Source organism: Mustela nivalis (genome assembly GCF_964662115.1).
Source record: "Mustela nivalis genome assembly, chromosome: 1".
NCBI lineage: Eukaryota > Metazoa > Chordata > Mammalia > Carnivora > Mustelidae > Mustela > Mustela nivalis.
The window spans coordinates 65,507,403-65,568,350 of NC_139020.1; the positions used below are offsets into that span (position 1 = coordinate 65,507,403).

Sequence of the window (60,948 nt, forward strand, 5' to 3'; positions counted from 1 at the left end):
TGTTTGTCTGGAATAAGTTGGGGAGGGGAGCCTGGTAATTTTTTATTTCCACCCGAGTTGTGATTAGACTCAGCACTGTTGTGTGAAATTAAAGAGCAGGAGATTTTATTGGGCAGTGGGACCAGTTTTCTACCTGAGTAACCAAGGGTTTGACTGGCACATAGTTCCACACAAAACCCGGGTTGGATTCCTGGTGGATGAGATGTTGTCCTAGACCCAGGGATGCCCGGAAGATCAGAGCATAAAAAGAACCTGGGTATGCCTGCCCTCCCTGACTTGAGAACATGGAGACCCAGGGAGGTATGTGTACAGTCCAAATCACATGGATACTCAACAACTGAACTAGGATTGCGCTTCTGGTTACGTACTGTTTTTCTAAAAAAGTGATACCAGCACCACGCTAGTCGTGGCTTGACTCTCTTCACTCAGTTTCTCTTCCTGTTAATTATCCCAACTGCTCCTCAGAATTGAGGGTCTAGTGTTTGGCCATTATTCTTTGGTTAGCCTGCAGGATTCTGGTTGCTAATACCTTATCTGGAATGTGTTCACGTGTATTCCACATATGAGCCTAATGTGTAGTTTTCTGTTTTTTGTACTACTCTTTTTCACCAATTAGGTAAGGTTTATTTTCTCAAATTTTACTATCTTGGAAATAAGATGTGGCTGACAATTGCTGTCAGCCAGACCTAAGCCGTGACACAGCCGACATTGCCCACACCTATACCTGTGTGAACTTGTCTGAAACCTTCCACTGACACCTGCAACAAGAGTAAGAAAGCTATGGCACTAAACTTGTGAACGTCAAGGGAATATCCGCACTTGGAAAAATACAAAAACAAACAAAAAAACAAACAAAAAAAGCCCAAACCTAGACACAATAGTGGACCTTCTTGCGGGAAAGGCAGCATTGCCAATACTTGTGAAGGTAGGGAGGACAATATTGAATGGGGAAAAAACAGGTTATCAGCAGCTCTGAGTTGAAAATGAATATGAGTATGAGTATGAAGATAGCTTCTTTTTTTTTTAATGAATGTACAAGACTGATAGAAGATAAATAATCTCTTATTTTTATTTTTTAAATATTTACTCATTTATTTGAGAGACAGAGAGAGACAGATACAGAGACAGAGAGAGCACACGCAAGGGGAGAGGCAGAGGAAGAGGGAGAAGCAGGCTCCTTGCTGACTAGGGAGCCCCAGGCATGGCTAATCCCAGGACCTACAGGTCATGACCTGAGCCAAGGCAGATGCTTTAACAATCTGAGCCACTCAGGCACGTTGACAAATAATCTTTAAAATAAGACTAAAGCAGCATTTTTCATAAATTTAAAATTTAAAACAAACTGTAAGTGCTAGTTACGAGAGTATTTTTTTTTAATGGTACCTAAGATAATTTGAATTTTACAATCATTGGCATCTTAGATTAGATGAAATATGCCAACAATATCAAATTTTGATGAAGAGAGTCCCATTTTTTTCTCTTAAAATGAAGAGTCACATTATTTTTTCTCTAGGCTTTGAATATCATAAAATGTAATATATATTATATAATATATATAATATATAATAGAAAAATTATATAAAATATAATAATATAAAATATAATAAAATATCACAATTTTGTAATGATTGACTTAAACTCAGCTATGAACTCATGTAATCCTGGGGTCCTTTCCAATGCAACATTTGGGTTTCTTTCCCCCAGCTTTTTTCTTTCCAAGATTTTATTTAAATTCAAGTTAGTTAATATACAGTGCAGCATTAGTTTAAGGGGTAGAATTTAGTGATTCATCACTTTCCAATGTAAAGTTTTTAAGTATGATTTTAAGTGTTTCTATGCTAGATGGTTTTTTTTTTTAATATTTTTCCTATTTCAGGATCCATTTTGGTTATCTGTATTTTTACTAGGAAATCAACCGTTTTCCTTAGGATTCCAGTTTGTTGCCATAAGTTTCTCTTATTATACTTTTAATCTCTCCTCTACTTGTCATTTTCTGTAGAATTCATATTTATTTTCTTTTTGTTCACTTTTTTTTCTTAATCCAGGTCAGATCTTACTCTTCTTTTGCAAAGGAGGACATTTATACTTGTTTGTATTTTCTACCTCTTTTCTATTACTTTCATTTTAGCTCTAATCTTAATTCATTCCTTCTTCTTAATTTCTTCTAGTTTACTTTGTTGCTTTTGTTTAATTTCTTAAGATAAAAATGAACTTTATTTTTGATATTTTCTTTAATAATGACAACATTTAAGGTATATAGGTAAGCTTCATATTTTCTTCTGAGTACAGTTTCCACTTGACGTTTGGGTTTTGGTAAAAAGTATTCTCTTTTTCATTACTTTAGAGATACTTTATAATTTTGTTTTAATTTCCTCTGTATATGGTTTTTAGTCACCCTTACATTATTTATTTTCAACTTTATTGAATTAAGGGAATGCAGTTTTTAGACTCTGTCATAGTTTTCTTTGTGGTCAAATATTAGTGATTTTTGTAAATATTCTATGGGTACCCCCAAAATGTTCTGTTGCTTGTTTGAGGGATATTAGATTCTATACAGAGGTATTACTTCAAGTTTATTAATTGTATTATTCAATTCCTATGTCATCCCATGTTTGTTATATACCAGATTTGTCTAATTCTGAAATAAAGGGTTAAGCTCTTCTGTTAAACTCCATTTTATCAAATTTTTCTTGTACTTCTTATAATTTTTTGCCTTTTGGGATGTTATTTGTTTGGATTATATACTTACCAAAAGTTAAAAAATGACAGAAGAAAAACCAGTGAATCGTTGAAGTAGTAGTTAGTAAAAGTTTATTGTGCACATACCAAAAAGACAGTTTGCAAAATGGTAGCACTTAAACCAAAATATGAAATAAGGCTCAGGGGTATAGTGTTAAAAAGCAGCTTATGTAGTGAGAAAGCAGTGATTGTTTATTCTTCACAGCAATTGGTTATAATAATCTTTTTTTAAAAAGATTTTATTTATTTGAGAGAGAGAGTGAGTGAGAGAGAGCAGAAGCAGGGGTAGTGGCAGAAGGAGAGAGAGAACCAGGGAGCCTGACAGGGGAAGGGCTCAGTCGCAGGACCCTGGGATCATGACCTGAGCAGAAGGCAGGCACCAACCGACTGAGGCACACAGGCGTCCCTAGAATCCTCTTGTATGATATGGAATTGATCAATGGTCACCTCAGATCCACTCTGGCAAACAGTTCAAGTTTTGTTTATGATTTCCAGAGGCATAAGCAAGAAATGACCCAGGTCAAGTTACTATTGCAAAATAAGCTAAATTAACCTTTGTATGATTAACTTGGTTTTGTCCACTCAGGAGATTTTCAAAGCTGGTCTTTGTTTTTTGTAACAGTTTGCACGTTGCTTAGCCTATGATTATCTACATATATATATATTCTTTTTTAAAAAATATATCTAGATGTCTTTATATTGAACTATTTATTTTAAATTTTATACTAGTGAGTATAAATTCCCTTTTCTTTCATCTTGGACTCTGTTGTCTTGTTAGATTCCCTTCTTAACTATTTTCTTTAGTGGGAAAACATGAGTATTACTCCCTGTCTTCTTATGTATCTGCAAGTTTCTTTCACTGAGGCACCTGAATTAGGTCTTGGCTGGTCATGGAATTCTGGAGGAGTAGTCGTTTGCTGTCGGGAGTCTGCAGATGTTATTCCATTTACTTCCAGTTGCTGGTGAGGGGGAAGAGAGGTCTGATTCTGTTTTCTTTATAATAAGGCAACTTTCTATGTGGAAGCTCTTTAAAAAAAAAAAAAAATTGACCCCCTTGAGTTCAAAAACTTTCCCGGGATGTTCCTAAGGTGTGTGTGTGTGTGTGTGTGTGTGTGTGTGTGTGTGTTTTCATCAGTTCAGCCTGGAACCTGCAGACTCCATTCAATCTCTAGATTCAGGTATTTCTTGGTCTAAAAAAGCTTTATCTTTTTTTATGTTTAATTATTGCCTTTCCTTCAAATGTACCTTCTCCTCCATCTAGATTTCCTAAGTTGTATGTTAAGTCTCTGGAATCTATCAAATCTCTCATCTTCTTGCTCATGATTTTAGCCACTTTTTATCTTTGCTCTGTGCTTTGAGTTATTTTCTCCATTTGATCGTCTAGATTAATTTAGGTTTCTTTTCTTTCTTTTTTTTTTTTTTTAAGATTTTACTTATTTGACAGAGAAAGAGAGACAGCGAGAGACGGAATACAAGTAGGGGGAGCGGGAGAGGGAGAAGCAGGCTTCTCCCGCTGAGCAGGAAACCCACTGCGGGGCTCCATGCAGGTCTCCATCCCAGGACCCTGGGGTCATGGTCTGAGCGGAAGGCAGACACTTAACGACTGAGTCACCTAGGTCCCCCTAACTTAGGTTTCAACAGAAATCATTCTCTCCTTTCATTTATGTATATAGTATTATTTAAAAAACCAAAAACCAAAAAACACCCTTTCTTTTTTTCTTCCATTTCCTAATGCCTCCCTTCCTCCCATTCTTCCTCCCCCTCCGATTCCCTCCATCCCTCTCTTCTTTCTCTCTCTTTCCCTTTTTAGTGCCACAGGTTTTCCTTTCTTCTTGCACTTGTGTCTTCTTGGTATTTGTTTTGTCTGTTCTGATTGATCTTCCTCTCTGCCACTGAGTCCCTTTGGATGTATTGTTATTTCCTTTGTTGACTCAGTGGGGCTCAGACCTGGCTATGGAATATCTTAAGAAGCAGCCAGCGTAGTATGGTGGATGTTGTTTGAGCTGATTGTGTAGAGATAAATGGTTCATAAGACTTTTACTGAAGCAGGAAAGAAGATACTTTTCTCCCTGTCTTTATGGATTTTCTCAGCCTCCGAGCTCACCATTCAGTTCCTTCTTGTCTGTTGGGGACCGGAAAAAAGCCAACCATGCCTGTAGGGCGGAAATCAACCTTTACTCTCCGGACCTACAAGACTGCAGAAAGCCAAGTTTCCCCTGGATTTATTGGTCTGTTTTTGTCCTGGGCACGTCCAATGGTGGTCTGTCTTATAGTCTTGGTACGCAAATCCTGGCACCCTTTCTCCCCTCCAAATTCATACACTGCCCAGAGGCTCACATTTATTCATACACCCATAGGTCTTAGCTGCCATTTGATAAAAGATTAGAGTTGCTAGTTGGAGAGAAAGCAACTGTACTCAAAATGCCATCTTTGTGTTCCAGTCCTTAACTCAACTACTTAATAAGCCCTCAGACGGTATGAGTTCCTCTTGACCTCCATGTCTAATTCTGTGAACTACACTTCATAGTTATAATGAAGGTGGAGAAGGAAAAAGAAGAGAATGAACAGGAAGAAAAGGAGATGGAGGGGAATAAGAAAATGAAGAGGAAGAAAAGGAAGGAAAGCAAGACCCCAGTGCCAAAAATCTTTAGTGATGCAGCTATCTTTTGAATACTAGTTCTTAGTACCAAGGGATTTCCTTAAATCAGTGTGTGTGTGTCTAACAACCTTTTTACTTTCCTAACTGCCTAATTTTATGAGGCGTGTACCCATGGGCCGGTATTTCTGGTGTTAGTATATGAATGACTGCCTAATCTTGCCCTTATGCACAGTTGCAGAAAGAAAAAAGATTCAATGCTAGCTATCTAGGGCAAAAGGGCACACACAGGAAAATGACCCTTATTGGGGTAATAAGTTAATTATTAATGATAAGCAGATCACTTCACATGCTGATTTGAGAAAATAAACATCTGCTTTATGTTGGATCTACATCTTGGCCTTTGCTGTGATGATGGCTTTGGCGCTGCATCTTCGGAAAGAGGGAAAAAAAAAACACAACAACAACGATCCTATCACACAGTAAGCCCAGTGCTGCTGGCAGGATCATCTAGCAGATCATTTATTCCTCTCTGGGCCACATGGGTAGGTGAAAGTGACAGACACATCTTTACTCTTTGTGTTCAGTGATCAAACGTCAATCTTTGGGTGTGCAGATGTGTGTATTTGCATGGGTACCTGTGTGTATGTATATGTGGGATTGTATAAGGATTTGGGCTTATCTGAATATAAATACTGATTTGACCCAATTCAAAGTTCCTCTCCTTTAAAAAAAGATTTTATTTATTTATTTGAGAGAGAGGGAGTGAGAGAGAGCGTGAGAGGAGAGAGGGTCAGAGAGAGAAGCAGACTCCCCACTGAGTGGCAGCCCAATGCAGGACTCCATTCTGGGACTCTGGGATCATGACCTGAGCTGGAGGTAGTCGCTTAACCAACTGAGCCACCCAGGCACCCCTAAGTTCCTCCTTAATAGCACCCTGAAGAGATGATATTACCTGAGAATTTATAAGGATAACAAAAAATATGTAAAAGAGTGAATCTTTGGGATAAGTTTACAACAATTAACACGTACATACCTATATGTAGCAACTTACAAATAATATTACATAACTTGACTGTGGTTCAGGTATCAATCACCAGCCTTCCTTACTGGGGCATCCATGAAACACTCAGCCAGGAGTGTTCTAGAAGCATCTTGTCCTTTCCTCCTAGATACACCAACTGCTGAATCTACACTGGTCTGGTTGCTTTTTAGTGTCAAAGTTGAAAACTTCACTGTGAAGAATTCTCTTTTCTCAACTAACCACAGCTTAATGTCCAGTTCTTACATTATTGACTTATGTCTCAACTGCATAGAGCTGTGATCCTGTTGTTTTCTCATTTTTCTCTTCTGCACAAACACAAGGTAAGGACGGTTGAACATTGGCTTTTAGAGTGGTGGGAGGAATTTTGGATTGAAAGAAAGGACAGAGAGAAAGTGCTAAGAGGAAGGAAGTGGTGACATTTTGGAGCCAGAGGCACAAAAACAGTATCATGGGCAGCGTGCTTGTACTTATGTGCCTGTATATGCACAGGGGCACACACACACACACTTACAGTCTTGTATGATTAGCATCACTGTGCCTCTATGATGACATAAATGATTTAAAAGTTGCCTCCATATCTAACCTGGCCAGCCACCCATCACAAGAACCTTATGGAACACTTCCTTTAAGGTTGTTAAGCTTCACAATTGCTAAAGAAGTAAAATCTTCTCTGAGGTATTTAAAGATAAGAGGGGTTCTCATCCTGGTAATTTAATTGTCCACTGTGTAAAGTGGTGTGATGATGACTTCTCAAACTCTCAATGCTACATCTTTGGTTCTGTGATTACTTAGACTCAGAGAGAAATTCCTATAGCAAACCAGCGTTAAAAATTGATTGTAATTATGCCACAGCCTAAGTCATATGCACTTGCTATTTTTCTGATTCCTTCTTATCCATTACTCAGTTGCACACATGCCTTTTTTGTATACCGTGCTGCCCTCAGCAGAAATAAAAAAGATTGTTGACTGTTTCAAAGATGTCTATTGACATGTTATCCACTACAACAAATCCTTGTTAAGTTATATAAATGGTAGAATTTTAATTGCAGATTCAGGGGTAACTCATTACTAACTCTTTCCCTGGCTGCATGTGCATTGGCCTAGGAGGGAAGATGAAAAGACCTACATAGAGATGATTAAAAAGGGTATAGGGAGTGAAGCAAGAACTTAAAAATATTTGAGAGCTACTAAAACAGAAAGGAGTTTTGAGCACAAGATAACTGGACTTAAAATTAGGAAGAACTTCGGAGACTACTGTCAAGGTTACAAGAAGTTGAAATTATTGTTAAATAATAACAAAATTATAAAATTTTAGCTTTATAGCTATAACATTAGCTTAATTTCCAAGTTAAACTTATTTCATGTTTCTTCATTTAGTTCAGCTTTTAAAAAACCCAAAGCAACATTTTATACCCAGTCTTAATTTATAGGAAAAAAATACTCATAATCACATTTAAGAATATTTTCTTTTCCATGAGTTTCCATGGCTTCATGAATAAGTTTACTTTTCTATTTAAATCTTCCATATTTACAAAGACCTTAAGAGTGCCTTATTATTCCAATTTAAGCAGTAAAATAATCATATGGTCTCATAAAGTTTCTTTTAGATCTAGCTATGATCTTAGCTAGATGTAAAAGAAACTGCAGTTGAAATTATGTGTAGTGCTTATAAAAATGGGTAGTTCAGTTGAATTACTTTCCTATCATGGAGTCTATGTTTACGGATTGACTATAGTGTTTTCCTTTGGGCAGATGTCTACATTTTCTTCTCTCTCCTGGTAATTTCAATCTGTTCCTCCCCACAGCTTAGAATGTTAGCTGTGTGTTTATCTGTGGTCAAAAGAACCAGTACACAACTTGCTAAGATTTTCCTCACCCGTGGAAAGTCTATCTCTTGCCTTGTGGCTATAACTTAAAATATTTGACCAAGCCATCCTTTTATAACTTTTACTAATAAAGTTGATCTGATTGCTTCTTTTGTATTCCACGACTCAGCAGACACTCTGATGTAGCTGAAGCTGGGTTCAGTATGACCAATCCACTTGAATATACCATCTTACATCCTCCAAGTCCTTTCAGTTCAGAAAAGAAAGTGATTGTCAAGAAGCAAAGAACATTGGATTAGCATTCAGTACCTGGTCAAAAATAGGTGTTCAAATACACACACACACACACACACACACACACACACACACACACAGTTTTCTAGCCCCAGCTGTCACTATTTATCTAAGAGAACTTGGGCACCTCACTTCATCTCTTTGGGCCCATTTCTTCATGTGTTAAAAACCCCAGGCCCTGGGGTTTTTGACATCAAGTTACCATGATGACTTTCACTTGAGAATTATCACCCTTGATGGGCAACTGAGTCACCTGCAACTTGGGAGCTTCCACAACTATTGATGCTCAGATTCCATCTCGAGAGATCAGGTTTCAGTTGGTCTGGAGATGGGGGTCCATGCATTTATATGTCTGCAAGCCCCCATGATGACTCTAATGTGCAACCAGAATTGGGAACAGCTGCCCAGAAGAAAGCTTTCTAGCATCTTCTTCCTTCCTATCGGGAGAAAGACTAATTCATCTGTTTAGATGGCAAAAGACTGAAGATAATCTTTCCAGCTTTCTCTTTTGGGCAGCACTACGATTTGACCTGCTCTCCTTTGGATCTATGGTGTGTTCTGGTCAGTCTTGTGGAATGCCACCCAGGGGTGCACAGCCCCTGCGGGGAAAGTCTGTGGTTTTGGTTGGTTACATTCAATCTAAGGAGACTATAAAAGCCCAATTATGATAAAGCTGATATTTAGATTCCTTTCTGAAGTCTATGTCAATTTATTAATTTTAAAGAGGGGAAACATATCAACAAACTTTACCAAATCTAGTCCTAACTCCTGTGTCATGAGGATTAAATAAGGTAGGTTCATGAATGTGCTTTGTAAACAGTAAGAAGCTACCAGATATTTACCCCTATTCTTGTTTCCTACCAGATCTAAAATTCTGAATACTCTGAGAGGTAGTGCAGACAGCATCACTTTGATGCTGGTTGACAAGTTACAATGCAGTACTAACGCTATTACTGATTTCCTGTCATAGAATACATTATTAAATAGAGAAAGCATAATGCTAGTGGATAATAGTGAAGTGGGAATCCAGAGGCTTGGATTCAAGATTCAGACATTTGGAATTCTGGACAAGTCTCTCTGAGCTTAATTTTTTTCTCATCTCAAACAAGTGAGTCAATTTCAGACCTTTAAAGTTTCTTCTAGCTCTAACATTCTAGAGAATTTTGATGGAATTGCTTATGAAGTGGACAGTGACTGAAATGATGGATAGGACACGTCCAAGTCTCACTATACCCTGAAATGTTCTGGCTTCTACAGTTAGATAAGCCATTCAAGAAAATCTGACACTTATTCTAAGAACATCCCCAACTGGGCAGGTAGGGAGTTTTATCCTCAAGAAAGGAAAAAGCTCAGAGTTACACCCCATGGTCTTCCTCTTGCACCCTTCAAATTCTGAACCTCTCCTCACCAAGAAGCCCTCCTGTATACTAGCCAGGAAGTGTTAAGCTTTTTCCATCTCAGCAAATTTGAAATATTATCTGTTTTTGCAGAGTGTGTCTTTCCTACCCATTCTGTTTACCTCAACTCACAATCAGCCACAATTCTTTCAAATTTTGGAATCTAGAAAAATGTAGGGTGTTATAGGGTCACCAAATGGCATTAAAGAACAATACTAAGTACTGTAATATTAGTGTGCTCAGTTAGTACTATACTACTTTGTCTTACAACTGTTTGATTCCAGATTAAACACAATTAAGTACCTGACCTTCGTTAGCAAAATGAACTCACCAACCTCTTATTTGAGCATGCATCCATAAGTCTGTTAAGACTGTGGAAGCAGGGGCGCCTGGGTGGCTTAGTCATTAAGCATCTGCCTTCAGCTCAGGTCATGATCTCAGTCCTGGGATCCAGCCATCAGGCTCTCTGTTTGGGGGAAGACTGCTTCTCCCTCTCCCACTCCCCCTGCTTGTGTTCCCTCTCTTGCAGTCTCTTTGTCAAATAAATAAAACCTTAAATAAATAAAAAAATAAAAAGACTGTGGAAGCAGAAGCAAATATAGTAGAAATATAGTAGAAAAGGACCTAATCTAATTCATCTTTAATCCTTTGTATGTAGCAAGAGAGTAAATGCTAATACATGCCTAATGTATGTATTCATGTATTGAAGAAATTCAAAGAGATGAACAGTGAATGGTACAGCAAGTAATCGGGCCAATACCAACATTTTAAGGATTTTTGGATTTTTAAAAATAAATTCAATTCACTTAAAATACTGTTACTTTTCAGAATACAGACTCAAATTCCAAGAAAGCACTTTTAATAAAATAAGGCACAATGTTTAATAAGGCAAAATTCACACAGAGGGTTAATATAACATCACATTTTCTTATATGTCCTGTGGGGGGAAAAGGAGGTATAGAATTGAAGTAGCTTAAATATTTTTTTAGAGCCTTTACCATTACAAAGTAATACATAAATCTGATGCACTTAACTATATCTTGTCCTGAAAAGAAAATTTAATTGTTGAGTCACATTGCTGAATTACATTTATTGTTATCATTGTTTTAAATATCTACATACTTATATAGATATTCCTAATTCACAAGATTTCAAATACATAAAACTAAGAATATAAATGAAAACTAAGAAATAAGACAATGAAATTTAGTAATTTGACTAATGTAAAAGTACATATATTTTAATATCCTTTGTTGATACTTTAAAGTTTTATAAAGTCCCAAACTTTATAAAAAGCTAAAATACTGGTAACTTAAAATATTTCTCCCATATTTGTTTCTCATGAATACAAGTGGGCTCAGAAATGCAACTAACCCTACTTATGGACACACAGGGCTCTCCATGATTGTACTGTTGTAAAGTGATTGTTGAAGTTAAATTCCTTCTCAATAACATACATAACATCACATCAATGTCAACCGTTTAATAAAGGAGTCTCTTAAAACATTAGTTGTGGACATAAGAATTAACCAGTTTAGTAATATTTTTGTAGTACCAGCAATAGCACTTTCAGTCTTATCCCAGATTTTTCTATTCACAATGTAGAATAAAAGAGTTATTTATTCACAAAGTAAGTTCTGGTAAACGCACTTAGTCAACCTACCATGGTTTTCTGGTACAATGGTATATAAATAACCTTCATTAGATTCATAAATTTTAGTATTTACTAGATTGAATACTACCCTTTAGAATAAATTGACACTGATAAATCTCAGGTAAAAGTCTAGTAGCACCCAAATCAGTATTACCCTGTGAGTGTTCAATGTTTGTTGTTAGTGAATTATTTTCTACATCAATTCTTAGCAAATATGGACCAAGGAATGATAGAAGAATAGAGATATTTACAAGTAAAATGTTAAAACATAGCCCCTTGCAACCTAGTGTTACAAAAAAAAACCACTCACAAAATATCCTAGGCCTCACAGCAATAATACCTTTAAATCATGCTATTAGTATGAAGATGGTTGGGAACTGCTGTCATCTCTTAGTGGTAGCAGGTAAATTTTCTTTTTAATATAAAAAAGAATATACCTTCTCACTGATTTTATTTCAGGGGACTCTGATCCTTAGGATTTGACCTCCTCCAATAGTATGTACGACTGGGATTCCCTCTACAAAAGCCATAAAAGCCCTGTTTTAGGGGAAGGAGTCCCTCAGGTCACTCAGTCTTTCTCCCTCAAGTCAAATGCAAAGGGTCATTACCCTGTCACAAACAACTTACTAAATGACACAGTTCCCCAGACTTTGGGTCTACAGTGGAGGATTTAAGGCACACACTTTCTGAGCACAAATGAAGATACTGCTGCCTTTAAAAACATCACAACTATAATGAAAATACAAAAGTGGATGTTATTCAGTTAATCAAATTAGTGTTATAAGAGAATAGTGCTTAATACAGAAACAGTGACAGTCAAGTACTTTTCCAAACAAAAGGAATCAGAACTATGTATCACAGATCATGTTGCCTAAAAACATGCACATCAGCCTTTACTGTTTAACACTCAGCACAACTTAAAAGCTGACTATTTTGGACTAAATAGGGAGTAATATTTATACTAACATAATAAAATATCTACTTTGGATAAGAAGTGAGGGGGTCATTTAAGTAAAAATGAGATATTTCTAAATAAGTGCAGTTTAATTATATACATGTTTTATAACTGTTTTACCTAAAAAGGGTCTTATTTTGTAGAATAAGTTTTTATACAAATAAATACTGCTAAAATGTTTTAAAAGATCAAACTTTATTTGTACTAATTCTTTACTTAGTATTTTTTTTTCTTTTTTACATAGTGACAAGGTAAACATTAACCAAGGCTGTAACACAAGTTCCAGGTTAATGAGGTATTACTTTCTCCCTTTGAAAAGAGCAAGGTTGGTGGTAAGAAAATCCCATTTCCTTGCTGGCCCATCTTTATGGAAGGAAGTGGATAATCTTCCAGTAGCAGAAACCAAAAATATTTAGAGATAAAGGCTGTCAGGTGGTAAATAACCCATGTGATTTTAAAACAATTTACTATTACTTTAAAGAACTTTCTTGGCTTAGGGATATACCTGGGTGTCTGGTGACTCCTCTGTCCTAGCCCTTTGTTACTTTCAAAGATTTCTTTCATTTAATACTCCAGCAATCAGCCTTTTCCTTCTCTTCTTTTGCTTAAATTGATATCTACCATGATATCATTTTGGCAGTTTGGCAGGATTGGTCTGCAGTATTACTCTGCTCTAGGCCTTTAACTTTTATTTACATCAACATAAAAATTTCTCAAATTTGAGGTACCGTTTATAATGCATATTTACTTTTACATTTGGTAATTTGAAGTTCCAAATAGTTAAGAATTTCCAAACACAAGACTCCTCTGGCACACACTGAGAAGTAAAATGCAAAATAACCCTCAGATCTTCCTCTGGTATTCAAATACAAGGAATCCTAAGAACCTTGACTAACTTGTCCTTAGGTCAGCCAATCCCTGGCACCAAGGAAGCAAGATATTGTTATCAGCTAATCTTATTTCCTAAAATCGTAGGACTATTCAAACTGAGTTGGTGACACTGAGAATTGGATTCTAGGAATAAAGATTACTAAGAATGTTCAACGTACCCATTTCCATTTCAAATATTAACACTGAAGAATTCCATTCTAAACACATTAATGCTGTGGTTAAGTAGTTCTATCCACAGAAGTTCTGGTCACTAAAATTGTCCAATTGGAGCTTTATCAAAAACCTAGTTCATTATGAAAATTAGTACAGATTCTTAAGTCTCAAAAATACAGTTTATTAACTAGTTTAAATATAAACATATGACTTAGCAACTAAAGAGATAGACTATCATTGCAATACATAGTCAACTATATGATTTAGGAGTTGATTGTCTGGTTTCTAAATTATCAAGTCCCTAGTATTTCATCTTCTGGCTAATTTCTACAATCACCAGTTATTAAAAAAAAGGGGGGGGGAGAGTAGAGAAGAGAAACAGAGAAAATCTTAGAAATTATTAGCAGCTCTTCTAAAAGATTAGGTCAAAAATTTTTTAAAAAGATAGAACTGACAACTGAAATGCAGATTTTCAAATGTACATGTACAACAAACATGCTATTGTATATTATGGTACACATCTACATATATAGCAAAGGCCAGAAACTGTTTCTAGTTGGGCCTATTTACATCTGTAATAGGTCAATCAGTTTACTTTCTTTCTGGGAAGCTGGGAAACACTTAACTGTACTTATATACCTACCCATTTATTTTACAAAGACTAACTCTTGGAAAATTACCCAAGCTAGTAAAGGATTAGGAAGTAAACTGTGGCATTTAAGCCAGAAAAATTTGGTCCTATCAATTTGGGTATTTTACTATGAATACATTATTTTCTATGAAAATATTTTATGAATTGCTATTAACTAAGTCAGGTACAGAACACTTTGGGCTTCTCACTTAGGCACTGCCTAAGTTATCTTTTACTTTAATAATTTCATATGTAGCTTGCTGTGTCTAAATGGAGAAGTAAACAAAGACTTTACATTACTTTCATTTTATAATCTAATCACCCATGTACTATTTTGCTAGGCAGCAGAAACATACTAGATTACCTATAGAGACCTAGAAAATTTCTCAAAAGGAAAAAATATTATTACATTCTAACAAGGTGAAGGGATTCACTTTATAGCAGCGTTTCACAACTGCAGTCATGAAACTCCATCATGATGTTTCATGAATAACACATAATAAACTCTGAACTATCCTACAATATATTTTCTTCTAAAGTAAAAAATACTCAAAACAAAAACCCAACATATGTACATTATTATTATCATACAACAATCTGCTTTTAAGAAATGTTGTGCCTTAGTTGTGAATGCCAGGTAGTCAGAAGGGAGAGCTTCTGATGTTCTAATGTGTTTCTGATCTACATTTTATTAAAAAAAAAAAAAAAACCATAAAAACCCCCAAACTCCCATCATTTTATTATTGGTTATCTAATGACTGCTAGTATGTTTTGTGTATTTTATAACATCAAAATCATAATTCTACTATTCAATTTTTATTCCAAGTTAGCTAGTTAATAAAAATTTGGTCATTTCTAATAGCAATTAATTTGTGAAACATTTTTCTGCCATACTTAAGGGATATATTTACGAAGTTTTACATGTTATCAATACATTACTTTCAAAAAAGTATTCCATGGTTAAACTAGTTTTGGAAATTATTCTATTTCTTACAATTGAAAGACTGCCTTGAAGTCTTTACACAAATAATGGCTGCCCACAATTTTATTTGGCTTGTAACTGTTTTCTAGATTTTCTTTAAAACGTAGAGAAAGTTACAGATCAGTACACACAGGCAAAGGAGTCAGACATGACTTAAAATTTTTAAAATCATTTTCCCACTCCTTTAATGGAAGATACAAAGAAGCTTTCTAAGCTTACATCTCTTTTCTGTCAAAAGAAGTCTGACAGATTTTTAAATCAAAACCTATTATTCTGTCTTATGATGAAAAGATTAATCAAGACTGTTGCTTCCCATTAAGTGCAAAAGTGATTTCCTTACAAGGGGATCACTTCATGTTTAAACAAAAAATTCAAGTTAAAGTGGCTGTGAGATCTTATGTCAGATAAACAGCTGTTTACCTAATTCTGTTAAAGCATATTTTAAAGTGTTCTGCATAGTATGTCAGGTTATACAGGCTGCTCTGGCATCATTACTCGAATAAATTTCTAAAATCTTGCTAGGATTAAGGCACTTTAACAGTCATTCCTGAATTATAGGAAGGAAACAGCAATCATATAGAACAAAGGAGCAGAACTAAAGAGTTTTAAAATTCCACATAAAAGTTATATCCCTTACTTTACCAGTTAGTAGGTCAGCAAGGGTTAGGTCCTATGTAACCATCTGTGAGCTTATGTGAATAGCTCTGTAATCGAGACACATGGGCAATACAAGAAGGGAGGGCTAATCCTGTTAAGGCATAGTGTTCAGTCTAAACCCAAGGACAACTCTGATAATAATAACAGCTCTGATCATTTCTTTCTTCATCTCAACAGTCACATGTTACACCACTCATGGTTTATTATAGTACTGCTCTTCAGAATGCTCCATTGTGCCATGTGATTCATGCAAAACTTGAGTGAAAATTGCAAACAATAAAACTGCAAACAATCAGCTAAATTCAAAACCATCATTCAGAGTGAATTATATTCAAAGAATCCAAACATGGAACTGGATTCATTCCTGCTGAATGGGAAGATAAAATACAAAATCTTTTCTATCATCTCCAACTCTTTCATGGACATTAAAGATGAAGATACCATTTCAAAGTCTTTTTCTTTTCCAATCACCTTTGCTCAGTTCTTTTACATGTATCATACCACCCTCCATTCTTTTCAACCAAGAAGAACTTTCTGCATTCTGTGTGCAGCGACACTAGCTTCGTCCTCCGAGTCAGATTCACTCTGGGATGTGGAGCTGTGAGAGGCAGAACTACAAGGGGAAGAACATTCTGGGGAACATAAGTAGTGCATCAGTGGGAGGCGGTACTTCCCACAGAAGTCCACAAATTTAATTTGTCTGACACAGCAGTCAAAGTAGACTCCTAGAGAGAAGAAGGAATTAAGTACAAAATAATCATTACAAAGCAAAGAGCCATTTCTTTTTCAACCCCTTCTCCAATATTCTGAAAAGTCATATACAGTCTCCTTTTCTGTGAATTTTAAGCAGAAGCAATAGTTGCTTCATACCAGAAGGCCTTAGGGATGACAATTTGGCTACAAAGAGAAGGCCAGATAAGACTTATCTTTAAGGGAGCTGGCATTAAAAGGATACTGTTAGCTTCTTTTCTCTGGGTGACCTGGTGAACAATGGCTGATGGAGAGATTATAGGATACCTGAAGTGTTCTTCCTCCACTCCCCAACCTATTCCTTGGTACTACCCTACCAGCAAGAAGCTTAAACGCCCCCCTGCAAGGGACACCTGGGTGGCTCACTGGGTTAAGCAACTGCCTTGGGCTTAGGTGGTGATCCCTGGAGAGTCTGCTTATTCCTCTCCTTCTGCCCTTCCCCACGACTCATCCTCTCATGCTCTCTTTCTCTCAAATAAATAAATAAAATCTTAAAAAAAAAAAAAAAACCCACAAAACTCCTTTAATAATGATCCTAAAAGATTTGTTGTCATTCAAAAAATTTGCAGGAAACAGACAGCTTTTGATATTCTTGTTCTTATGTATTGGGAAGGGAAACTCTTACATTTCCAAAGGCTCTAAATCTACAGGTTTCAAAGCTGTTTCATGAATGATCTCACTTGATTCTCACACAATTATATATTGTTAGGTAGACTGAAACACTATTCACCTTTTTAAATTCCTAATTTGGTGCCCCTGAGATGGGGCCCTTCAGCTAAGTAAAACTACAGCTAGAGATGTGAGGAAAGCAGAGGATACTGTAGCTCGGGGTTCAGTATAAATGGAACACCTACAATTCTGGGTCCCATCACCCTTCTTCTTCTTTTTTCTTTCTTTCTTTTTTTTTTTTTTTTTGTTTAAGATTTTATTTATTTATTTGACAGACAGAGATCACATGTCGGCAGAGAAGCAGGCAGAGAAAAAGGAGGAAGCAGGCTCCATGCTGAGCAGAGAGCCTGATGTGAGGCTTGATCCCAGGACTCTGGGATCATGACCTGAGCCAAAGGCAGAGGCTTTAACCCACTGAGACACCCAGGCACCCCATCCCATCACCCTTCTACGGAGCAGTCTCAACCTCTATGCTCTAAGACTACTCTGTGTATCACATAAGGCTCTAAACTAAGAAGATGTGGTTCAAGCAAAGGAGAAACAATGATTTCTACTTACCTTTTTTCCCCCATTAGCTTTCTAATTTTCTGATTGTGTAGTCAGTATAATTCATAGTTTAAAAAGGGGATCTCATGGTATGTTACTTTGAACAATTTAGGAAAGTAAAGAAATAAAGTAATAGACTGGTCAACCAATATTGATAGTAAATCCCCCAAAATGTGTTAGCATCCTAAAAAAAGATGGAAGTAATAAAATAAAGCTTTATAGAGTCACCATGAGCTAGAACAGCACAATATTAAATATTACCTTGTCATGTCTAGGATCTCAGACTCTACAAAGACAAAAAAAATCTCTCAAAATATAAATTTATTTTTGCTGGGGCACCCAGGTGACTCAACTGGTTAAGATTTCGACTCTCATTATGGCTCAGGTGGTGATCACAAGTAGTGAGATCGAGCCCATGCCCCACACCCCTCAGGCTCTGTGTTCGGTGGGAAGACTACTTGAAGATTCTCTCCCTCTGCCCCCAACAACTCACGCACTTCAAGTACATGTGCTCTCTAAAATAAATCAATCTTCAAAAAATTTTACTTTTCTTTAACTCAGTGTTCAACAGCTAATGAGTCTGAGGGCAGAAATGTCACTGGTCCAATTACTGTATAATCTGGATTTTTAAACTAATAATTTTTAAAGTATATTTGTTTATAAGATAAATTACATCAGTATACTAAAAAAAAAAGTCATTTTAAAAAAGCATTTAAAAGAGACAAGAGAATTCTTACACAGGTCCATTTTTAGGAAAGGATATTTTCAAAGAACAGATTAGACATGTTATTATGTCCTAAGGCCTGGTGGGAATGCTGTCCCTCACCACACTGTTAAAGCCAACTTGAGGGATGCCTGGGTGGCTCAGTCCAATAAACTTCTGCTTTTGGCTCAGGTCACCATCCCAGAGTCCTGGGAATAAGTCCTGCATTGGCTCCCTTCTCCCCTTGCTTGTGCACATGCTCACTCTTGCTCTCTGATAAATAAATCCTTTAAAAAAAAAAAAAAAAGCCAACTTGGGAAAGGAGAGCTACAGAGAAAGCTAAGCACTTCTAATCTGGCATATCACAGCACCGCACCTTCTGCTTCTAAGAGTGAGTGGCCAGAAATGGCCCAGAGGATCACCTTTTGTAAACCAAGAGTGTCTTTTTTATTTTTTAATATTCTTTGGGGAACTTAAATCATTTTCTCTCTTTTAACCTTCAAACAGTTTCAAGACATGATGGGACTTCTAGGGAAAATCTCACCTGGCTCTGATCATCATTATGCAGCATCTCCTTAGCACCTATATTTCTCCTACAATGGTAAAGACCTTCTGTACTCACATTTGATTAGATTTTTAAAAAACAGTCTTTTATGAGAGACCCAAAATAAAATGACCTGCTATCAGTTACCAGCTCCCACCTACACACCCTGGCACTTTAGGCCTTTGTAACCAGGCCTCAACGTTATCATCTACTTCTCTTTCATGTACTTCCCTAACTGTATAATATTTGAGCCAAATTATTACTCATTCAATATTGTGTCCTATACTGTTTTCTCTCCAATTTTGCTCTCTCCAGCTGAAAAGTTTCCTATCCTCAATCTTATTTACCATATCAAAATACAACTCATCCTTCAAGAATGTACTCTCTTCCTCCTTTGATTTCCAGTAGTACTTTGAACTTCTTTAATCATTTCTTTAATTCCCTCCAAATGCTATCAGCTCAAGACATTTTTTAAAAAGATTTTGTCAGAGAGAGAGAGTGTGTGTGTGTGAGCTTGAGCACAAGCAGGGGGAGCAATAGGCAGAGGGAGAAGCAGGTAGAACCTTGGGATCATGACCTGAGCCAAACGTAGATGTTTAACCAACTGAGCCACCCACATGTCCCTAAATTCAAGAAATTCTGAATCATGGATGTATAAGAATATAAAAGTCCAAGGTATATTCCAAAATTGGCACATTTAACCAATTCTCCTACATTCTGAATCATAATCTATAAAGGTACCTGATACTCATAACAGTGGGTCTAGGAAAATGTCCTTCAAATAAATATGAAAGGTAGCTAAATATTTTGGAGGCTCTTTTTAAACTGTTATGACTGTTTATGTTTCTTTTTATTTTACTAGCTTACTCTATTATCTTGTGACAATTCCAAGATATGATGAGACTTTTGGGGTATTTTCCTTTTGTATGAATTGTAAAATACTTTTTTAAAAAAAAAAGGGAGAGGAGGGAAAAATGTCTTACTTTTCTGGTAAAAGGGTGAAAGGGTGAGGGAAACAAAGAGGCTAAATGCCTTTCTCTGGAAGAAGATGACTAATTAAAAACACTTAGACTATCAATATAAAAAATAGCTAAGTGAATGGGAAAGATATACACTGAATTAACTTACCTCCACACTTTGGGTTCGGGCAATTGGTGGCTAAGCTCAAGTATCTAAGAAGATTCTCAGGAAGATCGTACGGAGTGTAGGAAATATTTCGAATTTTAATGGTCCGTGCAGCTAATTCCAGGAGAGTTGGAGGGTCATAGGTTAAATCTCTAACAAAACGAACAACCAATGGATTTCCTCGCAAACTCAACTCTTCCAAATGAATAAGGTTGAGGATCTCTCGAGGCAGGTATGTCAGCAAGTTATTGTGAAGACTGAGGGAACGAAGCGAATGCAACCTACAATGAATGCAGTACAAAAATTAATGGCAGTGAGCAAACTAACTACTATGAAAGCTAAGCAAAGAACTTGATTTCCCAAGCAATTAAGGCCAACAGAAGTAAAACAGAAAGGAGCTGAAACTAAACCAGAGTACAGACTTGTCAATATCATGAGATGACATTTGCCCATAGGATCTTACAGAATGTAGAATAATAATCAGTATTCTTATGTGCTAGGCTGATATAACTGCTAGATTTAAAGATTGTTTTAGCAAGCTTTATCATTTGGATACCTACAAGAAAGATTTAAAATGCAACAGAAATCAAAAGCCTTCACATTATTTCATCAGGGTAAAAATATTTCATATCAAATATAAAATCAGTAAAATTCCATAAAACCTGGGGAAATCTATGCCAAATTACTCTGTTTTTGATTAGAGAAAACAGGCTAAACAAGTATTTTGAGACATTAACTGGGGCATTTAAAATAATGTTAAAAATAAGCAACTCAAGTCATAGCAAACCTCAGAACTGTAATTCTCATGTATTATTTACTTTGAGAATGCCTAAAATTACTCACTGTGAAAGCTGAGGAGGCACACTTTGGATTTTGTTGTCACATAATACCAAATAACTGAGAGAAGGCAAATTTGCTAATTCTGGTGGGATTTCTCTGATAAAGTTTCCTCCGAGATATAAACACTCTAAACTGTAAAAATAAATGAACAAAAACAAAAATATAAACAAAAATTGGACAAGACATCCCAAGGTCTTTATTACAACCAACACATTTCATTTATTCATTCAGCAAATGTTTTATCTAGAATTTGCTCTATACTATACAGCCTCTAGAGAAATAATGCAATTTTCAGAGAGCTTATATTATAGGTAAGTAGGTAAGACATGCTATTATAATTAAACTCAAAACAAGGCCAAAGGTAAGTATAACCTGATTAAAATACCAAAATAAGTAGAGCGATCCATAAATGATAGAGGAGTTTATAAAAGCAGAGAAGTAAGAAAAGGACACAGTGCTTAGGACTGGCAAAAGTTTTGGAGAAGTGTTATGACTTCAGATGGACCATGAATTTGGCCCATGCAGATGGGAAGAAAGAAGGCACTTCAGGTTGGAGGAAAAGGCTTTTATGGGACAATGGACACATCTTTTAAACAGAAGAGCAGAGCTCCTGATGAAGATTCCAGAGAAAAGGATGAAGGAAAGCCGGATTTTGTGCTGGTAGGCATGGATTTCATGCACCTTTTAGGCAATGGGAAAACCACTAACCTTTTTCTGAAAAGAATGGGAAAACATGGCTGAACTCTACATTTTTTCTTTGCTCTTATTATAGCAAAAGCATTCTTCAGGAGCTTTCTAAATTAATTGTGTAAAATGACCACTATCATGAAATTAAAGTTCCAGATAGTTACCTTATTTTCCATCAAGTCACCAACATTTTAGACATAGCATTCTTTTAAGCATAGCATTTTGACTAGCATTCTTTTAAGACACTTTTGAATGTGGGGAAAAAATAGCCCACTAAACTATTACCCAAACTTTCAGGATAAGAATTATCTGGGATACTTTTAAAGCTGCAAATTCCAGGCCCCATCCAGATTCACTATATCAGATTTCCACGGTAAGATTTTACAAAATAAGGTTAAGAGAGTAAGGTTAAAGGTAAAGCCAAGTTACTCTGCAGAGCTACAGCTAATTACAAATCCATAACTAGCAAATTAAGAGTCCTTCTTATCATATAACCCTGCCAACACTTATTATCATTTGCTTTAAGTTTTATTTACTTTTTTACTATTTTACTATGTGAAAAATGGAACCATTCTGTTCTTTTAATTTGCAACTCTCTAGATATTAATGAATTCAGCATCTCTCTATATGTTTTTGGCCATTTGTGTATCTTCAGAGAATTGCCTGTTCCTATTCTTTACCCATTTTTCTCACAGGTATATATGGTTTTCTGTTATTAATTTGCTGGGAGCTCCGTTGTTAAATATATGTTCCGCATAACCTTGTTCCTCTGTGACGTAGAGCATGGTCTACTTTTGTTCACATTTTGCATGTGTAAAATGAATGTGGAGCTACTAGTATTGAACTTATTAACTATGCAACCCAAAATTTTTATAGCCTCCCTGATTCTTTTGCCTCCTTGCTCTGATGGTTAGTCTTCTACCAGAACTGCAGTTTTCCTTCTTCCCTTTATAATTACCAAGTTTTGCTCTTTCCCCTTAAAATATAGAAGCTATAACACAAATAAATATAGAAGCTATAACACAAATAAATCTTTGCTGATTGTTCCTTAACTCACATGAAGCATTTCTCTTTTATCCTTTTAATCCATTTGTCTTAAAATCTATCTCTTTTAATTATCAAAATTGCCTCTTGGTTTTATTTTTGTCTGTATTCATTTCATTTAAAACACCATTCACCAGTATAAGAACTTAAGCCAGTTCTTATTCTTGTTATGCCTGTTTCTTCCTCTTCAAAATGGAATAATATTATATATTAAACAAAGTGCCTAGTTAACAAATATGAACTAGGCATCTACCATGTGCCAGGCACCATTCTAGGGAACACAGTATAAATAAGATCGAATTCTTGACCTTACAGTCTAGTGAGATAGATAATAAATCAGTGAATGTACATGTATTATGTCTGAGGGCTTTTAGGGAGGTAATCAGATGGTAATGGAAGTGAAATTCTAGACAGGGTGGTTAGGAAAGGTTTCTTTTAGATGACATGTGAACAGAAATATGAATGAAATGAATGAGTACAAATTCCTAAGATAGAAAATGCTTGGTGTGTTGCCATTTGTGGGTACATGAGGGTGGTAGAAGAGGGAGAGTGGTGGTCAGAGAGGTCGCGTGGGCCTTTTGGGCCTCAGTAAGGATTTTGAATTTTATCCTAAGTAGGAAGGATTTTGAACAAAGTTGTGTAACTTTACTTACACTTTAGAAATATCACTGTGTCTACCAGCTTAGTAAGTGGTGGGGAGCAGAGAGCACAATGGGAGGAGTTGAAGTTGGATGACCAGACTGTAGCCTAATGAGGTAGTACAGACATGAAATGATAGAGATTTCTTTGGTATATCTTTTTCTGTCTTATTATTTTTAATTTATTGGGGTATTTCTATTTTAAGTGTAACTCTTATAAGCAGGATGCAACTTGATTTTGGTAAGTTTAGACCCATGTTTTCTATTAACATGGTATACCTAAATATCTTTTTTCTCTTCTGTTCTTTTGTCATATTTCATTCAAGTTTCTCTTCTTCCCATTCTCCCTCTACTATTTTGAACTGTATATGCTATTTCTGTCTTGCTAGTAGTTACCCATTGAATTTGCTTTGCTCTCCCTCTCACTCCCAAACACACATCCATGCTCCTTTCTGTTCTTCTCTTTATACCATTTAGAATTAGATCTATCTTGATTTGAAAATAAACTTATTTCCAATTAGTAACTATTCAAATTCATCAATATGTTTTACCAATTTCCTTGTTTGGCATTGTTTTTGGAGCTTATTATTTTATTTATAATTCCAAATTTTATTAAAATTAGTTCTCGGGGTGCCAAGGTGGCTCAGTTGGTTAAGCGTCTGTCTTCAGCTCAGATCATGTTCCTAAGATCCTGGGCTCGAGCCCCGAGTCAGACTACCTGCTCAGTGGAGAACCTGCTTCTGCCTCTTCTTTCAGCTCATCCTCTCTCTCTCTCTCTCTCTCTGTGTCTCTCGCTATCTCTCTCTCTCCCTCAAAAAAAGGAGAAAAAGTTAGCTTAGAATCTTGGAGCACCTCGGTGGCTCAGTGGGTTAAAGCCTCTGTCTTCAGATCAGGTCATGATCCCAGGGTCCTGAGATCAAGCCCCACATCAGGCTCTCTGCTCAGCGGGGGGCCTGCTTCCTCCTCTCTCTGCCTGCCTCTCTGCCTACTTGTGATCTCTCTGTCAAATAAATAAATAAAATCTTAAAAAAACAATTAGTTCTCATACCCCAAAATAGGTTGGCCCTAGATAAGCTTGTTTTCAAGCTGTAAGGTACAAACTTGCTATGCTAGTAAAGACCTTGCTATTTCTTTTAAAGTCCATTTTTCTTAGAGTATATATTTAACAAGTTTTTCTGTAAGGACCATGGTTGTTAATCTTTGAATTCTTTGTCTTTTATGTTTTTACCTCTTTCCTTCACTGTTGAGTAACAGCTTGGCTAGGCATAAAATTCTAGGTTGACATTACTTTTCCTTAGCACTAAGAAGATACTATTCCATTATCTTACTACAGCCAGTATTACTATTGTTCCTCTGTAGGTAATCAGTTTTTTCTCATTAGGAGCCATTAGGGCCTTTTTTCTCTATTATTCTTAAGTTTTACTGAATGTTGCAAGATATCAGTTTAGAGTGCTCTTCCTTTAATTGTGGGGAACTGTTAGCTACTATTACATCAAACATAGCCTTTCCTACATTTTCTCTATTCTCTTTCTACAGTTCTTACTAAACAGCAGTTTGAATTTCAGGATCAAGTTTATATGAAAGAAACATTCCTTTCATACTCTCCATTTCTTTTCTTTCTTTCTTTCTTTCTTTTTTTTTTTTTTTAAAGATTTTATTTATTTATTTATGAGAAAGATAGAGAGTGAGGGAGAGAATGAGGGAGAGAGTGAGGGAGAGAGAGAGCATACAAGCAGGGAAGGGGCAGAGGGAGAGGGAGAAGCAGACTCCCAGCTGAGCAGGGAGCCTGAAACAGTAGGCCTCGATCCCAGGACTCTGGGATTATGACTTAAGCCACCCAGGCACCCCTTTACTCTCCATTTCTTTATTTATTTTTTTGTGCTGCATTCCAGGAGAATGCCTCAGTAAGATCTTTTACCTTAATGATTCATTCATCAGCTGACTTCAGTATACTATTCGGCACACTGAGTTCACAATTACCTTTTTTTTTCATTTCTAGGAATTCTAACTGGGATTTTCATAATTGTTTGTTTTTAACTTTCTTATTCTTGTTCCGTTGATGAAGTTCCTACCTTCACCTCTCTGAAGTTAGAAATCATACTTACTTCAAAGTCCTTTAGAGTAACTTACATGTATTTTCTTAGGCACAATTTCTTTCATTTGTTGAATTTCTATCTGTCTTTCATAATCTCAGACTTCCTTGATATGTAGTGATTTTAAAAAGCTAACTTGAATCTTAAGTTTTGTCAATTTAAAAATATATTCATACTTTTTCCTATTTCTGATTGTGCAAATCTTTCCAAGATTGCATCTCTCTTTTGAATTACAATGCTTAGTATAAGTAAGCAGACAACTTTAATTCTGATATGTTATTTTTTTCTCTTTTGAAGATTATCTTGTAGAAAAAATCAACTGTGTGGATATAAGAATTCTATTAAACGTGAATTCTGAATGCTGGTTAGAAAAACAAAACAAAACAAAACAAAAACAACAAAAAACCACAAAAAGTTCCTGAGCAGGATTATCTGATCCACCAAATATGGTGTAAGTTAATGCTTGATTTACTCAGAAATCTCTCTTTTTCTGAGGGAAGCTACTAGAATAGAATAAAATAGAGTAGAATAGAAAGAACATTTGGAATCCTAATCAAAGAAATTATCCCAGAAAAGGAACAATTTTAATGAGAAGACTATCTGGGGAAAAATTTAGCAATCCTGAAAGTTCTTTTATAAAGAATTTGATAGTCAAATAAAGAACAATTTGCAACAGAGTCTAATGGTGGAGAAAAGAAAATAAGGTGAAGAAAGGGAAAAGTGATTCAGAGCAAATTTAAATCTTGTCCTTTCTATTTAAGTCAAGAATTGAGAGAAATTAGCGTCTGGTTGTTAGTTATGACTCAATGTCTGCTCCTATCAATGCTTTGGAGTGTACACAGAAAGAAAGGATGCCAAACTTTAGTAGTTACTGTAACTTTACCAGAAAAATATCTGATGTTCTAAAAAATAACTAAGCCCACTATTTCAAAATCATATAAATTCTCTGTGGTTATCATTAATTAGAGTACACAACCAACATATTAAATTTATACTTTCAGACCTATTTCTCACTTTGAAACTCAAATAATTTCCGAGGTTCTATGGACTTGAAGCCTTTCAGTTATTTGGGCAAATTAAACTTCCAAGACACATTCTACTGTTTCCAAAAATGCTTTTGAAAGGAGAAAAGAAACTACTGTTGAATTTTAAGCAAAACTGTAGTGTTTAAAAGTTCTTGTGATATATTTCTGTCAGCATCGCACTTCTGTTCATCGAGCTTGGAACAAGTCTATTTTTTAGTGTTTGATGAATATCAAAACAGAAAAGTCATTTATAGAATTTATAAAATTCTTCCCTTCCTTTCTGTTTAGCATTAATCCACCAATGTTAAATTTGTTTCTTGGAAAGATATCTTGATTCTCCAATCCTTAGGGATACTGAAGTGAGTGCCTTTTTTCTAGCAAGGCCAATGACCCACTAAAAAAACAGATGAGGCCCTTAGTGCCAATAACTTTAACCACAGGTATAAGTAGAAAGTATTTTGCTCCTCCACCCAAATAAAAATGACATTAAGAGGGGCGCCTGGGTGGCTTAGTCAGTTAAGGGGCGCCTGGGTGGCTTAGTCGGTTAAGCATCTGTCTTCAGCTCAGGTAATAAACAGGGTTCTGGGATCCAGCCCCGAGTCGGACTCCTTGCTCAGTGGGGAGCCCGTTTCTCCCTCTCCCTGTCTGCTGCTTCCCCTGCTTATGCTCTCTCTTGCTTGTTATCTCTCCTCTGTCAAATAAATAAATCTTTTAAAAAAATTACATTAACAAAAATATAAATTTGTTCTACATTATGGTTGGTTAAAGGGAGACAGAATTCCAGCAACACAGCTTTGTAAAAGAAGGCAGGACATAGGAAGAGAAACACAGAAAGATAAGAACCATACATCTGTGGATAAAGAAAGTAGTTTTCTTGAGGGAGCATCCCTGTATCGAATCATTTTTAAATATTATCACTCACCACAAGCTTTTAAAGTACATGAACCACATGAATCTCATTGTCACTATCTGGCTTCAAGCAAGTGACTGATACTAAATCTCAGTGTCTTCATCTGTTAAAAAAGGTGGGTGGGCAGAGGGGCGGGAAGTGAATCAGGCCATTGCCCAGGTTGTTTCTACTTTTCTAAGATTGTGTTTTTACTTCTAAGATTTTATTTCTACACCACCCTTTTAGCCTACAGTCAACTTGAATTTAAATTTGGAACATGGCCTAAACCTTTACTGATTCTTATCAGTAAAGAGAAATGGAGCATAAAACTAAAAAATGAAAAACACTGACAAAAAAGATCCCATACACAACTGAAGCTGAAGATACAATGACCAAAAAGCATAGTTAATTAGCTAGAAAATCAGGTCAACCAACCATGTAAACAGTTTTGACCAATACTCCTGATCGCATATGTAACAGAAGTCAGAAGGGTTAGGTTCTAGCCCCATTCTGTCACCAAAGAAAATTCTTGGTTTTGGACTCAGAGATCCCGAGATCAAATCCAGCTCTACCACTCATTGGCTTTGGGTTCTTATAACTTAACCTCTCAAAGCCTCAGTTTCTTCTTATCTCACCAAGGCATTGTGAGAATTAAAAAGGATATTTAGAGCCTCAACTGCAGAGCCTACAGCATTGTAAGTATTCAATAAATAGGATTTTTGCCTACCTTTCCCCCCCCATGTGATGGAAATAAGTTCTCTAGGTATTTCTTAGTATGTTAAGAAGACTCAAATGAGAAGGTTGGAATTATGTAACTTCAAAATTAGGAGGAACCAAGGACTGTCAATTTTATGTCTAAATCTCTGTCCAAGTTTTCTATATTTCTTAATATCTTTTCTAGTATCACCCAGGTGTAAGTGACCATCATCTCTCATGCTACTAGAATGACCTCCTTTAAGCAGCCCTCAAAATCTCTTTTCATCTCTCCACCCCTGCTGCACAGCAAAAAGCCTGATGTGCTTAAAACTTTCCCATGTGTATTTAGAATTAAAATCCAAACTTTACCATGGCCTTCAGGATCCCACATGGCCTGGGATTGGTCCAAGTTTCTGTCTGCCAACTTTCACTCGTGGCCACTTTTTCACTACACTCTAGTACAATGTCTTCCTTTCAAAATGTTGGCCTTCAGTTCCCCTTGATTTCCGGCATTTACAGGCATTGTTTCTTTTACCTAGACTGAACCCACCCCACCCTCTCCTAGTTAATTCTTATTCTTCCTTCAAAATTCTCAATTCTCCATTCTCAATTCAAATGTTACCTGTTCAAGGACCAAAGTCAGGTCCCTCTGTTATTTCAAGGCACTCCACTTGTCTTCATAGAACTTACAAAAACTGTATTTAAAAATGAGGTTTATAATTCATTGTTTAATGTCTCCAATTAGTATGTTAACTCCAGGAGAACAGGACCATGTTCACCACTGTATCCCCAGTACCTAGGACAGTGCCTGACACATGGTTAAGTACTTCATAAATATCTGTTGATGAGTCATTGGACATCTTGTCCTAATGCCTTATTTTTCAGATTAGGAAGCTGTGGTCAGGATATGTTAAGTGACCTGCCTAAGGGTGGGACACCAAGAGTTCTTATTCCCATCCAATGTTCTTTTCACCATACTTATCTCTTTCTAGTTTTACTATTCTGTTATCTCAGAAAACTCAATAAAGGATGTGGAAATATTTTACAGATGACAAACATTGTGTTTTTGTTTTCCACTTTGGACAATATACTTAATCTTTCTCTATATCTCACACCCTGAAGAGCACTTTTAGACAACTTTTGCTATCCTGCTTCTCTGCTTCCTCCTTCCATTTAATTCAATATCTATTTATTTACTGAATAATCTGGTAAGGCAGACCTCTGAACAAGGAATTATAATCAATAAGGTAAATGCAATGGTGGGATGAACGAGGTACACAGGAAGTCCAGTTCAGCTAATAACTGTCCAGGAACCAGTAAAGGAAGAAAACAGACAGCCCTGGAAGTAGGTTCTGAAGGCTGAACAGGAGTTCGTCAGGGGCAGGCAACATTCCAGGCAAAGGGAACTGCCCATGTACAGAGGCCCTGCATCCATTCGCCGCGTATTTAGTAAGTGCCCCTATGGTGCTGGTAAACTGCATGGCTTACTGAATTTCACAAACAGTGCTAGTATTGCTACAGGAAAAGGATAGCAGAAAATGGAGCGGGAAGCAGGGGTTTGGTCAGAGTATCTTGTCTGTCATGCTAAAAGGCATGGAAAACCACCACAGACGTCAGAGCAGGGAAGTGACCACTTCCGACGGACATCTGTTTGAGTACCTACTCAGTTGGGATCAACCCCCCCCCCCTCCCGCCCAACATCCCCCGGAACCCAAGAAAAAAGAAAAACTGCCTCGAAAATCTGCTCAGGGAAAACACAATCCCAAAGGCTGTCTCACACGCGATCTTACAGGATCTTCACTTAAAACTCGCTGAGATGGCGGGGCAGTGACCACTGCCAAAGAATTAAAGAGCGAGCCTGGAAGCAGGCGGTTGGTTACGTGACAAATGACGGGCGCCCAGACCAGGCCTAGGGCTCGGGCGCTCCTGGACGTCGCCCCGGGCTTCCCTACTCTGGGTCAGGGCCCCGCTCACCTCTGCAAGTTCTCGATCTCGGCCGGGATGCTCTGCAGCTGATTGCCACCCAGGCTGAGGGTCTGCAGCGCGCGGAGCTCCAGCAACGACGCGGGCACCTCCTGGAAGCAGTTCCCGCTGAGGTTGAGCATCTGGAGGCTGCGGCAGAGCGGCGACTGGGCCAGGCCCTTGGGCAGCGCGCCGGGCCCGCCGAGCCGGTTGTTCTTGGCCAGCAGCGTGCGCAGGCCGCTCAGCGCAAGCAGCTCCGGCCCGAGCGCGGTCAACGCGTTGCCGCTCACGTCCAACAGCTGGAGGTGCTGGAAACCGCTGCTCAGCGCCCGCGGCAGCGACACCAGACGGTTATAAGGCAGCAGCAGCCGGAGCAACGCCTCACGGGCGCCGCGCCGCTCCTCGCCCCGCGCCTCCAGCTCCAACTCCACAGTCTCCGGGGACATGCTGAGGCGGGACAAGTTCAACTCGGCCTCCCCCGCCGTGGCCACCGCCGCTCCGGCCTCCTCCATCCCGGCCGCCGCGGGGCCCCTGGCCCCGGAACCGAAGGGCTTCGCGCGCAATCCACAGGCCAGGAGCTCCGCGGCGCCCCGGAACTTGAACCGAGGGCTGCGTCGGAAGTGGCGCGGGCGAGCGCTAACCCCGCGGGCCCCAGCCGAGTCACGCGACGCTAGGCGGCAGGGTGCGCGCGCCGCTTGGCCGGGGGAGGCGGCTGTGTTTCACGTGGCGCGCGGCACTGAGGAGGGGTGCCGGCGGGGGCAGAGGCCGGGTGGCCGCGCGGTTGTCCTTTGAACCTCGGGGGGTTTGAACAGCCGCGGTTTATAGTCCCTGGAGTTTGGTTGACGTGTCCCCAGAGGGCAGGACTGCCTCGGTAAACAGCCCAAGGACTGTTAGCTTATCTGGCCTTGAGGGTTTGCGCGTCTATGTGCACCGCCCCGTTGGTTCCCAGTTTAGGAGTGGGGCCCCTACTCTGCGGATTCTGTGAGAACACAGGAATTTAGTGGTGAGTCAGCTTCATTACAGCAAGCCCCAGCAGTTTAGAGGCGCGGGATTAACCGAGACGGCTTCGAAGTACAAAGACAGCTGGAGTAGAAATCAGAACCTCTGGATCCTACCTCTGGTTCTGCTATTAAATAAGCCTCGTGTCCTTGGACAAAGAATTTGATTTGTTTCTCCATCCGTAGAGTATGGAGAGTCACCTGTCCTGTTTGCCCTGCAGGGTTAGTTTCTTTTTGAAACATGATAAAAGTAAGGTATACCAAGTAAGGGCGTTTCTACATTTTAGCTATAGAAGGATTTCTGTAGTTTTGGTTGTGGCTAGAAATGAATTTGGGAGCGATGGAAGAGGTTAGATAGCTCAAGTTGATCAGTTTAAGAACTAAGGAAGCAGTGAGATTTTACTTCAGATTAAAACTACAATTAGTTGGCAAATTAACGTATCTGGCCTAAGCTTCTAATTAACGTATCTGGCCTAAGCTCCGTCTTTTCTGAAATTACTTTTTATAATTTTAGAAAGTGATGAGTAGAGCCAAGAAAATCACTTAGCAAATTTTTTTTTTTACAAACCTTATGCATATAAGTGTTCAAAGATTGTATAAAGTCAATGACATTAAGTTGCCTTCCTCCTAAAAAGAATAAAGTAACTTTTGTCTTGCCACTCATTTGTGTGAGAAACTTACACCTCTTACCTCCTGCTAAATTTTAATTTCTGCTTGAGTTATAGTAAGCAGGAGGATGTACTTCGTGTCAGTTTAAATCAGAAATAGAATGTTTTTTAAGACTGTTTTAAGGCCAGAAATAAAATGTTTTAAAACCTGTTTCAAAAGGGTACTCTTAAAAATTAGACTTTGTCTTGGATCAAGATCACATATTGGCAAGAACCCTCAATATGTGAAAAGTGCAAATACTCAATACAGTTTTATGTGCTATGTGTCTGTGATAAAAATTAAGCGACAAGAATTTAACATGAGGAAAAAATGATTTGAATGTGATTCAGAAATAGTTAAGATTACAAATCAGTGAAATGAAGGGGGGAGATGGAAATAGCCTCAAGTAGCAGAGAATGAAGTTGCCTGAAAGAAAGTCTTGAAGTAATGTTCAGATTAATGTGAGAATTCCCCCCCTTTTCTCATTATAATAAGCCCTATCTCAGCTACCACGGTTGCATCTCTCTTCCCAGCAGCCAGATAAGTCTAAACTCAGCAGTAGGCCTTAAAGCTATTCAGGCAGCCTGTGAGTTCTGAAAACCCTGTGGGAGCTGACAGAGCATCGGTGGCTTCTTGTCCTTCACAGTGATGTGAAGACAGCTAGTCTTGCATCTAGCTGAAGGAGGTGTCAGAGACGCAGTGGGGTTACTGGAGAGTGTGAAGGGCAGAGGAGACAGCATAATGCATCATCTAGGGAGAGGGATATGAATTTCAGGAAATTGTGAGAGTATATGGCATATTGGTCCACTTATCAAAACTCAACCATCAACACTGAAAAGAAATTTAAAAATTAAAAAAAAAAAAAAACTTAACCATCAAATGACTCTTGGGTCAAACTGACTATATTTCAGGATAAGTCTGATTAGGATGTTATTGAAAAAAGAACGGACATCAAATGAAGGGCACTTCCTCCTTCAGCCATCCTGTCTGCATTTCCTGGGGGCAGGAACTGTGTCTATTTACCAGGGCACCCCTCCCTGAGACATAGTATGTGCTCAATAAATAGTGAGTAAATGAAATAAATGCACGAATAGGTTTGGGCATACCTGATTAAGATGGCCTTATTGCCCAACTGACTGCGGAAAAAACAGGAAAAAAGCTAAGTGGAGAATCCTTTCCTAAACGCAACTAGCTGGTTTCAGATCCTACCTCTGGACATCAGATTTCTCTTATTAAATTCTGATTTTGTTACTTAATCTCCTTAAGCTTTGATTATGAAGACTATTGTCTGTTTCTAGAGTCATTATAAGGCTATATCTAAACTGCTTACCATAGTACATAGTTCAAAGTAAATACTCCAGGAGTAGTGGCAATTATTATTATTATTAACAGTAATAACAATACTTATTGTTATAACTATTACTCTCTCACACTTGTTTTATCATGATCAGGTAAAGAGAAAGTTGAGAGCAGGCTTCAGTCACGATGGCACAATTTCCTGCATAAACTGTGGTTTTCGGCCTGGGTCATGCCATCTTTTAGGGATTACAATTTGAGAGGTTGGTCTGAATTCTCGTTGCCCCCGAGTTTTAGCTCCCCAAATTTATGCTTATTGTCCTGTCCCCTAGTTATATCAAGACACCAAGCCTCCTAAACTGGATTTCTACCTTCATTCTAGCTACCTCTGGATTCCAATAGGCACTCTGAAGCACTGCTTTCATTATTTCAATCCATCTCTCCCCCTCCTCCCCTGACTCCATGTCTCCTCATTAGTTGTCAGATAAAGGTCAGTTGCTTTGAGTTCTTCCCATTGTGGAATCCCTCTCAGTTTGGTTTATCCAGTTTGGCCTGGATGGCTTAAAATTCTGCCATCTTCCTACCAACCGTAGCCCAGATCTCAAAAAGCTAGTTACTCTCTCTTTAAAGCAGCATTGAAAGAAGAGGGATCCATAGTCTTTAAATCCATCATGAGGAGGCAATGGCCTCTATAGTTACAGGGGCCCAGAGTGAGTTTGCAGCCAGTTTTGTTGGTTAAGGTCTACAGTTTGGCTATCCTTAGCAGTTTCTTTCTCTGCCTTAGTGTATTCTTGTTGGAGAATTGATAGATTCTGAGGCTTTCCTGAGTATCTTTCCCCAAACTAGTTTTCTTTATTGAAATTTTTTGAAGATTCAAATAATGACAATGGCATTTTTGGATCTAGATGTCTTTGGCTAAGCATTTGTTAGGGCTATAAAAGCATCCTGATGATTACTGTCATCGAGGTCACTCCATTTAGGGGTTTTTCTCATACCTGAGAAGATATTTTCCTTCGTGACTCTCCTGGGAATTTCAGGGGCTATGTATCCTTCTAATTTTATCCACTTGCTCAGCATATGTTCCATAATTGGGTTGTTTTGCCTTTTGATAAATAGCTAGTGATAGCAACAACTAAACAACGAAAGTACTTCTAGTCCAAGTTTATTCATTCTCAGGTACTCATGGAGCACCTCTTGTGTGTAAAAACTGTTAACTCTACGTTGGAAATGTATTGAGATAACTAATAATAATGACTAACATTTATTGGTTGTTTTCTAAGTGCCAGGCACTATCCTAAGGGCTCTGTAGTCATTATTTTATTTAATCCTTATACTCATTCTGTAAGGTAGGTATTATTACTCCTATTTTACAGATAAGAAAACTGAACTGTGGAAAAATTAAGTAGCTTGCCAAGTCACATAGTTCTGATGGAGCTGGATAACCAAATAATGGAATATGACTCCAAAGTTTATGATTTTGACCAAACACAATCATTGCCTTTAAAATACTTAAAGTAACAGAAATTAAACAGCAACCCATAATAAAACAAATAATCCAATTTAAAAATGGGCAAAGGATCTGATAGACATTTCTTTAAAGAAGATGTACAAACATCCAATAAATTCATGAAAAGATGCTCAATATGATTAACAAATGCAAATCAAAACTACGAAGAGATACCTTTCATACCCACTAGGATGTCTAAAACCAAAAAATAATGCATGTGAATGAGGATGTAGAGAAATTGGAACCCTCCTGCACTGCTGCTGGAGATATAATATGGTATAATTACTCTGGAAACAATGCTGGTATTTCCTCAAAAGGTTAATTAAAAAAAAAAAAAAAAAAAAGAATTACCATGTAACCCAGCAGTTCCACTCATAGGTATAGATCCAAGAGAACTGAAAACATGTTCACAAAAAAATTTATACAGAAATGTTCATGGTGGCATATTTATCATAGCCAAAACATGGAAACAACCCAAAGTTGTATCAACTGATAAACTGACAAATAAAATGTGATTATCTATACAATGGAATTTTACTTGGCAATAAAAATAAATGAAGTGCTAACACGTGTTGCAGCATGGATAAATTTTGAAAACCTTATGAGAACATGTAAGTGAAAGAAACCAGTCACAAAAGACCATATAATGTGTCATTCCATTTATAGGAAATGTCCAAAATAGGCAAATCTGTAAAAACAGAAGATAGATTAGTAGCTGCCAGGGGTTGAGGGAGGAGGGAATGAGGAGTGACTGGTTGACACAGAGTTTCTTTTCAGGGTGATGAAAATGTTCTAAAGTTGAGTGTGATGCTGGTTGTACAACTTGTGAATATACTAAAAAAAAAAACCATGGAATTATGTATGCTTTAGGTAAACAAATTGTATGGTATATGAATTTTATCTCAATAAAACTGTTATAAATCTAAAGTTACTGAAATAGAAAGTAGCATTTGGTAGCTGGCATACAGATGCATAACCAAATACTATGAAAATTCAGAATAAAGGCAACTTTCCAGGCTGCTGCAATTAGAAAGCTTTTGATAGAAATAGGACAAGACATATGGAATTGGAGGAAAGGAAAATAAGGTATTTCTTGAGAAAGAATGACAAAAACAAGAAGGAAATGACAGCCTGTGTCTGTGTCCCATTCCTTGCCGCAGAATAGGCGGTATGGGTCAGAGCTAAGAAATATCCCAACAGAACCTTCCTAGCTTACTCCGGTCTACAGTCAGGAAATAGCATTCAGCTTCCTAACACTCATCCCTTTTTCAAAAACCTGCCCTCCTCCCAGTACTTCAGAACTTCCTATTCTAGAATCAAGTCCCTAGTCCTTAGTGTGGCCTTCAGTGGCCCACTGGCTCCACGTCACATCCCCGTCCATTTCACAGCCCAGGTCCCAGGCTAGATGCCTGCCCTGTGGTTATTCAGCTATGCCCTGAGCCGCCTCCCTCTGTGCCTGGCCAACAGTCCCTGCCCCTGGAACCCCTTGTGTGTCTGGCTGGTTTGGCCCATGTGCTTTGTGCCAGTGGTTACAATAGCCAGGTGTTGCCACACTTTGGAGAATAATGAAAGTATTTAAAATTGTGACTTTGCCCCCCCAAATCTAGAGTGTGCTGTTATGATATGGTGTAAAGGAAGAGTGTAGCTTGAAATGACAAATTGGTCTAGAGCATGGTGAGAGAGGTATGAATACAGGTGAGGAGACCATCTCTAATTCTTTTCTTTCTGGAAGCTCTCTATCCCATTTCTTTATTAGTTCATGTAGATATACATGAAAAGATTGCCAGGCTTGGAGCAGTCTGTGGAAAGTGGCACCTGTAGAAAGAACCTTATATCTGAGTACAATGTATTCTTCCTGGTTTCTTGTTACTGTTTCTTGGTAGATTCAGGATGTTTCTCTTCTGTGTCAGGGGGGTATTCAAATGTATGTCAAGCCTCAAGCCCTATAGCATGAGTTAGAGAAGTGATATAAACTGATCACAATTATTTCACTCATTTATGTTCCCTTTCCTAGTTATTTTACTGAGCATGCCATGTAAAAACTAACCTATGTTAGATGTTGTAGGAGCTTAAAAAAAGACATCACTCAACAGCCCATGTTAATGGATATAGTTTTGTTTATTTTGAAACTTATTAAATATTTTCTTCCCTCAGCCACTAAAAGTGATTGGAGGAACTGAGAGGTTCTGAAGATCCAAACTAACTGCTTTGTATATGGTCAGGTGGGGTGAAGGATTCAGGGCAAGGCTGTCCCTGGTCCCCACCCCCAGCAGGAGGCCTCCTGTTCCAGTCTTTTTGGCTTTGTTTATCAAGTCTACTTACAAGGAGAAGTGTTCTTCAGACTCTGGTCTAGAGTCCACCTGGGCTATGCAGTGAGTGTAAGGATGAGGCAGCCCAATTCAGCCCCAGACCCAGTAATCCATATGCTGTGGGGGAAATGCACCCTAATAAAAAGATGCCCACTATAGAACTTGGGCTTACAGGTTAATAGAGATAAAAATCATACTTACCCTTAAGAAGATAGAGACTAAATTTCATTTCCTCTCCTTCCTGTACCTTCACTCTCTATACATTATGGATATAAGTTCTATTTCCTTATTTTTCCATTTATAATGTATTTATCATAATGTAAATATAAAAGGTCACTATAGAAAATTCAGAAATATGTAATGAAAACTACTAAAATCACACATAATCTCACCATCCAGAAGTAACCAGTGCAAACCTTTTCGCATATTTCTTTCCTTTTTCTAGATGCACATATTTTTTTCCCACAAGGTTGAAATCATACATACATGTAAACATATATTGTTTTGTATTTTTATTTCTCACTAAAAATTGTATAGTGAGCATTTTCTGTGCCATTTAATTCTTTTACAAAAATGTGATTTATTTTTTTTTAATGGGCACAGAATGATTCCCCAGTATTGGACATTATGCTGTTCTTTGGGTTTCTCTTTCACCATAATGCCTTGCAAACACTTCCTTTTTTAGCCAACAAATGCAGCTATTAAAAATACTAAGTCTCATGGAGATCTTTACTGACCTTTTGCTGCAACAACTTGGTGGTAACAGTATCACCAAGACTTCTCCCTGGGGACTACCACACAACTGTTCTTTCAAAGACATGCTGACTCCTCCTTACTTTCTTCGTACCTGGTTGATCAGAGGGACCAGCCACGATACAGGTAAGCTCTTTCAATAAACAGACTATTTAGAGAGGTTGTTGGCTATGATTGTGAACTGGGAGCCAAATGAAGGGTAATGTGACGGAAGCATTTAGCTGTCCACTCCAGCTGTATCTGGTTCCTTTACACGTATGTTTCTGAATAGAGCTCATTCATAGACTTCCCATAGTTGCTCTGTAAACAAGAGGTGCAAACGGTAGCAGCCCTAGAAGCAATACCTGAGTACACTGTTGGAGTTTTTTGTTTCAGTATAGTTAATACTCTTCTTTGCTAAGGTATGAAATTGCTTTTTTTCTGTGTTTTTTTTTCCTTTCACTTTCCTGTTATATAGTAAACTTTGTAACTCCAGATCCAGTTTAATTTTGATTATGTGTTAAAATGACTTATGGGCACCTCAAACATATGGAATACCATAATGGACATAGAGAAGACAAAGAGAACCCACCGTTGCCCTTAGGGAACTTACAGTCCAGTAAAGGTGTTAAGATATGCATACAAATAATTATATAATAAAGTAAACCAGGTTGTAAGAATATTTGTAGTGATGATTTGAGAAATGCTTGCAAAAGAGTGTCCTACATTTAAGCTGGGTGCTTAAATGTCTATACAAACTGAGTTCTCTTTAAAAAAGTACACATATAAAAGATTGAAAGAGAAAATTCCAAAATGCTAATAGTGGTTGTCTGGGTGATGGACTTACAAAAGATTGTAATATTCTTTCAAACGTGTTTTTACAGTGAATCTGTATTACTATTATAATGAATCTAATTGTTATTAGAATAAAATATGCTTTATTAAATGAAGGAGTACTGTATAAAAATACAAAATATAATGGAAGTAGAGAAGAACAAAGATTAGATCTACTGAGGTGGGACAATTGAGAAGGCTTTAAGAATTGAGAAGGCTTTAAGATTTATGTCTTTCCTAATGATGAAAAACTTTCCCAGGAAATAAATATCTTGGAAATAGATAATGAAATTGTATTGAGTTGAAAAGGCATATTGCATTCTTACAACTTTTTTTTCTCCATGACTTTTGTCTGCAATCTTTCTCTCTCTCTCTCTCTGTTGACTATAGCTCTGGTAGCTGTTAGCTGCATATTGCCTTTTTTTTTTTTTTTAAGATTTTTTAAAAAATTTATTTATTAGAGAGAGAGGGAGAGAGAGTGAGCACAGGCAGACAGAGTGGCAGGCAGAGGCTGAGGGAGAAGCAGGCTCCCCGCTGAGCAAGGAGCCCGATGTGGGACTCGATCCCAGGACGCTGGGATCATGACCTGAGCCGAAGGCAGCTGCTCAACCAACTGAGCCACCCAGGCGTCCCTGCATATTGCCTTTTAAATTTTATATTACTTTAGATATGTCTTTCAAATTTTTTACTGTGTATACAACAGGGGGATATTTTCTGAATCTAGTCATTCACTAGTCATATTCCTAGTCAGAATATATAAGCTTGGTAAAGAATCTTTCCACTTGTCCCACTGACCCCAGAAGTGTTTTATTTGATCATTGGCTGGTGAGCACTGTTCCTTTATTCTCTCGTTCTTCTGTATCTGTTAATATTCAAAGCTACAGAGTGCATATTCTCCAGGACCTAATAAGACTCTAGAATAGAGTCTTATTACATACAATATTACATACAATATTACTTATTGTAATATTCCACAAACTACCTGCTTCATCAGTGGATGGGCTCTTCTTCTCTTGCTGGATGCTCTGGGTAGTAGGACTTCCCACAGTGTGTGGTGAAGTTGCAGAGCTTTGTCAGGACAGAATTTAGGTGACATGCAGATTTCAGCTAACCTGAAAGGTGAGAGTCTTGATTCTGTATGACCTTGGATGAATTATTTACCCTCTCTATGCTTTAGTTTCTTCACTTGTAAATGGGAACAATAATAGCACCTATTTCATGGGCTTGTTTTTAAGATTACATTTGTCATTCATAGGCATGTGATATATAGCCACTACTAGTATGGTATATCATAGACCTTGAAGACTGTGGTGGATTTTTTCCCCCCTTAATAGATCATAGGAAGAAGAGGAGGCAGGAAAGTATGCTGAAAGGATATGGTCATCTTAATCTTTATTTCTCCAAAATAGTAAGGGCCAACAGAACATGTACAGAAATAATTGCTATATAATGTGATCTATGCAATGACAAAAGTATATTCAAAATATAAAAGGGGGAATGAGGAACCAGACTGGGATCAGGGAGGACTTCGGGAAGAAGTGCTAGTTGGGCAGAGTTTTGAATGATAAGTTGGTATGGAGAGGGGCAGGCGAGGGTGGTGAATGTTGGGTTAGCACCATGACTTAGGGATGGTACTGGTGGAACTTGGACTGTGGGGGCATCTTGAGAGGGAGGGAGATTGGATCTAGCCAGTGAGTAAGATTGACTTCACCCATACAGAGATGTACATTTGTGTCAGGGTTTCTCAAAGGGACTGAGTGCTCCCTGAGCCCTTTCTCCTACCTCTTCCAGAGCTGCCCTAAGCTTGTTAATTCCATTCCTATTAAAATCCAGCCCTGGCTGGGCAGACTGATTTAGTACTGTCTCGTGGTCATTTTTCTCTGTTTGGGAAGCATCACTCCATAACTTCTCAGACACACTTGCGTTATTTACTCTTAAACCCCTTCCACTGCTGACTTTCCCCTGGCAACATCCAGAAGGTCAGCAACAATTGGAAAGCTCTTCTTGACCCCTCAAATATTATCTTGCGGCTTACTCTGATCCAGATGAATTCAAATGTGACTCACCCAGAGAGACAGATTTGGGCATTATAGAAATAGAGTTCTGGGTTCATATAGCAAATCCAACAAATAAGCATAGTATCAGCCTGAGTGACCTGGATTCAGGGGGTATCCCACAGAGAATGCCGAGGTGCGGCAGCCTGTCTGCTGACAGTACGTGTGGTGGGTGTCCAGCCTGGAGGGGGTGCCCGTGAGGCCTTCCTCAGACCCAGCAGGACATGGCTGGGTTATGCTGGCCAATATTCTTTCTTGGCTGAGACAAATTTTCTACCTTTCTTTTTGTTCCTTACAGAATGTCTTTCTTTTTGGTGGTTGTTGACATACTGCTGCTTGTTCATGATGCAGGTGAGTCACTTTTCAAAGAAACTTTGTGGATATTTCTGAAACAGTTTTGGGAATAGTGAGAAAAATGGTCATTTGGAGATTTAAAAAAGAATAAGCAAGTGATTTAATCTCTCTGAACCTCAGTCTTTTCATTTGTTAAATGGAAATAACAATGCTATATTTGTTTCACAGGTAATAGTGAAGAACAGATGGGAAAATCTAACAGATACAAAAAAAAAAAAAAGATTTTACTTATTTATTTGAGAGAGAGAGACGGAGAGATAGAGAGAGAGGGTTGCTCAGCGGGGAGAGGGAGAAGCAGGCTCAACATTGGCCTTGATTCCAGGATTCTGGGATCATGACCTGAGCTGAAGGCAGATCCTTAACTAACTGAGCCACCCAGGTGCCCCAAAAAGTGTTGTTTATTTTTTTTTAATGAGAACCACCACCAATTTGCTTTGTTCATTTGAGTCTTTATTAGATAATTACAGTTATTCACACCCGTAATTGGAACTTCTCTAACCAAAACAAAAATATCTAGACATTCCTCCCCACTTAAAGTGACTTTGACAAATGTTGGCTAAGGGTACAGTATCACAGAATATTTGAAATCTGGCCTGTCCTGAAAATTCTGGATAGGCAGTCAATGCAGGGTTTTTGGTAATTCTTCGTTCTCAATTCTTCAGAAATAGTGGGACAAACAGTGTACAGAAATTGAAACTCTTAATGTAGTTCAACAAACCAAAAGTATCTATGCAAAAACGCTTTATAGAAACACATATGTCCAAAACCTGCAATATAACTACTCTACAAAGTGGTCAAACATATTTACAGATTTCAGGCATAGGCCATCTCTCAGGGACCTGCAGCAGTTCTGCCAAAGGTAGCAGCAGCTCGAAGACATCCTCAAGCTCCAGAGTTCTACTCAGAGTCAATGCAAGGCCTGGTCCATCAAATTACATTTACTGGCTCTTTTCTTTTGATGCTTGATTACTCTGTGTTTGTATGTAAAGAGGCAATCCCTTCATAGCCAAGAAAAACCAACCAGATAAAAGAATGAGGTGTATATATAGGTGAGAAAGAGAAAGGTGTATGAGTTCGAATAATTTTAAAATTATTTTTCTAGCAATATTGTTAGCCTAATACTGTGTGCTAGGTATTATAGTGAGTGCTATAGACACAGTACCTTTCTACAGTTTTGAAAATGTATTCTCACATTATTAGCTGTTTGCTGAGCTTTTGCCTCAATTTCTTAGAAACTGGGACACTAAAACACAATGTTCTAGAAATAGCAGATTGAGATAGACAAAAGAGTGATTCAGATTTAAGTAGCACCATCTGCAGACACATCAGTCAGAAGGCCTTTATATTACCTTTATATTACTTTATATTTATATTACCAATTACATCATCAGTAGATTGCGTTTCATGATTTTTTGTCCAGAGTCTTCAGATTCCCGAGTCTGAGGCCCTTTCCCTTGGGACCAGACCAGAAGGGGTTCGGCTGCAGCAGGGCTTCCTGGGTATAACCTGAGAAGCTAGAATTAGGGGCTCTCATGAGTAAGCCACATATTTTTATGAGAGATTGGGAAGAGGGGCAGCTTACTAAGGTATCCACCCATCCGGTCCTCTCTTTCTGTTTCTCTGGTAAATGACAGAGCCATCTCATATAAAAACAGCCCTGAGGTCCCAAGGTATTTTGTAACAGCCCCAGGGGAGGTATTTTTATCATAATTATACACTAGGAAACTGTAACTCAGAGAGAATAAGTAACTCACCCATTGCCAAATGACTAGTAAGGGGGGCATAGAACTAGAACATAGGGGTGCCTGGGTGGCTTAGTCAGTTAAGGATCTGCCTCTTGATCTCAGCTTTGGTCTTGATCTCAGGGTTGTAAGTTTGAGCTCCACTATGGGTTCTGCGATGGGCATGGAGCTTGTTAAGAAAAAAAAAAAAAAAAAAAAAAAAAAAGAATGAGAACTTAGATTTACAAATCTTCACACAGGAATTTTTTAATAACTATAATCCACCGTTTCTTGGTTGCAACCACATCAGAGAAATAACAATTTAGGCAAGAAAATATTTCATGTTTTATATGCATATCATCCTTCTGAAGGTTATGTAGGTTGTTTCTCCTTGCCTCCTTCTTTCCTTTCTCATTTGTCTTCCTTTATATTCATTCATTTTTAAAATTTTTTTATTTTTTATAAACATATAATATATTTTTATCCCCAGGGGTACAGGTCTGTGAATCGCCAGGTTTACACACTTCACAGCACTCACCATACCACATACCCCCCCAATGTCCATAACCCCATCCCCCTTCTCCCAACCCCCCTCCCCCCAGCAGCCCTCAGTTTGTTTTGTGAGATTAAGAGTCACTTATGGTTTGTCTCCCTCCCAATCCCATCTTGTTTCATTTATTCTTCTCCTACCCCCTTAACCCTCCATGCTGCATCTCCACTTCCTCATATCAGGGAGATCATGTTATTAGTTGTCTTTCTCCGCTTAACTTATTTCGCTAAGCATGATACCCTCTAGTTCCATCCACGTCATCGCAAATAGCAAGATATCATTTCTTTTGATGGCTGCATAGTATTCCATTGTGTATATATACCACATCTTCTTGATCCATTCATCTGTTGATGGACATCTAGGTTCTTTCCATAGTTTGGCTGTTGTGGGCATTGCTGCTATAAACATTCAGGTGCATGTGCCCCTTCGGATCACTACGTTTGTATCTTTAGGGTAAATACCCAGTAGTGCAATTTATGGGTTGTAGGGTAGTTCTATTTCAACATTTTGAGGAGCCTCCATGCTGTTTTCCAGAGTGGTTGCACCAGCCTGCATTCCCACCAACAGTGTAGGAGGGTTCCCCATTCTCCGCATCCTCACCAGCATCTGTCATTTCCTGACTTGTTAATTTTAGCCATTCTGACTGGTGTAAGGTGATATCTCATTGTGGTTTATTCACCACGACCAAGTGGGATTTATTCCAGGGCTGCAAGGTTGGTTCAACATCTGCAAATCAATCAATGTGATACAACACATCAATAAGAGAAAGAACAAGAACCATATGATACTCTCAATAGATGCTGAAAAAGCATTTGACAAAGTACAGCATCCCTTCCTGATCAAAACTCTTCAAAGAATAGGGATAGAGGGCACATACCTCAATATTATCAAAGCCATCTATGAAAAACCCACCACAAATGTCATTCTCAATGGAGAAAAACTGAAAGCTTTTCCGCTAAGGTCAGGAACACGGAAGGGATGTCCATTATCACCACTGCTATTCAACATAGTACTAGAAGTTCTAGCCACAGCAATCAGACAACAAAAGGAAATTAAAGGCATCCAAATCAGCAAAGAAGAAGTCAAATTATCACTCTTCACAGATGATATGATACTATATGTGGAAAACCCAAAAGACTCCACTCCAAAACCTCTAGAACTTGTACAGGAATTCAGTAAAGTGTCAGGATATAAAATCAATGCACAGAAATCAGTTGCATTTTTCTACACCAACAAGAAGACAGAAGAAAGAGAAATTAAAGAGTCAATCCTTTTTTACAGTTGCACCCAAAACCGTAAGATACCTAGGAATAAACCTAACCAAAGAGCCAAAGAATCTATACTCAGAAAACTATAAAGTACTCATGACATAAATTGAGGAAGACACAAAGAAATGGAAATATGTTCCATACTCCTGGATGGAAGAATAAATATTGTGAAAATGTCTATGCTACCTAAAGCAATCTACACATTTAATGCAATTCCTATCAAAGTACCATTCATCTTTTTCAAAGAAATGGAACAAATAATCCTAAAATTTATGTGGAACCAGAAAAGACCTCGAATAGCCAAAGGAATATTGAAAAAGATATTCATTCATTTATTTAATTAGATGTTGATTCTTTCATCAAGTTTAGGTCGGTCGTCCACTGTTAGATGGAAGAACACAGTTCAGATGGAGGCCGGTGGGGCCAGATTGCCTGGGCTTGAATCATAGCTCTACCACTTACTAGCTGTGTGTCCCTAAGCAACTTACTTCACCCCACTGTGTCTTGGTTTTCTCAGTGTAAATCGGGGATAATAAGAGAAACTACCTCCATGTTAGTGTACAGATTACATGAATTAAATTCAGGAAAATCTCTTAGAATATGTCTGATGCATTGTAAACACTTAATAAATGTCATTTGATGTATTAGTCACAATTCTCAGAGCAATAGAACAAACAAAATCTATATGAAGAGATCATGTGATTATGGAGGTGAGAAGTCCCAGAATCTCTGCAGTGAGCAAGCTGAGATGATATAGTTCCAGTCCAAGTCTGAAGGCTTAAGACCCAAAAAGAGTCTATCTGTGTTTCAGTTTGAAGTCCAGCTTAAACAGCCACACTGCAGTTCCCTATTACTCAAGGGAGGGCCAACCTTTTTGTTTCATTCAGGCTGTTGACTGATTGGTTGAGGGCCACCCACCTTAGAGAGGGCCGTCAGCTCAGTTTATCAGCTCAAATATTGATCTCATCCAAAAATACCTTCAAAGACATGCCCCAAATAATGTTTGACCAAATGTTTGACCTATGACTCAGTCACATTGACACATAAAATCATACTGGGTATTTTTTTTTTTTTTTAACTTTGTCAAGTCCTGTGCTGGGCACTGGTGAAACATGATGGTTAAGATATGGTCTCTGCACTCTGGAAAGTGTCCATGCCCAGCCCCACCAAGAGCCACATGATTGCTACTGATGAAAGAGCCGATTGCTTCTGTTGTTCATTTGGAATGTACCCTACTGCATATCTCTCTGGCTGTTTTTTTGCTGGGTGCTTTCACCTATGAGCTTTCACCATTTGGATTTTCCCTTGGTACTTCACCTGTTTTTTCTTATATTTCATATTACCTCATTTTTTCAGACACTATCCTCAGAAGCCTAATTTATAAAGTAAATTAGAGAGGGGTGGTTCTGATTGTATTGGTGAAGGGGTGGAGGTCTCACTGATTTGTTCTTTCCCTGTCTGTCAGTGACAAATTCTGGCGAGGGCTTTAGAAAAAACGGTTTTGAAAAGATTGAATCAGATGATCTCTGAGCCTTCCTCCAGCGCCAACATATCAGAAATGTATTCCATGTCATGAGTCCATGAATAATACTGAGTGTTTGGCTGTGTTCCTCAAAGCCCTCAGCTCCTACTCATGAATACTCTGCCCAGACCAGTAGGTATTTGTGGCAAGTAGAATAGATTGACTTACTAAAAATCTGTTTCTGCCTTTCTGATTTGCCTTCCTGGCTTGCTGAGACTAGACAGTAAAAACTACATTTCCAAGATTGCTTTACAGTTTGGGTTCTGGGGATGGCTTAAACTCTGCCCGTCAGATACATTTGCTCGGGCATTCAACTGCCAAGTGATTAAAGTGGGGGGAATGGTGATGGTGCACCCAGCATGCATGCGCTTTCTCTTGCCAATGTGAATCTAGCAGAGGCAGTTTGGCTCTGGAGTCCCTATTTGCAGTGATGACTTCCTGATTTGCCAGCTTCCTGGTATGGCAGAGACAGCAGCTGCCCTGGCAGACCAGCTGTGAAATGCTGCCCTGAGCCCAGGAAAATGTGAGGCAGAACAGGACACACACACTGCTAGTCTCACCTTCTGTGCCTTACTTTGGGTTTGTTCCTCCCAGCTTTCCAGTGATTCTGTAAACGTCTAATTTTCTGTACTAAATTTCTTCCTGTTTGAAATAGCTAGAATGATTTGTTTTACCTGTTATTAAAATCTACCTGATAGACTTCAATGGCCTTTATAAACACTTCACTAACTTCCTCTCTTCTTTGAGATTCTCAGTGTGTATAGAAGAGTCACGGGTCCGCCCTTCCATGGATGTTATCCTCTCCTGCCATTTCTCCTTTGGGGAGGGCATAGCAAATCTCGAGTTTTCTTGGGAAGGAGAAAACTTCAAAGAGGAATATGAGGTAGAAGAAGATAAAGTCTATTACCACTTTCTCAGGTACTATGATTTTTTTTTAAGTTTCCCCAAAGTTGGTTTACCAGTTTCATAATAACCAGCAACTAGAGGATAATAATATTAGAATATAGAGGATAATAACGAGGAACTAGAGGATCAGAGATCCTTGTATGAGGTAAGAGACGCTGTGGCTTGGGCTGAAATTTCTGAGGGGACTCTAGCACTTTTACTGAGAAATGTGAATTTCATGGATGAAGCTGTTCTGTAAGTGCTCAGCCATTGCACCAAATGAAAGAGGTGACAGTACAGTTAAGCTAATGTAAGGGAATTCATTGGATGAACTTAATTTCAAGCTCTGTCTCTGTTTATAGGGACAAATTTTAAGTTTCCTCTTCTGGTGTTCTCAGTTTTTCCTCTTCTCAAGTTGTTATGGGCTCTTCTCATATCCATCGTAAGATTCGGCTATTTGCCCTGTCTGTTCATCTTTGCTGAGAATACTGCTCTGAACCAAAGTTGTTTTGTCTGCACCTGTCTGTATTACCCGTTCATTCAAACAAGCAAACAAAATATATATACCAAAACACAAACAACAACAACAAAATCCAACTCCCAACGCATTGGCCTTATCCCAGACACACCAAACCATTGTAACACTGAAAACCTAAAATGTTACATACATAATGTAATTCTCTATGAAAACCTTGAGAGATGAAATGTGGTTTAGTGAAAATAGCTGTATGCTGGGAATGAGGAGGCCCAAGTTCTAATTCTGGATGACTCTGACAACTCGTTTAGCTTTTCGAGGCTTCATTTTCTCACTGTTAAAATGTGGGTTGGACCAGTGGATTTCCATAGTGCCCAAGGATGCTCACCCTTCTCAGGATTACACGGAGAGTGGTCTTCTCTCTGCCAGAGGGAGGTGAGTAGCAGAATCCTTTCGGAGAAAGAGCTGGAAAAGATGGGAAGGTGGCAATGAGAACCATTTGTTACCATCTGTGATTTTCAGCAGGGTGTCTGAGGTCAGCTGAGAGTCTGCAATGAAGCTCTGAAGAGGGAATGATTCCACAAGTAAATACAGCGGTGCTAGATGAGACCTGCAGGACTGAGCAGATGTGTATTGTGATTTTCTCTCAATGCCTCAATCAAAAATTTAACTACGGCGAACCTCAATCTGTTGCCTCTAGAAGGATTAATTTAAAAATCAGGGCAAGATTTCTGCTTGCTTGATCCTCCCCAGGTGGAAATTAAAAAGGAACTAATTGCTTTGTTACTTTATCCCGCCAGATTTTGAAATGCCCAGGTGCAGTTTGATAGGGTTGATGATGGCAACGTGGCAAGGTGCATCTCTAAGGGCTGGTTCCTCACGCCCAGTGTGACCTGGCCTGACCTGGCAAAGAGGGACATGAGCAACCACAGTACTGTGGAAGTCCTGGAGGAACAGATGAATGGCTTCTGCACGGTGCTATCTGTCCTGAAATACCTTGTCAAGTTAAATGAGAAATATGTCTGCTGCTAACAGAGACAAATATGAACAACCAGCCCTTCAGAATCATCCACAAATACCCAAGTAAGTGAGTGAAAGCAGGGTATATTTCACCACAAAGAAAAGAAGTATAGTAATAATAATAATAATAATTAGTAGCAGTAGTAGTAAAATTACTTATTTTTGCATGATAGGATTATAGACAATTTTTATTTTCTTCTTTGTATTTGTTTGACTTATACAACATTCTATAATGAATATACATTATCTTTATAGTCCAAAAAAGCTGTACTTTAAAAATCTTCTTAAACATCTTTATGAAATGTAATTCACATGCCATATAATTTACCCATTTAAAATGTACAACTCATTGTTTTAGTATATTCACTGTTGTTCATCCATCACCATTATCTAATTTTAGAACATTTTTTTTTCTGTTTTTGTAGCAATTCTATTTTTTTTTAACTTTTTATTTTTTATAAACATATATTTTTATCCCCAGGGGTACAGGTCTGTGAATCACCAGGTTTACACACTTCACAGCACTCACCAAAGCACATACAATGGAGAGTGACTGATGATGGATATGGGGTTTCTTTTTAGGGTAATGAAAATGTTCTAATTTTAGAACATTTTCATTACCCTAAAAAGAAACCCCATATCCATCATCAGTCACTCTCCATTCCTATCATCATCCTGTCCCTAGTCATAGGCAAACACTAACATATTTTCTGATGATATAGATTTGCCTATTTGGACCTTTCATGTAAATGGAATGATACAATAAGAGGTAACTGATGTCTTTCATTCAGCATGGTGTTTTCAAGGCTCATCATGTCGTAGCATGTACTGGCAGTTCATTTATTTTTATTGCTGAATAATATTCCATTGTATGGCTATACCATATTCCATTTATCCATTAATCAGGTGATGGAAATTTGGGCTGTTTCTATCTATTGGCTGTAATAAATGATGCTGCTGTGAACATTGGTGTATAAATTTTTGTGTGAATATGTGTTTTCATTTGTCTTGGTTTATACCTAGGAGTGGAATTGCTAGATCATATGGTAACTATTTTTAACCTTTTGTGGAATTGCTGGGCTGTTTTCCAAAGTAGTTGCTCATTTACACTCTGCCAATGAAGGTTCCAATTTCTCAACATTCTTGTCAGCATTCATTATTTTTTTTTTTAATTTTAGTTATGCTAATGGATATAGGTAATATCTCATTGTGGTTTTGATTTGCGCTTCCCTGATGGCTAATGACGTTGAGCATCTTTCCACGTGCTTATTGGTGATTTGTATATCTTCTTTGAAAAAATACTTATTCAAGTCCTTTGCCCATGAAAAAAAATGAGTTATTTTTTTATTATTAAGTTGTAAGACTTCTTTATATCTTTTGGATACCAGTCCCTTATCCAATGTATGATTTGTAAATACTTCCTCTGCTTCGGTGGGTCATCTTTTTACTTCTTGATGATGTCCTTTTGAGCAGTTGCTTTCTTAATTTTATTTTTGGAATGTTCTTTGCTAGCATGAAGAAATACAATTGATTTTTGTTTGTTGATTTTGATTCTTGCAACCTTGTTGAATTTATTTATTAGTTGTAATAGTATTTTTTATGGATTCCTTACTATTTTCTGTATGCAAATCATGTTATCTATGAATATAGTTTTTTTCATTTCCAATCTTGACTACTTATATTTAATTTTCTTGTCTAAGTGGCCTGACTAGAACACAGTGTTGAACAGAAGTAAGAATAAAAATTTTTGGTTTGTTCCTGATCTCAGTGACTAAGCATTCATTCTTTAATTATTAAATGTGGTGGCAGCTGTGGATTTTTTTGTTGTTGTTGTTGATGGACTCTTACCAAGTTGAGAATGTTGCCTTTTATTACCAGTTTTGCTGAGTGTTTTCATCATGAAAGAATTTTAGGATTTTGCCAAATGCATTTCTTGCATTTATTCAGATGATTGTGTTATCTTTGTCCTTTATTCTGTTGAGATGGTATATTACACTGATTTTTGCATATTGAACTAGCCTTTTATTCCTGTAAGATATCACATTTAATCATGGCATATAATCGTTTTTCTATATTATTGGATTCTGTTTGCAGGCATTTTGTTAAAGATTTTTGCATCTATATTTATAAAAGTTATTGGCCTCTTTTCTTGTGATGTCTTTGTCTGGTTTTGGTATCAGGATAATAATGGCCTTATAGAATAAGTTGAAATGCATTCCTTTATCTTCTGTGTTGAGTGGAAGAGAGTTTGTGAAGGATTGGTGTTCTTTAATTCTTCAAATTTGGGGTTTAATTTCCCAATGCTTTCCTGTTCTCTATTTCATTTATTTCACTCTAGTGTTTATTATTTTCTTCCCTCTGCTTGCTTTGGGTTTAGTTTAGTTTTCTTTTCTTTTCCTAGTAACTTAAGGTTGAAGGTTAGGTTATTGATTTAAGATCTTTCCTCTTTTTTATTTTTATATTTTTAAAAGATTTATTTATTTGAGAGAGAGAGAGTGAGAACTTGATCAGAGAGGGGGACAGAAGAGAGAGGGAAAGGAGAGAGAGAATCTCAGGTAGACTCCCCGCTGAGTGTGGGCCTGAATGCTAGACTCAGTCCCATGACCATGAGATCACAAGCTGGGCTGAAGTCAAGAGTCAGATGCTTAACCAACTGAGCCACCGAGATGTCCCTTTCTTCTTTTTAAATATGGGCATTTACAGTAATAAATACCTCTGAGCACTGATTTAGCTGCCTCCCATACATTTTTTGTATATTATGCTTTCATTTTTACTCTTCCCAGAGTATTTTCTAATTTCCTTGAGATTTGTTCTTTGACCTATTGGTAATTTAGGATTGTTCTGTTTAATTTCCATATACATTTTATTTCCTAAATTTCATTCTGTTATTGAGTTCTGATTTCATCACATTCTAATAAGCTTTGAAAATGTGAAGTGTGAATTCTCCAATTTGTTCTTTTCTTTTTTTTACCCATCCCCCAACCTACCTCCCTTCTGGCAACCACCAGTTTGTTCTCTGTATTTGAGGGGGGGGTGGGATTTTTTTGTTTTTTGGGGTTTTTTTTTTGGTCTCTTTTTTTCTTTGTTTGTTCATAACTTTGTTCTTTGTTTTCAAAGTTGTTTTGTCTATTCTGTAGCCCTTGTCTTTCCATATGAATTTTATGATCAACATGTCAACTTCTAATCAAAAGCAAGGTGAGATTTTGATAGGGATAGCAATGAATCTGTAGGTTAATTTGGATAGCATTGTCATTTTAACAATATTAAGATTTTGACCCATGGACATGTGATACCTTACTATTTATTTAAAGGTATATATTTTTTTTAAATGTGAAGTAAAATGTGGAGGCCATGAGTTTAAGTGAACTTGGAGAGAAAAAAGACCGCTATGGGACATACTAGAGAAGTAAAGCAACTTTAATATAATTTTGCTTCTGTTGTACTGCAAAGAAGGAAGAAAGAGAGGAGAAAAAAAAAAAGAGGAAGAGAAAGAGAGGAATGAAGGGAAAATAAGACAGAGGGATATAGGTATGGAGAGAGAGAATGCAACATGTATTGACAGGTTAGATAAAGTCAGAAAATGTTTATCTCATTTAGTGGCTTGCAGATCTTTCAGCACCTTAGTGAAATGTTCAGTGGAGCAAATACCGAACAACCAGAGAAGAAAAGATTGAGGATTGATAATAATTGTCTTTTTCCTGGCGTTTCTTATGAGGATTAAAAGATTTAATAAAGTTAAACTTCTTAGTATAGTTCCTGGACATAGTACAATAACAATAAATGTTAAGTGTTATTGTCAATAAAAATGTTCTTGTTTTTATTTTTATTACTTCAACATATTAAGAATATTTTTAAGAGGGTAGGGTTATAGGTTGTGTCCTTTATACTTTGCTCCAGAGTCATAAAATCACTAGTAATGGGCAAAATTTAAAGTAAAAATCATGAAAATCTGTTTAAATAAGCTGGTCGGGTGTAATTGTCTGAGTATAAGAAGACAAAAACAAAAAAATGGAAACCCTAAAAAAAACACATATGTTTACTTTATTTTACATATGTACTGATTATGGAAAATTCAGACAATAATGCAAGAAGAAAGAATAATTTTCCTTCCTATGAGTTTATAATAATAAATTTGTACTTTCCTAACTAAAGAAAAAATATAATGTGGAGGAATTTCTCTTCTCAGAGAAGAGAAACAGATTCATATAGTAAAAGATCAAATAATTAGAAGCTTACCCTAAGATGAAAAGATTAGGAGATTATTTTATTTAGGCCTTTATATTTTATTTATTTATTTATTATTATATGTTATATTATATTATATATTATAAATACATGTTATTATAGTATATATTATATTTATTACTATTATCAATTTTATTTTATTTATTTCATTTTACTTATTTATTTTATTTAAGCCTTTATATTTTATTAAAAGACCTTTTTAAAATAGATACTGACTTGTTCATATTTATGGAAGAGATAATAAAATGGCATAGTCATAAAGTAAAATATCAAGATTTTAAAATATCATTAAAATTTTTTTCAAAACTGGAGTAGGTTAACAAAAAAAAGGCATTGAATCTCTAGCCAGTTTGTGTGGGGTGTGTGTGTGTGTGTTTTCTATGGATACAATAAACATAATAGTGAATACTTAAATAGAGCTTTTACTTGGTTTTGGTTGCTGTTCTAGGATTTTACATATATTTGCTTATTTAATCATTGTGGGAACCAAATGAGATTAAGTCACATTATTACCCACATATAAATAGGTTTATCAGATTTAGTAAATAAAAATAGAGGATGCCCTGTTATATGTGAATTTTAGATAAACAACAAATATTGCTATATAGGTCAAAATATTATTTGTTATTGATCTAAAATTCAAATTTAACAGTGTCCTGTATTTTATCTGGTAAACCTGCATCTAATAGATGGGAAAGCTGAAGCTCAGGCATGGTGGGGTTGGAACATTCAAACCTCACTGCAAGAACAGAAAGAAGAAACTAAAGAACTACCACTCGTTCATGCTTTCTGGGCTTATCTATAGAAGAGAGGGAGTTGGAACCAAGTTCCTTGAAGGCCCCTTTTTCTCCCATAGTTCTGTGTCTTTGGGAAGCCAGTTGGAGCCATCTATTAATCCAACAAATATTAGTAGAATGCTAAGTTGGTGCCAGACATTGGCACTGCACCACAAAGATAAACAAGACTGAAGTAGCTCCTGCCCTTTGGGCTGTGGGCAGGTTAGTGGGGAAGACACAGATTAAATGAGTGCCCACTGCAGGAGAAGGGAATTATGATGGAGAGAAATTGGGTGCAGCAGGAACGAGCAGAGGGCCTCCTCACCTGGTTCAGGAGGAGAGCATTGAGTAGGGTGATGACTCTCAAGCCACACCCCACACCAGCAACTTTGGCACCACCTGGGAGCTTGTTGGAAATGCAGATTTTCAGGCCCCCCTCCAAGATCCACTGAATCAAAAACTCTGGGGGTAGGCCTAGCTAGAAATTTGTGTTTTAATGAGGCTTCCAGGTGATTCTGACCTACTCTCAGGTTCAAGAACCCCTGATGTAGGGCATCAGCCCCCAGGGATGGTGAAGACACTCAAAGTATCACTGTCCTATCCTTCCCACCACCAGATGGGGTGCCATCTCCTCAAAGTCATGGACAGCTGGTTAGGAGAGCAGAACTGCTGGCTCCTTGCTCCATTCCAGTAAAACAAGGATGATTAGATAGACTCAGGGATACAAATGTCCTATTTTGAGTTGTCCGTTCCCTTAAATGGGAAAAAAGTGGGGGTTACTTATTCCTCAGACTATTAAGCCTTTCCTACTATTTCCAGAAATAGAGGTCTTTAACCATTACAGTGGGGGGTGGGCATAGACTCTTTCCTGAGACACTACAAAGGGTTATTAATAAGCTGACTTCAAAGAAATCACTGTTTGGTGTTTCCCTAAATGTCAATGCCTAAAAATCCCTAGTATACTGGAAATGCCTAGAAGGCCCCTAGATTTTACTTTTCTTCCTTTCTAACTCCATTCATGGACTTATTTGTATGAAGCCCTTTGAGATCTAGCATCTGCCTATTTTTCCACCCTCATAACTTGCTGGTTTTCAACACATGGCTATTGCCATTGCTTTCAGCTGACTGACTTTTCATAGTTTTTAGATTGTGTTTCGTTTTTCATTCTGCCAAGTCACTGCAGACTCTGCCTATGCTTAGGCTGCTTTCTTTTCTGGACTGCCTCATGGACTTCAAGTCATCCTTCAGGATTTGGCTTTTAAATCTCCTAGTCTCATTTCCATCTGTTCAGTATTTCATTCATTCATCAAATATTTGCCATACTGCAACTCTGTGCCTCATACATTTTTAGGCATTGGGTAAACAGCAATAAACAAATCCCTTCCCTCATGGATCTTACCTGTTGGTAGTGAGGTGAAATAGGCAGTAAATAAATAGATCATTAAAATATGGGGTATGCTACTGTAGGAGTCCGCTTATGTGAAAATACAAAAACAGGCAGAATCAGTCTGGGCTGTTAGAAGTTAAAATAATGCAGGCACCGCGGTGGCTCAGTTGGTTAAGCCTCTGCCTTCAGCTCAGGTCATGATCCCAGGGTTCTGGGATTGAGCCCCTCATCAGGCTCTCTGCTCAGTGGGGAGCCTGCTTCCTCCTCTCTCTCTCTCTCTGCTTGTCTCTCTGCGTACTTGTGATCTCTGTCTGTCAAATAAATAAATAAAATAAAATAAAATAAAATAATAAAAAAAGAAGTTAGAATAATGCATACCCTTGGAGTGAGCTAGGAGAGAGCACAGGGAGCATCTGGAGGGGTTGGTAATATTCTGTTTCTTGGTCTGGATGCTGGTTACTTGGTTGTATTCAGTTTGTGGAAATTATTTGAGGTGGACACTTGCATGCACTTTTCTGTGTGTATATTCTATCTCAATATAAAGTAAATATGTAGTAAATCAGATGGTGAAGAGTCATATAGAGAAAAATAAAGCAGGGAAGGCAGATTGGAAAAAGGAGAGTGGAGTGGGGAGGGAAGGAGGGTTGTGATTCTACGTGGGCTGTCCAAAGCCTTACTGAGAGGCTAAATTTTAACAAGGATTTGTAGGAGGTAAGGAAGCCAGGCCTTGGGGTAGGCAAAGGCTGGTGGATTTGAGGAACAGCAAGGAGGCTACTGGTTGGAATGGAGAGAATATGAGGAGTATGGGGGGAGTGTTAAGAGATCATATCAGAAAGATAACAGGAGGCTGGAATGCATGGTGTTTGAAGGCCACTGTAAGGGTTTTGACTTTTGGTCATACTATGAGAAGAGATGGAAAACTATTAGAAAGTTTTCAACAGAGGAGTGAAATGACCTGACTTATATTTTAAAAGTATATTTACGGCCACTTTTGAGAGAGCACCTAAGAGAGACAACAGTGAGAGGAGTGCGACCAGTTGGGAGGTTGTTACAGTGATCCAGTAAGAAAAGATGAGGACTTGTCCAAGATGGTAGTAGTGGAATTGGTGAGAAGAGAGTGGGTTATGCACATATTTTTGAAGGCAGAGCAGGTAGGATTTGCTAACAGATTAGATGATGGGTGTTTGGGGAAATAGAGAAGTTAATGATGACTAAGGCTTTTGCCTGGAGCAACTGGGAGAATGGATTCACCATTTATTCTGATCAGGAAGTCTGGAATTTGGTTTGGGATGTGTTAAGTTAGAGATGCCCATTTCAGACAATTGAGGAGCCATGTTAAGTTGAAGGTTGGATATGAAATTGGAATTTAAGAGGGAAGTCCAGGCTTGAAACATACAATTGAGAATTGTTAACGTATAGATGGTATTTCAAATTTTAAGATTAGATGGGCTTATAAGAGATCAGTCATAGATATAAAAGAGTAGAGTTCTAGGGACTGAACCCTGGGTATCCCCCTCCCAACATGTGTAGATCAGGCAGATGAAGAGAAACTAGCAAAGGAAAATGAGAAGGAAAGGATAGTAAAATAGAAGGGAAACTAGGAATGTGTTATGACCTGGAAACCAAATGAAGGAAATCTTTCAGGGAGGAAGGAGTGATCACTTGTGTCAAAAGCTGCACACAAGTCAATCAGAGGAGGACTAAGAACAGATCATTTGAGAGAGGGAACATGGTAGCTTTGGAGGGCTAAGAACATTCACTGAAGAGGAAGCACAGAGGATACTTTGCTTCAGAGGGGAGCAGCAGAGAAACGTGTGTTAACCAAGAGCATTATATATTTTCACTTTTTCTTTTCTTTTAAGATTTTATTTATTTATTTATTTGACAGAGAGAGATACAGAGAGAGAGGGCACACAAGCAGGGAGAGTGGAAAAAAGGAGAAGCAGCCTTCCCGTTGAGCAGGGAGGCTGATGGGGGGCTCAGGTTCCTGGGGTCATAACCTGAGATGAAGGCAGATGTTTAACAACTAAGCCACATAGGTGCCCCTAACTTTTTCTTTTATTAGATGAGAGGAATAACAGCATGTTTGTATGTTGATAATGAACAAATGGAGAGGGTAAATTTGATGTAGGAAAGGGGGAAGAATTACTCAAGAATGTCTCTCAGTAGGCAGAGGGATGGGGCCTATGCACAGGTTTTGCCAAGATTATATTAAAGGGATAAGGCAGAGTACGTGGGCGCTGATGAGAAAAGTGAATAGTGTGGTAGTGGGAGTTGTAGCAATTCTCTTCTGCTTGCTTCTAATATTCTTAGTGAAATAGGAGACAAGTTATCAGCTGAATATGAAGCTAAGAATGATGGTATTGGACGTGTGAGGAGAAAGGATGAAGTAGTCATCTAGAAGAGGAGAATAACTGAAAAGAAACATAATGGGCTTCCTGGGCAGCACAGAAGGAACATTTGAGGTTTATGTTATTAAATTTAGTAAAGTGAGGATACTTAGTGTGGCTGTGTGTTTTTCTCCAGCCACATGCAGTTGCTGGTGTGTGAGCACAGAATGGGAGGAGGGTAGGGTTATCCAGGGGTTGGGGTCTTGACATGCAGGTATGACGAAGGAAGACAGATATGTGCTAGCAAGTAATGATATACTTGGGGGATCTAAACTGGGCTAGAAAGTTGAAGGGAGGGCGCCTGGGTGGCTCCGTGGGTTAAGCCTCTGCCTTCGGCTCAGGTCATGATCTCAGGGTCCTGGGATCAAGCCCCGCATCGGGCTCTCTGCTCAGCAGGGAGCCTGCTTCTCTCTCTCTCTCTCTCTCTCTCTCTCTCTCTCTCTGCCTGCCTCTCTGTCTACTTGTGATCTCTCTCTGTCAAATAAATAAATAAAATCTTAAAAAAAAAAAAGGAAGTTTAAGGGACATGAGGCAGGGGAAAAGACAGTGAGAAAGTGATAGGATCATTGGGTTCCAAGTCCTAATGACAGCCAAAGCACTTTTAGAGTCAGGTACTAGAGAGAGCAGGAGGGGGTAGAAGATAATGGCTAAAGAGTTTCAGTAGTTGAAATTGAGATAATAGAAAGGTTATGGTTCTTGCTAATGACAAAATCTAAGCTCTAATCATGGAGAGGGTGACTAAGGTAAAATGGAAAACGGGGTGCTTGGAGGAAAGAAGGTCCATGTCCAAAGAAGGTCAATCATACGTGGGTTGATCATACATGAGATAGTGATATTTTAAGAATTATGACAGAAGTAATGTTGGATAGCTTGGCAGGGCTAACAGCTAAATGGTGGTGGGGAGCAGCGGAAGACTGCAACATGGAAGGGTGGTGAATAGAAAAATCTAATGAGATGAGATTTTAAGCTAGAAGTGCACAGAGAGGAGGGAGAGAGAATGATCTAGAAGCCATAATGAGAAGGAATTCACTTACGTCATGTGTATGAAGGATGTTAGAAAGAAAACCAGCACCAGCTGAAAGGGCTTGAGGGAAGAAGTGTCCTTAGAGGAGGGCAGGATTTCAGTTAGAGCAGGAAGGTAAAGGAAATGTTAACAAAGTTGAGAATAGAAGGGCTTTGCTGATGATTGATAGCAAGTTCCAAAGGGCACGGTTGAAAAGGTTCAGAACTTGGGAATGGGTTAGAAATAGGGTCAGAAAAAGGAGGGTAAGAGCCATGTGGGGCTTAGAGTGAGGATATACTGGGGATCTTGGTCTTCTCATTGTGTTAAACATGAATAGGGAAAAAGATAGGATGAAATTAGATAAGGTTGTCTCAAGACAGACCCTGGTAGCAAAGCAGTGAATGTTGTGGAGGGAAAGAAGTTGAGGGTGTTGGCAGGAACACACAGAGTTCTGAGGTCCCCTCTTCACTCTCTAAGATGAAGGCGTGGAGGCCAGGGTTGAATAGACTTACCTGGAGCATGTGGAATTCTGGGAGTCCCATTCGATTCTTGTGGGTGATGATATGGAAGCTGGAAAAAGATCAGTAAGACAACCATATACAGTAGCTCAAGTTGTGCATATTACAAGTCAAGGGTACTTGATTTACGTAGACTCTACTGGAACTGACCCTCTTGGAGGAGTGCAATGTGAGTGCCCTGGAGAAATACACTCTCCACAGCACCTCAAATACATCATATTTGTAAACTTTCAACATTGCCGAGGTTTGTTATTATTCATCTTGTCACAAATCCCTCACAAGCAGGAACCATCTCTCTTTTCTGGCCTCTGAAACATAGTAGGCATTTGGAATAGGTGTTGTTAGCTCTTAATTCCTGAGTCTTATCATCATGGCTCCAGAGGTGCACGATAACGGAGCCTTGATATGGAAGTATGTGACCTCTTTATTCCATTCTCCAGATCACATCAGGAGCTCCCCCCTCCTTTCTTCCTCTGTGGACTCACAAGCTAATAAGCAGATCCTACCTGGGAGTGATTCCCTCCAGAGAATACTGAAACCTGCTCAGATTTGCTGACTGGTGACATCAGCTCTTCTTACCTGGGTCTCAGTCTCACAAACTTAACAGACACAGTCTTGCTATTTCAAGGCCCTAAGGCCTATTTTGCTTTGTTTTCCCCTCTCTAAAAGTTGGTAGGAAATACCCCATCGACTTCCCCTTTCTCTTTTTGCTTCTCTAAGTGTTCCCTAAACAATATTGTTGAACTGATGAATGAGTAAATCAAAATTTTGCCTCACAAATGAAGAGAACTTCTATGGTGAATGGGGGTTATTTGAATGCTGCTGCTCTCAGGGGGAACAGAGAACAGAGAAAATTCCTTTTTCTCAACTGTTCTTTCCTCTGAGACTTTCAGAGATGCATTGTAGCTGAATGCAGGGTTTGCCTCTAGCACAAAACCCCATCTTACTACATTTTTTTTTCTTTTTCTTTTTTTTTTTTAATTTCATTTTATTTTTTCAGCGTTCCAAGAGTCATTGTTTATTCACCACGCCCAGTGCTCCATGCTATAAGTGCCCTCCTTAAGACCCACCACCAGGCTCACCATTTTCTTTCTTTTTTATGGAGAGTAAGTATCCCTGTTTGTAGGACTACTATTAAGAAATTTGAATAATGTCTGCCTATAGACCAAACTGCTTTGCCTATAGCCTGTGGAGCTCCTGTTTTTCTCTTTTCTGTTCCAGGCACCTATCCTAAACAGAGAAAAATCAAGGAGGTAACAGGCTCAGCATGTTGGATGTTGACTGAATCTACAGAGCTCCCCTATTCGTCTCTCTTAGGCCTGAATGTCAAAGTCTGGTTTCTTTATCTCTAATTCTGTTTTATGTATAAGATTTTCTTTCTTTCTTTTTTTTTTCTTAAGATTTTATTCATTTGAGAGAGAGAGAGAGAGAGAGAGAGAGAGAGAGAAAGTGCACAAGCAGGGGCAGGGGAGAAGCAGAGGGAGAGGGAGAAGCAGACTCCTTGCTGAGCAGGGAGCCCAATGCAGGGCTTGATCCCAGGACCTGGTGATCATGACCTGAGCTGAAGGCAGACGCTCAACCATCTGAGCACCCGGGCACCTCTCCCTATAAGATTTACTTTCATTTGATCTTATGCCTCTCACATGTTAAATTCTCTGAGTAGAATTTTAAAATCCTAACTGCAAAAAAAAAAAAAAAAAAAAAAAAAAAGGATGATTAAAAGCCTGATGAGCTGTATACATTGTGTATGTTTCATTGATGTGGTACTTCAGTGACAGTCTATTGGAGAGTTCGGGGCAGAGCGGGTTTCCTCTAAGCCACTTTTTCCTTTTTGGTGATATTACATGGGCATTTTGCTGATATAAAGGAGGACTTGAGTAAGGGACATCTTCTAAAACTGGTTATGGTTGGGATCATTATATTTGTAAAATCCTTATCTGGGCATTACTGGACAAAGGCTATGGAAATCTTGGAAAGTCAAAGAAAGTGAGACTAACTCTTAAAGTTCTCTAACTTGCCCAGTTGATGGAAATCAACTCTTTATTTCTCCCACATCTCACCTTCAAATCTCTCCTCTCTCTATGCTCTTTGTACGGATTCTCCCCCTCTGTTCTTTCAAAGTGGTAGGGGTTGGAGGAGGATATCTGTCCTGGGCCTTGTAGGAATCAAGATTAGGTTATGGGAGAGAGGAGGAAAAAGCACATAAGAGAAAAGCCAACACAGAAAACTGTCTAAGAACCAGGCATTTTAATTGGCGCACAATCAATTTTTTTGAATCAGTGGATTCAGGTGATAAAATAATTTCAGTGGAGATAAGATGTATATTCGCTTCTAAAACCTCTGTGTAGAATGTCACCAGAAGCAGGAGATTGATATCTGCATTCTGAAGCAATTTTTCACCAGGCCAAAACTTTGTGATGTGTGC

The 60,948-nt window shown here is 38.1% G+C and overlaps 1 protein-coding gene and 1 long non-coding RNA gene across 5 annotated transcripts; one reads left to right on the top strand and one right to left on the bottom strand.

The window, feature by feature from the left end:
- Nucleotides 1-10,739: 10,739 nt before the first annotated feature.
- Nucleotides 10,740-31,602, bottom strand: LRRC58 (leucine rich repeat containing 58). The gene is made up of 4 exons (XM_082712187.1): nucleotides 30,044-31,602; nucleotides 21,001-21,129; nucleotides 20,161-20,438; nucleotides 10,740-16,545 (listed from the first exon to the last, which is right to left on the bottom strand). The coding sequence occupies exons 1-4, from the start codon at nucleotides 30,541-30,543 to the stop codon at nucleotides 16,337-16,339; spliced, it is 1,116 nt and encodes a 371-aa protein (XP_082568313.1). The 5' UTR covers nucleotides 30,544-31,602; the 3' UTR covers nucleotides 10,740-16,336.
- LOC309853823 lies at nucleotides 30,955-60,425 on the top strand. 4 transcript variants are annotated; one of them, XR_014305966.1, is made up of 7 exons: nucleotides 30,955-31,034; nucleotides 36,088-36,175; nucleotides 37,475-37,668; nucleotides 40,708-40,760; nucleotides 47,985-48,267; nucleotides 59,524-59,629; nucleotides 59,745-60,425. It is a non-coding gene; the product is annotated as an uncharacterized lncRNA (long non-coding RNA). The 4 variants fall into 4 exon arrangements; XR_014305967.1 differs by lacking the exon at nucleotides 37,475-37,668; XR_014305968.1 differs by lacking the exons at nucleotides 36,088-36,175; nucleotides 37,475-37,668 and having other exon boundaries at nucleotides 30,956-31,034.
- Nucleotides 60,426-60,948: the final 523 nt, after the last annotated feature.

Bases quoted from the DNA above. Each gene is read 5' to 3' on its own strand.
- LRRC58 (XM_082712187.1), bottom strand. From the start codon at position 30,543: ATGGAGGAGGCCGGAGCGGCGGTGGCCACGGCGGGGGAGGCCGAGTTG. The intron at 21,130-30,043 runs GTGAGCGGGGCC...TTATTTTTACAG, and splicing joins GAGATCGAGAACTTGCAGAG to TTTAGAGTGTTTATATCTCG. The intron at 20,439-21,000 runs GTGAGTAATTTT...CATTCATTGTAG, and splicing joins GTGCCTCCTCAGCTTTCACA to GTTGCATTCGCTTCGTTCCC.